Genomic DNA, 63,910 nt, shown 5'->3' on the forward strand with positions numbered 1-63,910 from the left:
GATATGCATCATTAGCTATTGTGGAAAAGTAGATTAAAGCTACTACTGAGATGTCATGACACTCCTATCACAGGACCCAGGGATCCTCCAACTTATAAGTATCTATCCAAGTGAAATAAAAACTTATGTCCACACATAAATCTGTACGCAAATGTTTATAGCAGTTTTATTCATAGTCTCCCAATAAGAAATAACCCCTATGTCCTTCAGCTAGTGAGCAATAAAACTGGCGTATCCATATAATGGAATACCACTCAACAATAAAAAGGAATGAACTAGTAATATACACGACATGGATGAATTTCAAATGCATTAGGCTAAGTGAAAGAAGCCAGACTCAAAAGGCTATATACGGTATGATTCCACTTATGCCAGAAGAGGCAAAATTGTGGGGACAGAAAACAGATCAATGGTTTCCAAAGCCTGGAGAAGGGGGAAGGATTAACTATCAAGGGGCATGAGGGAATATTTTGGGGTGACAGGATTCTTTTGTACATCAATCGTGGTGGTGATAACACAACTTACATGTTTCTCAAAACTTGCAGAACTCTCTACTAACAAGAGTGAGCATTCCTGGATGTACTTTATACCTGAAAAAAAAAAAAAAAGAAAAAAACTGAGGCATCCTCAGAGTATTTGACAATCTCACTTTCTTTGACATGGAAGTTAGTGCTGTTCATTACACACTCGTGTGCCATCTCTCACCCCCAACACACACCAAAAACTTTGGTTGTTGTCATGTTAAATTTCCAGAACCATTTCTCCCAGGCTTCTCTCTCCTTTTGGCAGATGACTTTTCCACCTACTTTACCAAGAAGGACTGCATTAGATGAATACATCTGACCTTTCTCTCCTCCTCCTCAAATGTTCTTTCCTTATTCATATGGGGATACAAACAACCTCTAAACACCTCAGGGCATTTGCATTCTAGTATGGAAAATAATTTTCAAGTTATTAAAAAGTACAGGGGCACCTACGTGGCTCAGTTGGTTAAGCATTCGACTCTTGATCTCAACTCAGGTCTTGATCTCAGGGTGATGAGTTTAAGCCCTGCAATGGGCTCCATGTTGTGCATGGAGTCTACTTAATTAAAAAAAAAAGAAAGAAAGAAAAGTAGAATAAACTCGCCAAAAAGTGGAGTGAGCTCAGCAAAAAGTATAGTGATTTGGTGATATGACCAGACACTGATATCCCTTGATGTTTCCAGACAGTTTGAGGGCCAATTAACCATTTAGGTTAAGTGAAGGAAGCCAATCTGAAAAGCTACATATTGGATGATTCCAACTATATGACATTCCAGAAAAGGCAAAACTATAGAGACAGTAAAAAGATCAGTGGTGGGCAGGGGTTTGGTGGGGAGAGAGGGGGGAAGGTGGAGAAAAAGAAATTTTTAGGACAGTGAGGCTATTACTCTGTATGATACCATAATGGTGGATACATGTCATTATACATTTGTCAAACCATAAAATGCACAACACCAAGAGTGGAACCTTAATGTAAACTACTGGATTTAGTTAATAGTAATGCATCAATATTGGCTCATCAATGAAAACAAATGTACCACAATAATGCAAGATGTTCAAAATAGGGAAAATTGGGAGGGAGGGTGAAGGGGTATAGGAAAACCCTCTGTATGTTCTGCTTAATTTTTCCTTTAAACCTAAAACTGTTAAAAAGTCCACTAATTTTTTAAAAAGTGATACAGAAGAGTGGAACTTTAAATGTGAAAATTTAGGACTACTTAACCAATTTTATGTTCCTTGAAATGATGCATGAGAGTGATAAGCCATAATTCATCGACCCTAAGAGAGTTTAAAAAAAGTCTCTGAGTCAGGTTGCATCTTAAAATTGATGGTATTTTAGATTCAGTGAAATATGGTACGATAAAATATATGTCTAAAGAGGTCTAAAGAAGGTCTAAATAAAATAAAAATAATTTTAAAATAAAAATCTAATGCTCAACATTGTTCATCATCAGGGAAATACAAATCAAAACCACGACGAGACACCACTTCACACCTGTCCGGATGGCTAAAATTCACACAGGAAACAACAGATGTTGGTGAGGATGTGGAGAAAGGGGAACCCGCTCACACTGTTGGTGGGAATGCAAACTGGGGCAGCCAGTCTGGAGAACAGTATGGAGGTGCCTCAAAAAGTTAAAAATAGAGCTACCCTGCAGTCTAGCAATTGCACTACTAGGTATTTACCCAAAGGATACAAAAGTACAAGATTTGAAGAGGTACGAGCACCCCAAAGTTTATAGCAGCATTTATCAACAATAGCCAAATTGTGGAAAGAGCCCAAGTGTCCATTGACTTATGAATGGATAAGGAAGATGGATATATATATCATATATATATATCATATATATATATGATATTATATATATAAATAATGGGATATTACTCAACCATTCAAAAGAATGAAACCTTGCTATTCACAACAATGTGGATGGAGCCAGAGTATATGATGCTAGCGAAATAAGCCAGTCAGAGAAAGATACATACCCTATGATTCCACTCATATATGGAATTTAGGAAACAAAACAGATGAACGTAAGGGAAGGGGAAAAAAGAGAGAGGGAAACAAGCCATTAGAGACTCTTTTTTTTTTTTTTTTTGAGAGAGAGAGAGAGGGAGAGTGAACGAGAGTGCAAATGGTGGGGAGGGGCAGAAGCAGAGGGAGAGAGAGAATTACTAGGCAGACTCCACGCTTGGCTCAGAGTCTGGCGTGGGGCTGGATCCCACGACCCTGAGATCACAACTGAGCCGAAATCAAGAGTCTGGTGCTTAATGGGCTGAACCACCCCAGTGGCCCCATAAAAGACTCTTAGGATAGAGAACAAGAGGGTTGACTGAGGGAGGTGGGTGGGGCATGGGTTATATGGGTGATGGGTATTAAGGAGGGTCCTTGTTATGAGCACTGGGTGTTATATGTAAGTGATGAATAACTAAAAAAAAATAATAAAAATAATAGATTAGGAAAAATAAAAATCTAATATTAGAAAGTATTGTGTCATAGTTTGATTGCCAGTGTTTTTCTTTTTAAGGGGGGCTTAAAATAATAGTGCATCTTACAACGAACGATGTCTCAGATTAGACGAGATACAGATTAAGTGTGCACTATAAAAATCGGCTAGATGATGTATATCTATTGTTGCCTCTGGTGGTGGGAGTTAAGTGAGATTACAATTTGAATCACAGTGCTTTATTTCTTGTATTTGAAAATGACAAAGCAACGGACATAAAGTGTCAAGAAAGATAAATCTGAGAAGTAGGAGCACGGGGTTAGGTCTTTTTTGATTTTGATTTGATTTTTCATATTTAAAAATTTTAAACAGCAAAACAAATACCTGAAAAAAAAATCGAAGAATGCCTCAGAAACCTTCTCAGGGCCGGCCAACCTCCAATTTATTTGTTGGGGAGATTTCTTGGGCAAAATTGGGTGATGGCAGAAACTGAGGGAAGGAATAGTCAGCAGGCAGACACAAAAAGATAAATATCCCGCTTATATGAGGTACCTACCATCGTCAAAGTCATAGAGACAGAAAGCAGAAGAGTGGTTACCCTGGGCTGAGGGGTGGGGGAGTAATATTAAATAATATTACTTAATGGGTCCAGAGTTTCAGTTTCGGATGATGGAAGAGTTCTGGAAATGAATAGTGGTGATGGCTGCACAACGCTGTGAATGTACTTAAAGCCACTGAAACGGACACTTAAAACTGGCAAGTTTGCTGTTTTATCCCCCCTCGCCCCCAAACTGGGCAGGGAAATCAAGAGCTCTGCTTTGGGCATGCTGGGTTTGAGATGCTCAAAGGCAGTTGGGTAAAACCCAGGCTCAGGGGAGTGATCACGGGCTGTAGATGCAGATTGAGCAGACGCCCCGTGGAAGCCATGAAGCCAGACAGAGGGGAAGGGGAGAGGCAGGCAGCGGGGAGACCGGGGCCTTCCACCGCTCGGAGGCGTGGGGCCAAAGAAGCCACAAGCAGAAGGTCTTCCCAGCAGGACGCGGCAGTCAGTGGTCTCCGGCGTGTCTGAGAGACTGACTGCGGTGAGGCCTGGATCTGGCAACGTGGGAGTTGTTGGGGTTCCAACGGAGTGCGAAGAAAGGGAGGCAGCCTGAGGTGGGCTGGGAAGGAGGAAGCGGTGATGGGAACTACCCGCCATAGTTTGAAGAAATTTTGCTGCGAATGTTAGGTGAGGAAGGTGGGGGATAGCTAGAGGCAGATGAGGCCGTCTAGGGTAGCTCACCTGCCCTTTAAAAAAAAATTATTTTAGAGAGAGAAAGAGAGAGAGATCGTGCGGAGAGGCAGAGGGAGGGGGAGAGCATCCCAGGGAGACTCTGCAGAGGGAGGAGCCTGACGTGGGGCTCGATCGCAGGATACTGAAATCATGACCTGAGCCAAAACCGGTGCGGCGCTCAACCGACTGAGCCACCCAGGTGCCCCTCACCCCTCACCCCTCTTTTTTAAAAGATGAGAGGTTCCAGAGAATGTTTGTATGCTTATGGGAATGATCCATTCTTCCCACAAGAGAGGGTGCGAGGAAAGGCACAGGAGAGAAGAGAGAAGCGAAGGAGGAGGGACACGGGCCGTGTGAATCTCCCGCATTTCCGAGGAGCATGGGAGAGAGAGTGGGCGGCTGGGGCTGAAGTTGGGTGGTGGGTAGGCAATGGGGTCTGCTTCCTGAGCTGAGCTGGGCACACGAGGGGCTGTTGGAAGTTTGGGGACAAAGGAAGTGCGATGGGTCCGCTGGGCAAGGCAGCGTGCCCCAAGGAGCCCTGCGGCGCTGACATAAACGGGGACCCGCGACCACGAGGTCCAGTGGCTTTCCCTGGCAGGGAGCACGGGCAGGTGAGCCTCACTCTCCGGCGTTCTCAAGTGCGCTTCAAGGACCAGCAGCCAGGGCATCACCTGGGAACCTGTTAAAATGCAAATGATCGGGCACCACCCCAGCCCTACTGAATCAGAAACACGGGGGTGGGGCCCGCCCGGGTGGGGCCCGCCCACCTGTGTTTTTCACAAGCTCTCCAGGAGATTCTGAGAGTTTCAGAAGCTCTGAACTGGCGCGAAGGAGCCAAGGGGACGGGGGGATGATCTGCGACCTGCAGGTGAGGACGGGCAGACTTTCTAGTGCTGCGAGCTCCCTGACGGGTCTGTAAGCAAACCCCGGAGACTGCCAGGAATGGAATGCCCTTTAAAGGAACTCTGGGCTTTCTAATGAATGATTATTTCGCAAGACAAACAACATCTTTCAAATGCCCTTTTCTGAGTCTAAATTTGAGCATTGAGTTTACTGTCCATGGTTGTTTGAAAGGACCCCTGACTCCTTTCTCTCCCCATGTCACGTCTTCTAGGACCTTCTAGGTCTGCTCCATCTTTCCGCACGGCTGCATTGCAGCAGTTCTGTGGGGGAAACAACGATGAACCGGCCATTCCCCCACGTGTGAGGCCTTTTCCTTCCCCGACGAAATAGAGACAAGAATGAGTCAGCCTCTCCCAACCTCCAGGATCTCCCAGTCGTCCCAGTGACTCAGAGGATGGTCTGTTTCATGGGTTAGTGCCCCTCCCAGGAAGTTGGCAGCCCTAGCCACCCCCTACCTCAGTCCCTCCTCCTCCCCCCAGTGCTTCCATCAAGACACATTGCTAACAAGACTTGGTGGGGGATGGGGCAGGCCAAGAAAGGTCAGCAGTAAGTGGACCAGGAAAGAGGATGGGAGCTGAAAGGCTAAGATGCAGGAAGCTAAATTTCTTCCTCATTTGGGGGTGACCTTGGATGGACCCACAAAGGGCTCAGTGTTTCTATTTGAAAATGGGAAAAATCGTACATCCTACCATATGAGACTCAGTAGTGGTCTAAAGGAGAGATGACCCTCTTGGAATATTTCTGGCTGGAGACACACTTTGGAACTTTTCTGTGCAAAAGAGAGGGAGCCCTGGGGGTGGTTTATCCTTGAGGATTTCTAGGACAAGCAGTAGTCTGAGCAGGGCCTGCAGGAGGGTGGGGAGGCCTCCATGGGAGAAGGGCGGGAGGTCAGATGTGGGGAGACTGGTCCAAGGCAGGGGAGCTTGGCACGTAGGGGCACCTTGGGGGGGGGGGCACAGAGCAGCTGGTAGAAAGAAACACGGCAGCTCCCAAACCGTGGATTCGGTGCTGCCTGTGTTGCCAGGTCTGTGACTCTTCTCCTTCACTCCTGTGTCCCTCGGTTTCTCTCTCTCTGTCTCCTCCCCCTTCTCTCCTACATCACAGAGAACAGTGAAGGCTCCTCTCCCCACGGGTTCTGTGTTTTCTTTCCTGTTTAGATGGTGACTGGCATCTATCTGTTTATGGAGTCAGCAGTCCATCCATCCTGTTTACTTGTCGCTGACACAGTGCGTTGTGGTCAGGGAGGCTGTCCACAGCCCCCCAGGGTGGGGTGGGGACCAGGATGCTGACACACACAGGCACACACACTCAGCCATGACCAGGTCAGTCTGCCTCACCAGTGCCAGGAGGTCCTGGGCTGTTCTGCTCTGATGTCTGGGATGCTGTGGAGCAGTCAGCTGGGCCAAGGTCACCTCCACCGCTGCTGAGGTCCATGGCCCAGCATGCCTGGCACAAACTCAGGGCTCAGGAAAGATCTTCTGACTGAAGCTGAGTGCCCAGTGCACTGTTCCTCAGGGGTTGGCGGGGGGGGGGGGTTCCTCAGAAGCGAGAAGGGCAGTGCCCAGAGGAATAATGTCAGAAGGCAGCTTGCTCAGCGTGCCCATTTCTACACGAGGGAGTTAAGAGCAGAGAAGGCAAAGGAATTGTGGATTGGGTCACCATTTACTCCATCTCTCCTGCTCCCCTCTCCAGATTGGACCTTTCCCTCCTAATTCACGTGACTTGAGACACACACTTTAGTTGGTTTTTCTTGGTTTCCCCAAATCCTGTGCAGTGGCACTGGTCTGGGTTGGACTGGAGATGGACGAGGTTTCCTGGGGTTAGTAGTATGAGTGGGGAAAGGGGCAAGAGTCAGGCCAGACCTGTGGGGAGGCAGGGGGTGGTGGTGACGAGCATTTAAATCGAGGCAGGGAGGACCTAAGGCCAAGAAGATGCTCCTCTTGGTTTTCGAGGTGCTTGCCCAGGACCTCACTTCTAAACTCTGAGCATAGGGCCCAAGCACGCAAAGAGTGTCAAACAAAAAACCAAGGAACAAACAAAATCCGCATAAGCCGAGTCTAGGCGGATGCCCTTTGATGCTTCCAGAGGATTCTCCGAATTCCTGAGGTCATCTGGAGCTCACCAGGGTCTGCCTCATGGCCTGACTGAACACCTACTGTCACGGTGAAGAACCAGACAGACCTGGGCTTGAGGGGGTCTCATCTGTGCCACTCACTCTCTCTGCGTGTGACTGGGGCCCACGCTTCTGTGAACAAATGATTCATTGTTTGTCTGAGGTTCAGATTGAACTGAGTGCCCTGTACTTTTATTTGCTAAATCTAGCAACCCTTCTAAACCCTCCAAAAGTTGGTCCCCCACCCTCAACCCCCACCTAGAGGCTGTCAGTCGCAAACTCTACATTATTCTGAAGTCTGGGTTTCACCTCAAAAATTCACATAAAGTTTAAGCCCACCTCCGTGTTTCTACCCTTGTTTTGCTATAAAACGGCTATTACGTTATCCTAGTTAAAATGCAAACATTTCCCACGTACTCACACTGGGCTGTGGATTAGTTAGGGCCCTGTTCAGCCTGTCCGCCAGCTTTCCCGTGGATGGAAGGAGCACCGGGGGGTGTCTGCTCTGGGCAACAGTGAATGAGAAAAAGAAGGGCAGGAGAGTGAGATTTTCAAATGTCACAGTTGGTCAATTTAAAGGATCCCATTTTTGCCTTCCTTTTTTGGCCTTTTTGCGATGTCTTTCACAACATGGGGATCACTTCAGTTACAAACTTTTGATTCCTTTACCCGGCAGGATAAAGGGTGGGCAAGCAGAGAGCCAGAGCTTCCAGAAAAGTGGAGAAGAGGCAAGACAGTACACGTCCCTTGAAAACAGTGAAGGGTGCTTTTGGAACAGTGGCTCCATGCTGGGATGGCTAGGGTGCCCAGGTGCTCCCTAGGTCCCCTACTTCAGAGCCTTTCGGGGGGGACCCGGGCATCAGTGCTTTCAAAAGCGTCTCAGGTTATTCCAGTGTGCGGCCATTGCTTTGGAGCTTTGCTACTCAAAGTTGGGCCTGAGGACCAGGGGCATCGGTCTCAGCTGAATCTCAGGCCCCACCCCAGACCTGCTGGATCAGAACCTGCATTTTCACAAGGTCTCAGGTGCGTGGCATGCAGTCTGAGAAGACCTGTGGGGAACCTCATCTTGATGGGGGTGGTGGCAGCGGCAGCTGGCTTCCTTCAGTGGGGACCTGAGGGCCACAGGCGCTAGTCTGTCCATCAGAGCCCGCCGCACTGTCTCCCACTCCTGGGTGTAGAGTTGTAGGCTTACCCACAGTGAAGGAACTTGTATTCTGTGCCTGGGTCTGTTAGTGTCTTTTCATTGATACATCCTTGTTCCGTTGGGACAACCACACAGTAGCCAGCGATGTTGGCTGAAGAGCAGGGACTCCTGTTTTGGCAGAGAAACCTAAGGATACCATTCAGGATCCGTGGGGAGGACAGGCTGAAGTATACAGTGTGGCCTTAACTTCGGACGCAAGTATTTACTTACTGTATGGCTATGCAGGTCTGGTTTGGAGCCTGTAGTCTCTTGTTTTCTCATTCTTTCTTTGGTCAGATGGAGTTGATGTAACTTATGAAAAGCCTGGGTAGGCGAGGTTGCTCTTTGTCTTTCTCTACCAGTTGGCTATTGTCGCAACAGTGCTGCCTAAGAACCACGAGACCTCAGTGGCATACAACAATTAGTATTCATTTCTCATGTGTACATGTGTGTTGCCTGGGATGACTGCTGATCTCATGCATTTGCACGTTGGCTGGGCGTTCGCTGATCTAGGCTTGGATCAGATAGGTGCTTCAAGACACGGTCCGGGTGACTTTGGCTCTTGGCTCTGGGTTGAGCACCAGTCTGCTGGTTGCCTGCTCGTTCTGCAGTCCCAGGCTGAAGGGCAGTAGCCATCCAGGGGAACGTTTCCAATGGAGGTGGAGAAAGCACTCAAAGGAAGTGGAAACATGCAGGAACGCTTGGAGCTGAGGCTCCAAACAGACACACGACCACTTCTAGTCTATTTCACTCAAGCCTGACATCCATGGGTGGGAAAATATGCTCCACCTGAGTTGTGGCAAGAATATGGATGCAAAATACTACACGGGGAGGTGAAGAATTGTGGCCAGTAAGTCAACTCACTATATCCTCCAACCTGGAATGATGCTTCCTTGGGGATACACGACCCATCCCTTCTAGAACTTTAAAAAACTCCCTCATAGCAGAGACTGCTGGCTATTCACCAAAAATCCCTTTCCTACCCTTCCTGGATTCCCAACTAGAGCGTAATTCCCAGCCTCCCTTGTAGTTAGGTGCGACCACAAGACTGGTTTTGGCCAATGGTATGTGAATAGAAGTCATGTCAGTTTTCAAGCTGAGCCTTTCTTTTGCTGCTGGCTTTGTGCAGATGACTTCAAGACCCTGATGGTTGCTGGAGGCACACGTTGGAATGAGCCTAGATCCCTGAATCACCATGTGGAGGAAAGCCATTATGAAATGGGAATACCTTTTTCTTGTGTAGGTAAGATATGGGTTTCTATCATATTTGAACCACTATATTCCTGGGTCTCTTCTTTATAGAAGCCAGCATTCCTTATCCCTAATACACTTCCTAAAGCCCTTCTTTGTTACTCTGGCCTCTCCCTGTGGTGGTGGGTGTGGAAGTGCTTTGTAAACTATAAAGTGCTCCACGTGTGAAGTCTGACTGTGATCAATGCTTGACTAATGTCCCAACACGAAGCAGAGTCTCGGTCAGCTGTATGGATGTGGCAGAGGCTGATGCTAATAACTGCTGACATCTGGGGGGGGGGGTCTGATGGCTTGGACATCGATTTATATCCTTGGTTCTTTTTAATTCTCACCACAACCCTGAGTGACAGGCTCCTAACATGACCCCCATTTTAAGGATAACAAATGGGAGTTTGCCAAACTTGCTCAAGGCCTCACAGCTGGTCAGGTGCCTATCTATGCCCGACCTCCTTCCCCTCGTTGTTCTGGGAGGAAACCATGAGGAGACTTCTTGGCTCTAATCCACGTTGCCCAAATCAGGCTCCAAAGACCCCCTTGGTGGGGAGGATAGAAAAACAGGTTGTACCCAAGGCTGCTGGTGGTGGTGTGATTTGTAAGGAGCACAATTCCAGGCCCTAATTGAAACCGTGTACCCCAGAAATCCATTCTTGAAGGTAAGAGAGAGGTATTCCTTGGGGCTTCTGCTGTGGGATAGATTATCTGTAAGATGGCTACCAAGGACTCCTTCCATTCCTGTCTGCTCATTTGCTCCAGGTTGAATTATGTCTCCCCCATAGATATATGGGGTATGTTGGAGTTCTAATCCCCAGTACCTCAGAACATGACCTTATTTGGAGATGGTGTCTTTACAGAGGTAATCAAATAAAAATGAAGCTATTAAGGTGGGTCCTAATTCACTGGTGTCCTTGTAAGGAGGGAAATTTGGATACAGAATAGGGACAGATACAAAGGGGAACTTGTGTGAAGATGAAGGGATGAGGACAGAGATTGGGGTGATGAATCTAGAAGCCAATGACCACCAAAGATTGCCAGCCAAACACCAGAAACCGGGAGACAGCAATAGAACAGATTCTCCTGGTTGAAGGAACCAACCCTGCTGACACCTTGATCTTGAACTTCCAGCCTCCAGAACTGTGAGACAATGAATCTCTGTTGATTAAGCCGTCTACATTGTGGGACCTTGTTGCAGCAGTCCTAACAAACTCATACAACACTTCACTCTTCCTATCAAGAGGTAGAGTCCATTTATCCTCCCCTTGAATCTGGGCTGGCTTTGTGACTTTCTTTAGCCAACAGAATGAGGTAGAAATCGTGAAATGGCCCTCCTGGGCCTAGGTCTTCAGAGACCTGGCTGCTTCCATTTCACCCCAGAGAGAAGCCAGGCTGCCATGTTGTAAGGAAGTCCAGGCCATGCTGCACGAGACGTCCCGTGGAGAGAGAAACCATTTGGATTGTTCCAGACCCAGCCAAGCTTCCAGCCGATGTCCCTGATCAACAGCACATGCAGCAGAAGAACGGTCTAGCTGAGCCCAGTGAACCCCAAGAGTTGAGAACTAAGAACTCGTTGTTTTAAGCCACTGGGTTACGAGGGTGGTTTGTTATTGTGAGGGTGTTTCTTATGCAGCAATAGGCGACTGAAAAGAACTCTGGCAAGTCTTCTAGCACCTCTGCCACAGTTGTCCCCACAGCCAGATGCCTCCAGAGCCATCCTTGCTACCATCCTCCCTAACGGACTCTGGGTGCTGCCTGTTTCCTCACGTTGCTCACTTCCACAGAACAATCTTCCGTGGTGCGTGTGGGCGAAGCCAGCAGCCCCCCTGCAGAGGGGGCTGGGAAGGAGCATGTCTGGCTGTGGGGGAGGGGGTGCAAGATTCGTGACATGGAAAGTTCCCCAAACACAGAAGGACGTTCAAAAGGTACTGAGCACCCCTGAAATATGATGAAGGCTGTCAATAGGGCCAAATATATATGTATTTTTTATTTAATTTGTGTGAGTGTGTGAACTCCCTGTGTGTTTGGCACACAGCTCTGGGCCCATTCACCTTCTAATTGTAAACAGTGCCCTGACATCACCCTTCCTCACTCTGCATCCCTGTGGTTTGGAATGGACCGACTCCAGGGCTGGGCATGTGATTCAGGCCCAAACAATGATATGTGACCCAGGCAGAGCCAACTTGGTGTAACCTTGGCTTTTTGCTGGGACAGCTGAAAGAAACGAGGACTTGAGCCGTGAGGGTGGAACTTGGAGCTGCTGGCAGCCATCTTGCCACAGCAAGGAGCAGAGAAGAGAGACGAGGACGGGGAGACTGAGTCTTGATGATATTTTTAAAGCCTCTTGGAACCCGGATCAGGCAGACCGTTGGCGTCTCCTCTTACGTGAGCGGCTGCATGTCCTATTTGCTTACACCAAGCCAATCTGAGTAGTTTTCCATCATTCGTCAAGTCCTTATTAACATTCTTATTTAATACAATGACTTTTTGCGGGAGGCGTTATTTATTAAACCTATTTTACAGATGAGGAAACTGAAGCACAGGGAGGCCACGTGGAGGCAGATTTCAAACCCAGGAAATCTAATTCTGAGAGCCCACTCTGAAACCTTCTGCTTCCTCGGTGACAGGGAAGGATTCACAGAGGAAGGTGTGACATTTAACCTGACCTTTAACTCCAAGGGGACAGGGGGGTTGGGCAGGAGGGGGCAGAAAGGTTTTCTAGGGGAAGGGACTAGCCTGGGCAATGACAAGGACTTTTCTGCTGAGAAGAAACTTCACCTAACATTCACCCTGTCCCTGACTTGAAGCCTATACTCACACGGGTCCCTCCCGTAGGGAGCATCACACCCCATTTCTGTAGGGACACCTGTGCTCTCCTGGCTTCCATGTGTGCACCTGTGCTCTGCAGTGGGGCCTGGTGAGTCCCCTGTAGGGTCAAGGTTAGGAGAGGCACCCTCCTTTGCCTGAAAGACAGCTCAGGGCAGGGGCCACCCAAGGCTTCCACCCCTTGGACTTGGTCTCTGTCAGCTCCAGGAGGCCCTGGAGATGCTCACAGAGTTAAACCGTGAAATGTCACCTGACCAGATGGCCTGCGGCCTTAAAAGAGCACAAATGAAAAACTGTACAAGGGACCAGAGCGGTGCTTGCAGTATCTCAAATAGAGATAAACAAATAATTTCCAAATAACTACGATTTTAAAAAGAAAATAAAGAGTGATGCTCACACCTATTTGCTTCGGTTTTGATTACATCGAGGATGAGGCAGGGGCTACTAGTGAAGGCTGTTTTCCTAAAGAGGCCACTTCTGCTCTGAGCTGCGAAGGTGCCCTGGGCTGGGGCTGCTTGCCCCCTGGCCCTACCCCCTGCTGTCTAGGGTTGGAGACTGAGGCTCGGAGGTCTCCGAGGCGTGGGGGTGGTGGTGGCGGGTGGCGGGGGGCGGGGGGGGGGGCAGTGGAGGCACCGGTATTGAAGAGAAAATGAGATTAGTGGTGGCCCCTGGGGGCCAGCCCTCAGATCCCAACTGAGAACCAATGTAGGGTCTGCGCGAGTGAAGGCGGCTCCAGGAGGAGAGAGGGGCGCCCCTTCCCTCTAAAAGCAGGGTTCTGAACTCCGCGGGTAAACTGAGGCCCGCGTCCCGGCTGTGCGGTTTCCTTGCACGCAGCCTTGGCCCGCATTACGCCCAGCACAGGGCGGGCAGGGCTGGGCTGGCTGCTTTTCTTTTGCGGCTGAGTGGGGACGTTTGGCGCCCAGCTAGAGGAGGGGGTGTCGGGCCCAGGGGTGGAGCGCTGGACCGGGGGGGCTTTGGAGGCGGCGGTCCGGCGGTCATCGGCTCCGGCGGCCCCAGCTTCCCCGCCCCCGGCGGGCCGGGCGGGGGAGGAGCTCGGCGCGTCCCCGCCTCGAGGCGGAGCTGGGGGCCGGGCCCGGGCGGACCCGGCGGGGTGGGCCGGGGACGCGAGGCGGAGCGGGGCCCCACACAGGCCGCGGCGGCTGGCTCGGGCCCCTACGGTCCCGGCGGCGGCTGGAGGAGGAAGCCAGGCGGCTGGAGGAGGAGGGGAGGCGGAGGAGGCCGAGGCTGGAGCGCCGCTCGCCGCAGACTCACTTCCCCGGCTCAGCAGGGAAAGGTACCGCGCGCCCGCTCCGGGTCCCCGGCCGCCCGGCCCCGAGCCCCCAGCTCTCGCTCGCGCCGGCAGGGGCTGCGGCCGCCACTGGAGGGTGAGGGGCCCCGAGCGGCCCCGAGGGCTCCGGCGGCCCGGGTCTGCGGCGGCCAGCGCGGCACCCGGGCGGGAGGGCTGGAGTGCGCGGCGGTGCCGGAGGTTCGCGGACAGCGGTGGGCGCCGCGCCCCCCTCGCTCGCGTCCGGGGAAGCGGTGGTCCGGCCGGGTGGGGTGATCCCGGGGCGGGGGGCTGCGCTGGCCAGGCGGGCGCACGGGGGTGGAGGGCAGGCCGAACCCCCGGAGCTGCGTGCCGCAGGGGAGTGCCCCGGGCGCCCGGCGGGCGCGCTCGGTGGGCGCAGACAAAGCCGGGCGCCGGCGCCCCGCGACGACTCGGGCGGTCCAGGGGGTGGGCGCTGGGCAGAGGAGAGAAGGCGCCGGGGCGACGGCCGGGCCCGGGGAGAGCCTGCGCCGCCCTCCCTCCGGCTGTCCGGGTGGTCTCGAGGTGGGGCGGCGGGCAGGGTGGGGAGCAGCTCTCTCCGAAGGGCCAAGTAGGGAGTCGGGCTGGGAAAGGGGTAGGGTGTACTGAGCGCTCACTTTGGGGGAGGGGCTGAGAGAGGCCACTGCCTTGGGGTTGGGGTCTGGGGCTCTGGTAGGGCAGGTGAGGGGCGCGTGGCCCCCCTCAGAGCTAGCACGAGGAAGAGGCCCAGCCCCGATGAGGTGAGTGCAGTGGCTGGCACAAACGGTGAGATGAACCCACAGGTTGTTTGCAGAACCTGCTGGGTGGTGCCAGTCCCTGGGGGGCAACTCGGTGTTTGGAGCACGCAGCAAAAAACGGCAGGTGCCTCAGGAGTCGTTGGAGTGGGCATGAATGGAGGGTTGGGTAGGTGTGCATCTGAAAGTGTGTGCAGTGAAAGCGGCACATTTGTAATCTGGCGCTTCTGCCCCCCTTCCTTCTTGGGGGGGGGGGGGGAGGAAGCCTCTCAGCTCCTGCCACAGGCCCAGGCCACCACTACTTGGGCTCCAAGGTGGTCTGCTCCCTGTCCCACACTTTTGGATTACTTCCTCTCTCTCCAGTGTTAGAAGTGGCTTCTTTTTTCCTGGATCATTCACAACAGGATAAGAACACGCCTTGACACCTTCCTTCCCTCATTTATAGCCCCCTTTTCTGCCTTCATCCTTCATGTTCCCTCACCTACAGACCTACTTCTCCACTTCTCTTCACAGCAGAACTTCTCCAAAGAGCTGTCTGCACTGCTACTCCGGAGCACATTCCTTCGCTTGGGTCCTAGCACTTCACTGGAGCTGTCGCAGGCAAGGTCTCCAGTGATTTCCACACCCCCACAAGCAGGTCTTCCTTGACCCCCCCGTGGTCTTATTGATCTTCTCTCCTCTAGAATCAATATCCTCTCTGGACTTCTGGTTTCCCTTCTCCTTCCCTGGCTAGTGCTTCCTTAGTCGTCTTTGGGGACAACTCCTTCGCTCAACTCTAAATGTTGGAGGATCGATCTCAGGGCTTTGTCCTCAGCCCCTCCTCTGTCCTGACTCCCGCTATTTACCTATCCTCCCAGCTCTCATTCTTTCTTATGATTTTTAAAATCAAGGCATGAATTTACAAACACACTGATCTTAAATGTACATCATTTTCCTACTCATCATTTTAAGTAGCAAATTTTGACACCAGCCCCAGCCTCTCTATCTAGCCACCCATGCGATGATTTAGGGTGTCCTGGATGTCTCGTAGGTATGAAAACTTCATATGGATGACACAGAACCCTGACTGTACTCCCCAGATGTGACCCTCTGCCGGCCTTCCCATCTCTCTAAACAGCCCATAACCCACCCACCTTTAAAGACAGCAACAGGCGGCTCCAGCTCCTCCCTTTGCCCCGCCCCCACAGCTAGCCCAACGGCACATCCTTTTGGCTTTTTCTGCAAAATCTATCTCAGGCCTGTTCTTCATGCTCTGACTCCACTGCTATGGCCGCAGGCTTCTGCCCCAGGCCAAGCCGCCTTTGCCCAAATGCTGTAGCAGCTGCTCTCTGCTTTCTCCAAACTCCCGCTTGCCCACCTCCAATCTATTGTAACAGAGCAGCAAGAATGATTTCGAAAAATAGTGGTTAGGTAATCACATTCCTCTAAAACCCTTGATAGCTCCCTATTGCACTTGGAATAAAATTTCAAAGCTTACTGATCAGATCCTCCGTATCTGGCCACCACGGTGACCTCCAGCCTTACCCTGACCACTGTCCCCTTTGCATTCTTCCTGATAGTCAGGTCAGAATCACTTCTGCCCCCTGAGCACCAGAAACTTTTTCCTGCCCCGGGCCTTTACTTGTGCCGTTTTCTCTGCCTGGAAGGTTCTTCTAGGGTTTTCTACTGGGTTGGCTGTGCTCTTTCTTATTTTTCAGATCTCAACTTTAAATGTGCCTTCCCAGTCTTGGTAGAGGCCCCCTTCCCACTCTGCTGTAATTCACCATAGCACCTGGTTTCCTTTCTTCATTATGTCTATCACAGTCCATACCCGTGTGTTGTAGTTGTCTGTTTACTTTGTCCTGCTTCTCAACGGCTGGACCTTGACTGAATGGCCCACTGCTATATCTGAGCATCTAGCCCTGGTCTTGAGCCAGGTGGGAAGGTCAGGGCTGGATGAGGCAGAAAGACGTGGCTATTGCAGTCAGTGCGAGAGCCCTCCTTTAAATCTTAAGTGACCCTGAGGTTTTTAATTTTCTGTCCACAAAAGAAGTTGTGCAAATTGCTGTAAAATCGGATGGGGCCAGTGGGATGTGAAACAGGGAACTGGGGAAGAAGGTGCAGGCAGCTCAAAAGAAGGCCTGTATGCCTAGAGTGGGATGGGGTAGGTCCGGGGATGTGGAGTTGGTGTGGGTTGTGGTGGGTTGGGCATCGATGATTTGCTTTGCTCTCTTTGGTGGAAATCCAGGCTGGGTCAGCAGTGGGCTGTGCGTGTGTGTGTGTGTGTGTGTGTGTGTGTGTGTTATCTAACTCAGGAGATGGGGGTGGTCTGGGCAGCCAGAGATTTATTTCAGGCCTATCCCTTGGGTGCCTGCTGGGTGCCCAGCCCTGGGGGCAGGGAGTTGAAGGGGAGGAAGAAGCTGGGGCGGGGGTCTTTCTATAGACCCTTGTCGCTCTCCTCTTTGTACAAAGGAGCCGGCTGAGAATAAATGGTGTGGCTGGTGCTCTCAGAATGGAGAGCTGAGAGCCAGGGGACTTCGACTCTGGGAAGGCCCTGGATAGAGGGACTGGTGATGGGCCGAGGGGACACTGTGAGGGGAGCGTTGCAACTAGGGGCTGGGGGTTCAGACCTAGGGTCAGGCTGACGTGCCTAGGAAAGGCCTTGACCTGGGATAGGTGCAAGCAAGGGCAGTATTCTGGGTGGGAGAAATCACAGAGCACAAGAGGCTGGGCCCCGGTATACTCACTGGATGCCACGCAATTGTCTAAAGGCTTTGCAAATATTAACCCCTTTCATCGTCTTAACAGCTCTGTAAGGCAGGTCTTATTCCCATTTTACAGACGGGAAGACTGAGGCACAGTCATGTAACTCAGTAGTGACAGAGTGAGGATTTGAACCTAGGGAGCCTGGCTCCAGAATCTGTGCCTTAAACCACTCCACTCTGCCACTTCACCCATGCTGCTCAGACCCGCACCAGCTAAAGCTTCTTAACAAACAGAGGCTTTTTCCTGACTCCCCAGAGGTGCCTGGCCCTGGGGGCTGGGAAGGCAGGAAAGAAGTCATACCTTCTAAGGTAGAAGAGGCCTCACTCAGAGTGGGCAGCTGAGGTTCTCTGCTTCATGCCCCATTTTTTTCCAGGAGGGGTTCCAGGCCCAGGCCAAGTAGCTGGGCGTCATGCAGACTGTGATTTTGGGGTGCTGTAGAGGTCAAATACAAAAACAGCTCCCTGCTTGGGATGCCATGAGAATGTCACCTCTCTGGGTTTAGCATTGCCTGTTGCCCTCTTCATCTGCCTCTGGAGAGCTCAAGAGGTCAGGCAGGGGTTCAGCAGATAACCTGTTTTGGATTACTTCTAGAATGTTGTCAGGTGGAACTTCACACTTGGCCTTGGGGAGTGTGGATGGAGGTTTGAGCAGAGCTGGGGGCACAGGGGAAGGAGCCCTGAATAGGGCTTAATCTACATCACTGCTGGTCCTGTCCTTACCTCTTTGTCTGTCTGTCTGTAAAATGGGATTGGAGAGACTTCTTCCTTGTCCCCCAGAGGTTGTGGAAGTTGGGAACTCCTCAAGGTTACATGCCTGAGTGCCTTCTTGCAGACCCAGCATAAAGGAGTGAGGACTTACCATGAGGTGCCAGCCCTGAGGAACTGGGCCAGGAAGGAGGGAGGCGGGCGGAGGGTGTGGCAGCCCTGTCCTTCGAGGCTTTCCTGTTTGGTCATGAGGACGCCTCTGGGCAGGTGACTTGGCTTCCCCGGAGCCTGGCTGGCTAGCCGAACAAGGGTTGCTGACCATGTAGGGATGGAGTCTCTTTGCTCCAAATTCTGGGCCCCACAGATGAAGGGATCTGCTCGTCTATCTCAGCAGATCCTGCCAGTCTGCCGGGGAAAGAGGGAGGAAGAGTTGGTGGCATTCTTTTCATTTTGGGAAACTGAGGCACAGAGGAAGCACATCGCTGCCAGACGCTCACCAGGCCCATGGTTCTTGGGAACGCCCCTTCTCTGGCAGGGAGACTTGTCCATATGGAGTCCTTGTCTGCTGAGTTGGGGTGAAGATGGTGGCAGAGGCTGAGTATGGCAGGCTGAGGCTGAGGGTGGACTTCCCCCTCGGTCGGACCTTGTTACCTGTGGTCAGCACCTGTGCCCCAGTCTCGTGCTCAGAGCCACTGGGAACACAGGATAAGATCTCCACTCTGCAGGAAATGACTGAGCCATGCCAGGTGTGATACAAGGAGGTAGATTTCAGCCAGCTTCCTGGAGGAGGTGATGCTTTGGAGGGTCCTGAAGTTCTGGGCAGCGTTAGCCAACAGAGGAGGAGATGGCATGCCCCAGGTGGAGGGGGAGCCCAAGCTTGGAGAACTGGGTGGAAGCCAGGTCAGGGAAGGCCTTAACTGCCAAGCTGCCAAGTCTAGACTTGATTCCCTAGGCCCTGGGGAGCCGTGGAAGTTTATAGGCCTCAGGTGCGATGACTTGATGAGACCAGTGGTCTATAAAAGTGCTTCTCAAACTCTAGCCCATGGATCCCCTTGGCATCTTGTTCAAATGTAGGCCCTAATCCAGTGGGTCTAGGCCCGAGCCTCTGCATCTCTCACACGCTCCTGGAGGGTGGGAACCTGCCGGTCCATGACCATGTTTGTGTGGTGAGGGTTGAGACTGGGCACTCAGGGCCCAGGCAGGCAGGCACAGGGACAGGTGCAGGTCAGGTGGGACCTAGAACAGGTAAAGGGGACCATCTTGGCTCCTGTGGACTGTGTGGGTGGGGGTGGGGGGGAGGGAAGCATGCAGAGGGTGTGGGTTGCAGGGGCCGCTCTGCTGGGAGGTGGGGCCCAGTGGAGGGCCTCCGGGAGTCTGGGTGTCAGACCACTAACATAGGCCTGATTTTCCCAGTACCTGACTGTGAAGAACTCTCAAGACCACGAGAGGGTGTCTTAGACGACTGCCCCAAGGCCGGGTGACATACGGCTGGCGTACAGGGCACCTTATCTTTGCCAACAACTGAGCCCGGCCCTGCGGGTAGCCAATCTGGGGTGAGCACTCTTCCTCCAGCCAGGGCGGAGCCAAGAAGATTGGGGAAACAGCTGACTCCAGCCCCAGACATGCCATCCTCTCCTAAAAGTCCCCAAAGTCACCCCAGCCGCTGAGCTGTCACCCCCAGGGTGTGCAGCGTCCCTCACTCTGGCCTGTGAGAGTCCTTGCAGCTGGCACTGATGGTTACTTGAGCCACCGTTGGGGTCCTATCCCACCTGGCGACCTCCCCACGTACCTGCAAGCGGGGAGGCCTGGATGCTGCCCTCTGCCCTGCCCCTGACTGCGCCGCTACAGGCAAGTGTCTGCTCCCCTCTGAGGCCCTAGTTTCTATAAATTGAAGGACTCCAAGTGCCGTCCCTGGGGAGCGGGGTGGGGGTGGGGTGGGGTGGGAGCAAGAGGGTTACAGGGTTTGCTGGGTGGGGCCCGGCATCTTCTCAGATCGGCAGCCTCATATGTTTTAATTTTGGCTTAATATTAAAATTCAAGGCTAACGATGAAGTAGAAATTAGCAATTTGCCCCCAAAGCACTGTCCAGATTGCTTTGGGGATTTCCCAGGCCCCTTGCTATCTGGGCCCTACATGGCCCGGTGGGGTGGGAGGAGGACGGTATCTGACGGCCCCAGTCAGAGGAGGTCCCTCCAGATGCTGGCATGAGGTTAGGCGGTCACTTCACCCAGAAGAAGGTGGAAAGGACAGATGCTGAGGGCAGTGCCAAGAGGGACTCTCAGGCTGAGTTCCTCAAATGTCCCATGTATGTCCTAACAAGATACTCCCCTGTGATCCCTGCCTGTCTGCCCTCTGCTGTGCCAGGCTGTTCTGAAGGGGTGGGAGGGGATAGGATTTCTCAAAGACTGTTCTGAGATACCCCAGGGGTTCCTGGACAGATAAGGGTAGAAACTGGCAAATTCTTTCCACCAGCCTGTGGGAGATTCAGAATGCATTTAAGAGAATTAAAGGTTCTGACAAGGCCTGCAGAAAAAAAGAAACTTTTTGGTGTTTCCTAAACTGATTTGACCACCAAAATCTTTTTTTTTGAGGAAGACTTCCTAATAATATGTCCTACTGACCAGGAAAACAGCCGGTGGGAAGGGCGGTGGTGGAAAGAGACCACAAACATAGGGTGATGGGTGGGCCTGGAAGTACCAGGTAGGGAGAGAAGGATGGACGGGTAGTTTCCTGGAGGAGGTGGGTTTGGTGGGTGGATGCTGTTTGGGCCATCAGTGGAAGAAAAGGGCACTGCAGAGGGAGGATTGGTCTGAAGGGGATCTGGGCCCAGAGCCAACCCTGGCTTCTTGTGGCAACAGCTCTGCTCTGCTGCACTGCGTGGTTGAGGAAGGGACCTAGGAGGACCCTTGTAGTCGCCAGGCCTGGGTCTCTGTGATTCTGGGAGGGCCTCCCTCCACCCTTCCCTTGCCATATCCTTGCTCTCCCAGCCTTTCACCTCAGAGAGTGGGGTTGTGATCTCTGGGCAAGAAGTTACATTGCTCTGTGCCTCAGTTTCTTCATTCAGACTGTGGGGATGATGTGACCTCCCTTGAAGGGCCATTGTGACACTCAAATACTGGTTGGCTGCTCTTTGTGTGATTGACATGTCTATAGGCAGTGTCTCGGCGGGGGCGGGGGGGGGGGTACCCAGGGAAGGGGACAGTCATCAGGGACATGAAGAGGTACAAAGGGCATCAGAGAGCATGGCGAGGCTTCAGGTGGGGTCCTGATTAGACCAGAGGAGTAATCTTCCGTAGAGGGGAAGAAAGAGGGACCTGCTGTTTAGAGGAGTGGCCGGCAGGGTGGGGAGATTTTGATAGAATGAGATGTCACAGGCTTAGTCTGGGTGTGGGAGTCAGAAGGTCCAGTGGGTGCACTCAGGAGATGGGGTGCCGAGGGCAGGGGGAAGGTGGCAGGGGTGGGGTGCCAAGGGCAGGGGGACGGTGGCAGGGGCCTGCTTTGGGGAGCCATCGGAGGTCTTTGAACAGGGTGGTGGTTTGATCAGAATGACGCTTTAGTGCGAAACATGGCCTGGGTGTGCCGAGATGGTGGGGTGGCGGTGCAGGACTCCCGCCCCCTTAAAATACACATTGGGCTTCCTCACAGAATAGCTGTGCCCCTTCCTGGCTCAAAGCACGGGGAGGGGACAGGTTGCTTATATGACCCTTCTGCTCAGAATCTCAGAGCTCTGAGTCATTTTCCCTAAAGGTTAAGAATCTCCCCCTGTCGCCTTCCTGGAAGGGGTGTTGCCAGTGCGGGAGGGGGAGGGGAGGCAGTGGGGGAGTGCCAGGGTCCCTGCTCCCTGCCTGTCCCTTTCTGCTCCCCCGGGGCCTGCGGGAACTGTCAGGGAGGCTACCCCGCTTCCCCCCTTGCCACACCTCATTTCCTCTGGGTGTGAGGGCTCTTTGTTCTAAGTTCAGGTGGAGAAGCTGGGGTGTGGCCGGTCCAACAGTGACCCAGGAGAAGTGGCTGTGATGGCGTGCTGGGGCGGCCGCGGTGACGAAGGCGCTCGGGGAGGCCCCTGGCAGAGGGTGCCCTGGGAGTTCCGCACCCAGCCCAGCGCCAGGCTCCTGTCCTCCTTCGCCCCGGCTCCTTCCTCCTCAAACAGGCGGGCACCAGGGCTTTTCCTGCTCTCTCTACATCAGAGGCTGAGAGGACGGAAGATGAAGAAATGCATTTGGGTTCCAGCCAGAGCAGGGCAGGCCTGGCTCCAGGGGGCGTGGAGGACCCCTGCCCCCTCACTCCAGATGCCTTTATCCTCTAGTTGCTTCTTGGGGGAGAATGTTCAGGAAGGTGTAATTTAAGACCACAGGAAGAAGCACTTGGAAATGATTTGTAATTTATTAGGACACAGAAGAAAGAACCCAGCCACCCTCTGCCAACTTTGGGCCAGGCCCTGGCAGACCCATAGCCCCTGTCCTCTCCACACGGCCCCACCTGACATGAGCTATTACCCCATTTCGCAGATGGAGACACTGGCAGTGCCAGCAAATGGTATGACTGGGTCTCAAAGCCGGGTTCTCGGACATCTGGTCTGATACCCTTTCTTTCCCTCCCAGCCCCCACAGAGCCTGTCCCCAAACCTGCAACCATGCCTCCCTACCCACAGCCAGACCTCCTGCCCAAGCCAGCCCAGCCCAACCCCCCAAACTCCAGACCCCAGGGAGGAGGGGCTGACGGGTCCTTCCTTCCGACTGGCCGAAAACGAGACCTCAAGTCAGCTAGATTTTAAGATGACTCAAGCAGGAGACACTCAGGATCACCAATGCGCAGACATGCTTAGGAAAGATTTTTAAATGAGGCTTTTAAATGTGAAACACAGAGATCCCTTTTACTCTTTTTTCGTATTTCAGAAAATTAAAAAATCATACACAATTAATGTGTACGATTAACTTTTGAGTTAATCTGGAAAGGTAACTCAAGAAAAGAACGAACTTGACTCGTTCCTCGGTTTTACAAAAGAGTAGAGCCTGAGTGTTAAGATCTTACTAAGTGAATTCTGGAGCGCGTTATGCCAGACAGCAGGTTGTGGAAGCTCTCTGAACCTCAGTTTTCCCCTCTGTAGAATGGGGATAATGATGTGAGCATCAACTCTATTCCACGGGAAATCCCCGTACCTCACATGTGCTCAGCAAAAGTAGTCCTAATGATGATGACAGAATTTATAAGAACAGATGTTTCTTGATTTCAAAAGCTGGTGAGTTATTAAGTCTGTCTTTGAACTCAACAAAAGGACTTGAAGAATATGTTTATTGTCCAAACTCAGCGTCTTAACTCTGTAGGTGTTTTATGGATTAAATCATGGGCTCAGGGCCCACATGTGCATTTTGAAATGAACACCATCGGCTTTCCAGACCTGGGTTCCAGCTCTTGCTGGGGCAGGGGTGGGGGGGTTTCTGCTTCAGGGTTGAACTTTATGGAGAGCCCTTTATTGGGTGATCCTGTGTTAGGACTCGTTAGGAGAGCACAGTTAAACCGCTCTGAAGTTACCAGGAGGGGGATTGTCTTGGGCTGGTGAGAAAGGACGTGAATATCTTGAGGGAAGTATGAGTGAGTTGCTCCTAGAGTTTTCTTTTGCGCAGGCAAAAGCGATTAGACCCCTGTTTCTGTCCCTGTTTACGGAGGACAAAACCAAGGGCAAAGGGCTGTGGCCTGGTGCAGCGTAGTGCCTGGCAAGCCTTAAGCCAGCCCTCATGGGGCAGGGAGGCTAGGGTGGTGTGCAGCACGCCCCACCAGCGCCTTGGCTGGGAGGCAGGTGGCCTCCCAGTGGCAGCCCCAGGTTTTGGCAGTGCAGCTGGGCTGAGCCGCCAGGCTCGGGGATACCTCCTGCCAGCCCCGAGTGCTGGCACAATGTGCTCAGTGTCAGTCTGTGGGGAGGGTAAGACAGGAGAAGGGCCAAGCCGAGGGCAGTCCTCAGGCCTGCTGCCTGGGGAGGCTGAGTGGGAGCCTGAGAACCCAGCCAGCATTGGGTAGAAACAGATGAGCTCAGTGTTGTCAAGCCCCCTCTGCCCCCCGCTCTACCCAGGTGGCCTCCTTCCCATCTGTGAACCTTTCTGAGCCTGTTTCCTCATCTGTAAAATGGGTGGCAGGGCGTCGTATTAAAAGAGTCAGTGAAGGGCAAGTCCCCAGCGTGGGGCCTGGCCCACAAAGGGCTTAGGGATACAAGTTTGCTATGGAGTGTATCTGGTGGCTGGGTTTTTTGAGGATGTTTTCTGTTTTTTTTTTCATCTCGGGATCCTGCATGCTACCTTTGCCCTGTGATAAACTCTGGTGAGTGGGGGCCACAGGAGAGGGAGCTTTGCCAGAAAAGAGTTTACAGCGTGGGGAGCGGGGACGGAGTCCTGCTAAGCATTTCAGGCCCCCACAAACACGGCTGGGACCTGGCCAACCGTGGGCAGCCCTGCTCTGCCGTCCAGGCTGTGGTGCCTCTTTGTGGCCAGGGTGTCCTGGGCGAGGCAGAGCGGGGACCCCGTGGCTCAGGAGAGAGGATGGGTTTGCAGGAGACCTCCGTCCTCCCGGGGCTTGGAGCCCAAGCACAGACGGGCTTTGTGCAGTCACGAGGGGCCGGCCGGGGGGAACTGTGCCCGGGCTGAGTTTGTCTCCCAGCCTCGGTTCTTGTCAGTGGTTTTGAAAGAGTCAGTGGAAAGTGCTGACTGGGCTGTCCTCCTTCACCCCAGAACTGAGGCTGCCGCCGCTCCTGGCAGGGAGAGGGGAGAAGCCCCGCAGGGAAGCCAGCTCCCGCCTCCGGGCCCCATCCGAAGAATGGGTGGATCTCCGCGTGCGGGGTGCTCACCCCGGTCAGGGGCTGCTGGGAGCTGGGATAGCCCCGGGGGGTCCCCCTCCTGCCTGAGGATCCTGAACCAAGTTCTTTAGTCTCAGTTTCTCGTCCTTCCTCCCCACAGGCTTGTCGTGAAGGCCAGAGGGGATGGCCAGTTCTCACAGAACTTGCTGGGGTTGAAGGGGTCGTGACTGGTCACCCAAGTCATCCCGATCCTGCCCTCGCCCTCACCCCCACATCCTGTCAGTCAGCAAGTCCCCAGGAGGTCACCACAGCACTCTCATCCTCTGCTCCCCTCCTGCCTGTCACTTCCTCTGCTCCAGTGTCACCTTATCAGCCAGACGGCCGACTTCCCCACACAGAGCAGCCGCCTCTCCCCTCACCCTGCTTTTGTGTGCCGGCACTTGTCACTCCTGACCTGTTAGATCCTCTGCAGGGGTTGGTGGTGGTGGAGGCTTCTGGCTGCATCCCGAGTACTTGCCACAGAGTAGCACGCGCTAAACATTTTTGTTGCTGTAGTTGTCCTTACTGTTTTCTTTTCTTTTCTTTTCTTTTCTTTTCTTTTCTTTTCTTTTCTTTTTTCTTTTCTTTTCTTTTCTTTTTTTAAAGATTTTTATTTATTTATGTGACAGAGAGAGAGACAGCCAGAGAGAGGGAACAGAAGCAGGGGGAATGGGAGAGGAAGAAGCAGGCTCCCAGCGGAGGAGCCCGATGCGGGGCTCGATCCCAGGACCCTGGGATCACGCCCTGGGCTGAAGGCAGGCAGACGCGTAACGTCCGAGCCACCCGGGCGCCCCATTGTCTTTACCGTTTCTATTGTGGTAAAAGATACATAACATTAAATTTACCGTCTTACCCATTTCTAAGTATATAGTTCAGTGGTATTAAGGACATTCACGTTGCTCTGCTCCAAGCTCCCCGTCCAGCTCCAGAACTTTTCTTCATCTTTCAAAACTGGAACTATTCGAATCCATTAGCACTAACTCCCCATATCCCCCTCTCCCGGCCCCTGGCAGCCACCACTCTACTTTCTGTGTCTATGGATTTGACCACTCTTGGTCCCTCACATAAGCGGAATCATACGGTGATTGTCCTATTGCGACTGGCTTATTTCAGTTCGCATAATGTCCTCAAGGAGCATCCATGTTTTAGCAGGTCCCAGAATGTCCTTCCTCTTTAAGGCTGAGTACTACTCCATTGTATGTGTCTACTGCATCTTGTTTATCCATCTGCCAAAGGACACTTAGCCGGCTTTCACCTTTTGGCTATTTTGGGTAGCGTTTCTATGGATGTGGGTGTCCAACTATGTCTTTAAGACCCTGCTTTCAATTCTTTCACATATATACCCATGAGTGGAACTGCTGGGTCAGATGATAACTTTATATTTAAGTTTTACACTCATTCATTTGAAGGTGAGGGGGGTTGGGGCAGAGGGAGAGGGAGAGAACCCCAAGCAGACTCTGTGCACTGGGTGCGGAGCCTGACACCGGGCTCCATCTCAGGACCCAAACCAAGAGTCGGCCGCTTAACCAACGGAGCCATCCAGGCGCCCCTCTATTTAATTTTTATTTAATTTTTAAAGGAACTGCCGCACCGTCTTCCACGGCAGCCATACCATTTCACATTTCTGCCAACAGCGCACAAGGGTGCTGGTTTCTGTTCATCGTCCCCCGCCCTTGTTATTTATTATTGATAGTAGCCCTCCTCATGGGTGTGAGGACAAAACACTTTTGAATGAATGAATGAAAATCTGGCCCCTGCTTCCTCCTGCCCCCATTTTCACCCCTCTCCCCTCAGGTCCCGTTTTCTCTCCTGCCTGGTTGGTACTTCTCTCCAGCGGCTTCCCCACTGGCTACAGCCTGGGCCTGGAACGTGCCGCCATGCTTTAGACGCAGCTAAGACATCCTCCCCCACGCCCCTGCCCCTGCCCCCCCCCCCAGGCCCCGTGCCCACCCACTTCTCACTGCTCTTCACCCTGCTCCACGCCGAGTCTGCAGTGCCTGTGTTGTTGCTGAGGGACTGTGGGACCGTCCTGCTCCTTCTCCTGGGTGCCCCCGTGGGGCAAGCTTAGGTGTGCAGCTGAGGGGTGCCCTGCACCCCCGCAGAGTGGCTCAGGTGGTGGCTGCTGTGGCTGCAGAGGAAGGTCAGGTGAGCGTGGCCACGTGGCGCCAGGGGGCTCCCTGGCCTGGAGCTTGGAGGATGCGTCCTGGAGAGGGGGGATGAGTGGTGTTGAGCATTGATCTTGTAAGCAGCGCCTTTGAGCCTTTGCCCCTCCCCCCCATCAGAGCTCATTTCTCAGGACTCTCCTGGAAATCTTCTCTGACTCCTCTCCCTGCCCCCATTCGGTTCCTGTCCCATCTTCTCCTTCAGTCACCATCACAGCTGTTATCACATCCCTGTCCTACATTCTCTCTTTAATCCATTGCTGTGTTCTCCCCCGGGGCTAATGCAGCCAGCACCAGGCCGGGCTGCATCTCAGGGTGGGGGGCGAAACATAGAAATCTCTCTGAAGACATCTGAGGGGGAGCCTAGGACCCATGAGAGAGCAGAGCAGATGTGGTGGCCATTACCGTTTGATAGGTGGGGAAATAGAGGCTTGCGCAGGGTCACTGAGAGCTAACCCCTGTCCTGCACGCCGGGTCCTCTCTAAGGGAGCAGTTCTCATGCCAGAGGTTGGACTGTCTGGCCCGAGGTGCACTAGAGGCGTGGGGCTGGCATTGCAGGGCCGCAGGGGAGGCGAGGAGGGGGAGACCCTCCGGCCGAGCTGGGGGAGGGAGTGGATCTTGGGCACTGCTTGGCCTTGCTGTTATTCTGCCGCCTGCTTCCGCACAGGTGGACCCTGGATGTTCCGGGCCGGCCTGGAGTCCGCGCAGGGAGCCTGCCCTAGAGCGGTGGTGCTGAGCCTTGGCTACATGTGAATATCATTTAGGGCCCTGACCATGCTCGGTCCCACCCAAAGGGTCTGAGTTAAATGACCCGGCATGGGGGCTGGGTATTGGTCATTTGTAAAAATCTCCAGGCGAGCCTAGTGAGAGTTCCTATCTCCTGGACTTGTTGGTTGTAGGGCCTGGGCCAGCCTCTCTTTCACTCTAACACAGCCCTGAATTTCAGAAAAAAAAGGGAACTGGGATCCTGAGTAGAATGGAAAGGCTGCCTGGGGGGGGGGGGGTTTACCTTGGGGGTCTCTGGGGAGACAGAATTGCTGACTGTGTTAGTTACCTATTGCTGTGTAACAAACGACCCCAAACTATAGCAGCTTAAAACAGCTATTTACTGTCCTCCCAGTTTCTGTGGGTGAGACGTGTGGGAGCAGTCTAGTGGGTGTTCCTGGCTTCAGGTCTCTCAGGAGGTTGAGTCAAGATGTCAGCTGGGGCTGCACTCACTGGAAGGCTGGACTGGGGCTGGAGGATCTGCTTCCAGGTGGTTCACTCGCAGCTTGGCAAGATGGTTTGGCCATTGGTAGACTCAGTCTGTTGCATCACGGGCCTCTCGATAGGATTTCTGGAGTGTCCTCACAAGGTGGTGGGTGACTGGCTTCTCCTGCAAGGTCGAAGCCACAGTGTTTTCTGACCCAGTTTCAGAAGTCATGCTCTGTCACCTCGCTGATGTCCTCTTGGTTACACAGGTCAGCGTGGGAGGGGACAAGTACTTGGAGACAAGGGTCATTGACTGCCATCTTGGAGGCTGGTGCCCACATGGATTGTCCTTTTGTTGCACTTTCAGCCTCACACGCCTTGCCTGGGAGGTCCAAGCATCCCCAGTAAGAGGGGTGGCCCTTCTGTCCTAATGCTCTGTTCTTCCCCTGTCATCAGGCTGTGGCAGTATCACTGCGGGGTGAGGTGGTTCTCTCTGGAGGTCTTGCTCTGAAGTCGTCTTGCAGGAAGGTCTGTGACTTCTCTGCTGGTTCAACTTCCCCTATCCCCACCACATTTGGTCTCCTGGCCCAGGCCACCACCATGACCCTGACTAGCATGCACTTGGGCCTGTAGGAAAACAAATCTAAGAACTATTGCTGCTATGTGCCTGGCTCTGGGCTAAGTATTTTGCATTGCCACAGTCAACCCTGTGAGGTGGGCACTCTTTATCCCCATTCTACTGGTGAAGATACCGAGGCTTAGGTCACGCATCTCTTTAGTGGTAAAGATTCAAACCACTGGTATTAAAAAAAACAAGCTATCTCATCCCAGGGAGGACCTGTATGAAAACCATGGTGTGCTAGTGTGGCCTCAAATGAGCGAACTATTTATCAAGCTAGATCATAAGTGAACCATAAGGAAGTATATTTTGTGTGTGTGTGTGTGTGTGTGTGTGTGTGTGTGTGTGTGTGTGTATGAGAGAGAGAGAGAACAGAGAAGGGAGGGACAGAAGTGTCTCTTTCCGGGGCTCCCCAAGGGCCACCGTGACTTGGGTGCCTCAAACAGGGCTGGAAACTTGGCCTTGAGGCTCATTTTCTCTCAAGTTCACCCTTTTAGGAGCACTTCCTCCCAGAGGAGTGAGTCACCATGAGCACTATCTCCCTTCAGCTCTCCTCTGCCCACAGTCTGGTCTGCTGTCGCCAAGGGCAGTCCCATAACAGTGTGGTCACTAGGACAGTGATCGATTCTGTGGTCTCTTACACTTGTGTGGTTGATGACTTCCTGGAGGGGGATTCAGAGTTTGGGTGTGGGGTCCTGCTCAGAGGGAGGAAATCCAGGCCATGGGATCTTATCCTAAGGGCTGCTGAGGGGAGCCACAGTGAGACCTGTGCCCTTAGGACTTTGCTGGGGGGCCCTGGAGGCTGGCTAATAGGGATTATTGCCGTGTTAGTATTCCCATTTTACAGCTGGGGAAACTAGAGCTCAAGGGCTCATGGCTCTCTCTCCCAAGGCTACCTTGGTTGGGGTGGAGGCTGCCATCTGGGGCAGTTTCCTCTTTTCCAGGAGCACCCAGGAGTGGCAGTCATTGTCTCAGCCCCCTGACCTCTCTTTGGGCTGAGGGGCCATGGGGTTTGCTTGCATCTGGAAGCTCTGGGATCTGAGGGGAAGGACGTGGGCCCTGCTTGCAGAGAGGTGGCTGCCCACCTGGCCAGAGAGGATGTGTGCATGCAGTCAGGCACAAGGATGGGAACCCAGGGCACGCGCTGTGAGGGGCAGGCGTCGGAGACGGAAGCTGAGCTGGCGGGCTGGCCACGATCGGGAAAGGCTCATTGCTGATTGTTTGGAAGCAGTCATGACCAGCCCCTGACCTGATCTATGGTCAGAGTATGAACCACTTACTTACTTTTGCTCAGGGTGGGATATCCAGGGTGGAGTGTGGGGCCAAGCTCTTTGAGTGTGGCTGTGGGGGCAGGAATATGGTCCTGGGCTCTGCCCTCGCCCATCTCCACCTCCATTTCTCTGGCTGCCCAGTCATTGAGGGGGCCAGCTGAGCTTTATGCTCATCAGAAGGACTCTACCTTTTCTCTGGCTTCTTTCCAGGCTTGCTTCCCTTCCTCCACCCCCAGCCAGGCTTCTCACCCGGGCTGGGTCATCCCCACAGTCTGTCTCTGTAGGCCCCTATAAGCTGGGGTCCTGGAACAATCCTCCTGGGTCTATCCTGCCTTGCAGAGCCTCAAGAGAAGTGGAGGCCAGACCACAGTGCTTACCTCTCCAGGAATGCCTCCCCCTCCTGCCTACCATCGCCTGTGTGGGCTGTGCCATTGGCTCTGTCCCCCTGTACACCCTGTCTCGGGCTGCCTCTCTCCAGCGTGGGCTCTCTGCTTCTCTTCTGAAAAGGCTTAAAAAGACATTTTAAAGCTGTGCTTTCAGGGACTTTACACATCTGGTTGTGAGGCAGAGAGATGGGTAACAAAGACATTGTGTTGGGAGAGAAGTTGAAGTGCCAGGAAGGAAGATGGGGCCCCCAGAGCACTGTCCCCACATTGGCCTGTGAAAACCAGAGAACACTGCTGGTGGGTGGGCTCTGTGGAATGAGGTTCCCACGCCTTCCCTTTTATGAGCTTGGGGTTAGCTGGTGACCATTGTCTCTGATGCCCGACCCTCCAGAACTGGGTAGGATGTTGGCTGACTCAGAGTTGGAGGTCAGTGAAACGGGCTGTGGTGTACTCTGAGGTCAGGGTCAAGGTCTCGGCTGATGCTAGGGCTGGGGCTAGGGCTGAGGCCTGGGTCTGAGCTCAGACGCCGACTGGAGTTCTTCTACAAGTGAGATGGAGCCCTGGGCCCCAGGAGAAGCCCCCGGGCCTCCCGTCTCTGTCCCGGTCTCTTCAGGGATCTTTTCCCCTCTCTGCTCTCTCAGAGGCGGCCCTGGCCACGCCTTTTGCCTGTGCTGTCTCATGTGATCCTCCCAGCTGTCCTACCACGTAGCCGTACCCGTGCCCATTTTACAGATGGGAAAGCTGGAAGACTGAAGGAGGCAGTTAAGCATCAGATGGGGCTTAAACCAATGTGTCCAGGAGGTGGGGGTACAGATGCTGTGTCCTTGGGGTGAGTTCAGAGGTATTGGCCAGGTGGGACCCAGAGAAGGGAAGACACTAGTCTAGGATCACCTGGTAAGGGAAAGACTGGGCTCCCAGGCTGCCCCTGCCCTGTCCCCATGCTTACACCATCTCACTGTCCACCTTCATGCCCCTGTGGCTGGCCAGGCCTGGCCGGGCCTCTTTCACTTCCTGGCTGCCTGGCCAGGGTGAGGAGGGGTGGGGAGGGTCTGGCTGGGAGGAGTTTGGGCCCAGCCCCTCCCTGGGGTTGAGGAGTGGGAGGGGCCTTGTGTGCAGACACAGAGCCCCTTTGTCTGGGTGGCTGTGCAAAGCAGCTGGTCTGGGATTTCTGGGCATTTTTTACATTTGAAGAATAATTGCATTGTCTAGGGGGCCCAGGAGAATCCAAATCCCTCCCCAGACCTGCCAGGCAGTCCAAAGAGATTCCCCTGGACCAGCCCCCCAAGCTTCCCCCCGCCCTTCTGTTAGAAATCTGAAGCAGAGAGGGGTCCCTCCAGGGAAACTGAGGTAGGGCTACTGCCCTTGCGCACTAGGAGTATTTGTTTGGAGGTGAGACTTGCAAGTCCCTAGGGTTGGTTAGGGGAGGGTCCAGGTGGCCCCCAGAGCCCTGCAGGAGCAAACATGGGGCTTATAGGAAGGGAGAAGGCAACTGATCCGAAGTGGTAGGCCCTTTTGAAGTGTTTTAGCTGGTGGAGTCTGGACCCTTAAGGGTAAGATGAGGTGAGCCAGGTGGGCTAACTGTCTTGGCCATACTGTTCTCCTCTGGGAAATGGGTCATTCATAATGAGGTGACCTTGAGAAAAGGACAGTGAGGCAGATACATTTGGGAGTAGCCTGTGTTCAGAGGGGAGCCAAGGATGGTAAGGTTTTTTTGTTTCTTGTGAGGGGAGACTTGGGAAGGGCATGGGGCACCTGGAAGCTGGCCCTTTGTGGCAGTCTTTTTGTTGCAGTGGCCACTGTGGGGGGAAGGAAGTGATCTGCCAACCGCTAGGCGAGCTGAAGCGGACTCCAGGAGGAAGGGGCGCCCTGCGCTGAGCTGGACCACTGCTCTCCTTGCGGTTCACTCCCACAGCTTGGGGAGGGGGTCTCCAGTGTAGCCTGGGACCGCACACTACTCAGGGGTTGTGGGGCTGCATTACTGAATCCTAGCATAGGATTTCCTGGGGTGAGATGTCCGTGCTTTGGGAACAGAAGAGCGACAGGGGTGGGAGGGTGGGTGTATGCGGGGGTGATCGCAGAGCCCAACTAGTGTAAGGAACTCCCATTTGCAGAGTGTCTGTTGCTTCAGGAAACATCAGTGGAGCGGGCCTTGCGGGTGGGTCCGTGCAGGCACGTTGCTGCCCAGCCCCAGTGCCCTGCGCGAGGGTGTGCATGTTAAGAGAAGCCGGAGTCAGCTTCTCTGACACGTGTAAGGGAGGGATGTCTCCTCTATAGGCCTTCAGGTGGGCAGTGCGGGGGATCCCCAGACTTCAGTGAAGTTGGGGTATGTGTGTACGTGCAGCGGTGTCTGAGTGAGAACTGAAGCCAGAAAGGTCAGCGGGGTCTGGAGGGTAAAGGGCTGACATGCTGAGGCCTTCCCTGTGCCTGGGACATGATTCGTGCTCAGTGACTTGCTGGGTGATGTTCCTGGTCAGTGAGAGACCTAGGCGACACTTGGGGCAGGCCCCGCAATTCTCTAGGGGTACAGTTCTGATGAAGGAGGCAGGCGAGTGCGTGGGGAAGCGGAGGGTAGAGGCCACCGTGATTCTGGCTGTGGGCTGGACATGGCTTGACCTGACGGATGAGGGCGGGCCTTCCCCTAAGGATGTGTTCAGCTTTGAGCCTTGGGATGGGTAGGGGTCCAGCAGGGTTAACTATGTTGGGGAAGCACACAGAGATATCTGGTGCCCCCAGCTCAGTTCTGGGCGTTTCCAAGAGGGGCTCAGGCAGAGGCCAGGACTACAGCACCTCTCTGGTATTTGGCGAGGGTAAATTTGAGGGGGATGCAGTGACACGGACACGTGCCTGGTGGCTAATGCCCCTCCTGTCGCCTGATCTCCTAGTCTTCATCCTTCTTTCTTTGGTGACCCTGCCACAGGGACAGGGCCTTTCTTCCCTCTGTTCCTTTCCTCTCCCCCTGCTGTCACCTCCTTTCCAGACTGGCTTCCTGGGCAGGCTCAGTCAGGGCACTTTTGGCTCTGGGCAGCAGGGGGAGGTGGCGGCTTGCAGGCCAGAGCAGAGGTGGGGCCTGGGGCGTTTTGAGTGAGGGTGGGATGCTCATGCCACAGGTGGCTGGGCCTGATTTCTCCAAGCTACTAGGCTTGGGCTGCCCGGGGACATGGGAGCTCCAGGCTCCCACCCTCATTTTGCCATGGAAGCAGGAGCAAGAAGACAAGTGTCTGTTGCCCTGCGCCTCCCTCCCCCCCCCCCACCCCTCCTCCTCCTCCTCCTCCTCCTCCCTGCCTGGCTGAGCCAGCAGTTTTTTCTTCTCTCCTTTATCTGCTCGAAAAGTACAGGGTGTTCTGTTTCTCCTGTGCATACAGATCAAGGAGCGGATGTTATTTATTTATTTATTTCCCCAAGGCGAGAGAAGGACAGGCAGGCATGGAGGAGCATTAAGTGAGTCTCCTTCCTCAATAAGCCATTTTCTCATTAAAAAAAGAAAACAACAAAAAACTGAAAGGCAAAGATGCCACAAACCAACAGAAACCAAGCTGCTTCTCACTGCCTCCTCTCCACTCCGGACCTCCACTGGAAGGTCCAGTTCAGGGTTTAGCTGAGGGCCTGGCACACAGTAGGTGTTCCTGCCCATGGTTTTCTCCGTCCCTTTCCATTTGGACCCCAGGGTGTGTTGGCTCCATGGGTTGACATGGGAGGCCGGGGGGTGAACTCCTCATCTCCCTGCCTTCTGTGGGCTGTGTGTAGGGCCTTTCTGGCTCCTTGGGAGTCCTATCTGGGACAAGGCCTGTGGAGGGAACTGGACTGTGGGATTCCTTATGAAGATCAGAGGTGCAGGTGACCCACATGGCCCTTGCTTACCTACTTCCACCCCTGTGCTGTCTGTTTGAATTTAAGGTCTCTGATACATTGGGAACTCGGAGTTCTTTCTCTGTTCCTCTTAAAGGCAAACTGCCCACCTGCCATTTCCCACCATGCATTTCTGAACCCCCACCCAAAGGTACTCTGCTTATAATTTAGTTACAGAACTTTACAGGTGATTTTCACACTTGCGGCTCTTACAGAATATTGTCTATCTTGTGATATCCACATAGGACCTATTCGACTATCTCAGAGGAGTGAGGACAAGCTGGCCCCTTCTGAGGGTAGCCAGGAAGTTCACGTAGCCGGCAGGGAAGGCACTGCGCCCCAAGTATTCTTTCCCTCTTTCAGCTTCCAGCTTAACTCGACCCCGGGTTTTCAGACGTGGTGGCCCACGGAGATTGGGGGATCTGTGGGAGAGTGGGGACTCCCCCCCCCACCATTTCACCCCAGTCACACCTGGGGTCCCACAGGAACTTTTCAAAAAGGGGTCGTCACCAGTCAGGCGTGAGACCCCTGCGGCAATCCCCTCCTTTAGTGTATAAGCGAGACGGTTTTGGAGGGTGGCTCTGGGCGGCATGGGGGGTGCAGATGGAGCCTGGAGACCAGGACGCAGGCAGGCCACCCCCCCACACCCCCAGTCCTGGGGACTGAGGCACGCGGGCGGGGCGGGCGGCAGCTCCACGTCTCATCCCGGGGTGCGGGGCAGGTGGCGTCAGCATCAGCGGCAGCGGCAGCTCTGAGCACTCTGTGCGTGTTTAGCAACCTGACGCCAGCCCGCGTCCCCTCGCCGACCCTTCCTCCCGCGGGTCGCCCTGCCCCCCGGGTGCAGGCGGCCACACCCTCCCCTCTAAATTGAGTCCCCCGGAAGGAGAACCCGGGCCAGGGCAGGGTGGGAGGGGAGGACACGGGCCGCTGGACCCCGTGCTCCCGAATGCGGACAGCACCTCCCTGCAGGGAGCGGCCGGGGACCGAAGAAGCCCCGAAGGAGGAAGGAAAGGCAGAGAGCCAGACCCAGACCCGGCTGTCCTGGAAGGGGACGGGGAGCCCCGGCCTCCATGGGAAACTCGGCCTCCGCGGGGCCGCGGGCGCCACCTTCCGGCCCTCTAGGGAACCGCGGGGGCGCCGAGGCGGCCGGCCTGGGTCTGGGGGGTTCGCAGGGAGTTCGTGGGCAGGAGTCAGGGGACAGGGCCCTCCAACCCCTGGCGCCCAGGTGTGGCCGCGGCAGGCGGAGTGGGTGCTGGAGGCGTGAGGAACAGCTTCGCAGCCTCTGTGTATTTAGAAAAAGACCCCTTTGCTAAACCCATGATAAAGAGAGGTCGGAGGGCACGGTTCAAGGTGGGACGGAAGCTTTAGTGGTCAGACCAGGAGATGCGAGAAGGAAGCCAGTGTGTAGCTTCGCTTCGCTTTGCTTCTCTTCTCTTCTCTCTTCTCTTCTCTTCCTCTCTCCTTCTCAACCCCTCCTTAAACTCCCTCCCCCCGCAACCAGCCCCCTCTTTCTGGCCAGGAACGGATATCTGAATAGTTATTGAGGTACACACACATACATATAACAAATGGCACCAATCCTAAATGTCCAAGTCAGTGGATCTTTGTATGTACACTGTGTGGCCACCATTCAGATCAAGATACATATCCCTTCCACCCGGGAGAGTTCCCTCCTGACGTTGTTCAGTCATTCCCTTCCTCCCAATCTCTCTCCTGTCCTCACAGATTCACCTCACCTCTTCGTGAGCTTCCCCTTAAGTGGAGTCATACGATATACACTCTTCGGTCTCTGGCTTCTTTTGTTCAATGTAATGTTGGAGGGTATCAGTAATTGGGTTCTGTTTATTGCTGAAGAACATTCCCTTGTACAAAAATGTTACACATAGCACACTTCCTTTATCCATTCTCCCGTGGCTGGACCTTTGGGCTGCTTCTGTTCTTTGGCTTTTATAAAGAAAGCTGCTATGAACATTCTTTAGCATGTCTATTTGGTGGAATATACCCTGCTCCTCTTGGGTTTATTCTTCGGGGCGTGACTGCTGCATCACTGGAAGGGTTATGCTGAGCTTTATTAGGTATGGGAGACCGTTTTTTATGTCCCCTGTCCTCTCCACTGCCCAGCAGCCACCTTCTGCCCACCCTTTGTCCTCTGTTGTGAGGTCCTGGATACTATTAGACACTGGAGTTTCAGCCACTGAAACCTCAGCAAAGACAATTGGAATCAAAGTTGCTTGCGTCAGGGAGGGAACAGGGACAGGATTGGAGCTGAGTGGCCCCTTGGGATGGCCCACAGACACCTTCAAACCCTCGCTAGGAATAGAAGGGTAGCTTCTCTCAGCACTGGAGCAATTCAGGGACCCCCCTTGGCCGCCCAGCCATCGGCTCCCTAGCCTGGCGTCTCTGAACAAGCTGGCTTAGTGTAACTGTCAATTTGATGTCTGGCCTCTGGTGCCCTGGGTCCTCACAGTCCACCGTTTCCTGGGCTCCTTGCTGCTTTGCGGTGGCTGAGGGGCTGGGTGGCTGGGGAAAACAACCAGAGACCTACCCGGAATAGCAGAGGCTTGTCCGATACCGGCCTCGTGGCAGTTTCTGGGGGGAGGGCGGGACCGTGTCCTGCCCACCAAATTGCCACTTCGCTCAGGCTGTGAAAGACTAACAGAAAGCTAGAGGAGAAGAGAAGGGGTAAAGGAGAAAGAGTGCCAGGGCAGAACCACGCAAGGGAGGGAAAGTAGAGCCTCCAGCGCTGTGTGTGCAAGAGGCCTGAGGTCTGTGTGAGCAGCCGGGGCTGGTGTGAGCTGGACCACAGCAGCTAGGCTGGGGCAGCCTGGTTCAGGGTCAGCCGTGTTCACAGCTTCTCCTGACTTTGGCCTTTTTGGTCATCCCCTTCCTGGCTGGCTCTTGTCTCAGGCTCGGGGAAGAGGCAGTGCCGAACAGGTTTGGGGTGGGATTGATGGGTTTCAGGGGCTCAGGGTGGGCTCCCAGCAGTCCTGCTTGCTTGTGGAGGCCCACAGTGCCTCTTTGCCACCTCTCTCCTTCCCTCTGTCCCCCTCCCTGCCATGTCCTTTGGAGATGGCTCCTCTTGTCCAGGACTCAGGAGGAGCATGGTGGCTCGAGGTTCCCCCCTTGAGGACAGAGCTCGTGGGTGTCCCTTAGGGCAGGTGGGAAGTGAGGGCAGAACAGGTGAGCTGTGACACCCCTGCCCCCCCTCAGGTTCCTAGGAGGCCAGTGCGGACGGTATGCAAAGTTGTGAATCCAGTGGCGACAGTGCGGATGACCCTCTCAGTCGTGGCCTACGGAGAAGGGGACAGCCTCGTGTGGTGGTGATCGGCGCTGGCTTGGCTGGCCTGGCTGCAGCCAAAGCACTTCTGGAGCAGGGCTTCACGGATGTCACTGTGCTTGAGGCTTCCAGCTGCATCGGAGGCCGCGTGCAGAGCGTGAAACTCGGTGAGTGTCCCCCGGGCTCCTAGGCCAAGGTCATCTTTTGTCCTTCAATGCTCTGGCCCTGCCTGAAATCTCATTATTCTGGTTTTTCCCGGCGGTAAGTGTTCCATCATGCATGCTGCCTGGGCATTTGCCAGAAGCTTCCTTTGCCCTTTGAGCAACCCTCTGAGGTGGGCAGGGTGGGGCTCTGGCCTTCGTTTCTGGAACATGATCTAGAGTTCACAGTGTTGAGGAAGGAGAGGACACCCAGACCAAATTGTCTCGGCAGTGGGTGGACCAGTTTCTACTTCACAAGAAGAGGAATTCTCTGAGTTTTTATTAGTCATTACCTCTTGAGTGTGAATTAATATATCATGGCTGAGAGCTAGTCCTGGGGCAATAGGAGCTCAGGGCAATAGAGGTGGATGGGATTTGTGGCTGATGGGCAGATCTTAGGATGGTCTGGGAAGAGAATCTGTCTAGGTTGCAGAGTAATGAAGACTCTAGAGAAAGGAGCCAGGTAAGAGACTTACCCCAGGGGTGGGCAGATTTTGCCAGGGGTCCTAAGGGATGGGGAACTTGCCTGAAATGCAGCTGGAGGTCAGCGCTTCCCAGCCAGGAGGTCTGTCCAATGACAGGCTGAGTGGGTAGGGACCATGCATGATGGCCCGAAGCACATGCTACGTTGACCCTCCAGAGGATTTTGTATCTGGGTCTGTTCCCACCCCGGGCAGCAAGGCCCTGCAGATATCATCACGTTTGATGGATGTGGAACCTGGCTCAAAAAATGTGGGTGGTCAGGCTTAGAACAAACAGAGGCTGAGGACATACACGGGGCTCATTCCTCTTTCAGAAACCTTGACACATTGATTCTTCTAGAGCATTTCCTGGAAGGCGTAGATGAGGTTGCATCCGTCTTCTGCTGGCACACACAGGGAGTGTGTGTTGGCAGTGAGGATGAAAGTGCCATCCAAGGCACTTGTAAACCTGGGGCCAGCCAGCAGGGAAGCCCTGGGACTCTTTGCTCGACATCTGATTGGCTGGCTGGGAGCCTTTGGAAGGGGCAGCTCCAGATGTGTCTTGATAAGACACTCAGTGTGTGACATCGAAGCAGACGATGAGAGGACACATGGCCCAGTCTCAGTAGTCACTGACCGTGGAGCCACGCTGTGCATGGTACAGGCAGTGAGGCGAAAGCCTGGGGCTGCAGGAAGCTGAGGGGATGCCCCATCCATCCATCCATCCATCCATCCATCCATCCATCCATCCATCCATCCACTGGTGGCGGAAGCCTTCCTGAGCTGGGAGAGCTTGGTGATGGGTGGAGTTGGGTGGGCAGACGGAGGAGAGGGTGACATGCGTGGAGTGGTGTAGGAGAAGAAGATCGAGGCAGACCCTGCCAGGAGTGGGGAGAGCACATCCAGGGAAGGGCAAATTTGTGGATGTCGTGTGTGCAGATGCGCAGGGCTGAACGCCCGGGCTGCAGTTGGACCCGCTTCGGTGTGAGATGGTAGCTGTGAGTCTCAGTGGTGTTGAGCAGGTGTTGAGGGCCAGAGGCTCCGGCGATGCTGTGGGGCAGATGAGGAGATGGTGCTGGTGCCCTTGGATGCAGGGGTGTCAAGGATCACAGCAGCCGAGGAGCAGGTAGGAGAGGGCAGGAGATATCTTTAGACTGGGGCCTGCTTACCCCACCTCCTTGCAGAGCCTGGCAAATAGGGGTGGGATGCTGACCGTGCAGCTGGCCTCAGGCTGTTCACCTCATCCCTGCTTTTGCCATGTGTCGAGCCGGGAAGGGTGCCCCGTGCTTGGATGTCACTACCTGCTGGCTGTGTGGTTTGGCGCTCCCTGGCCTGCCCTCCCCAATGTGCTGGCCCCCTTCTTCTCTTGGGAGCTCAAACCAGGCAAGACCCCTTGAAGAACCCCAAGCCTGGAGATAGGGCACTGGGTTTTTAGCTTTTTGTGCCGTCCAGTCTGCCCACTTTTCCTGGACAAAGGGACGTATGCATTCCTGCCTCCTCCTCCAGAGACACGAGGAAATTATGTCTCACCGGCTGCCAGCATGAGGTTGATTGCTTTTTCTCTTGCTCTGTGTTTGGTACATAGTATATACAGGGCTATTTTTAGTAACTGGTGGTTTAATTAAAAACAACCCAGGAGAGGGAAGACACACACAAAAAAGAATGTCCAGTTTGTGGGGTGAGGGGTGATACAGTTGTCTATTATGACATATCGGATAGCTATTGCTGCATAACAAGTCACCCCCAAATGTAGCAGCTTACAACAGCACCAATTTATTTGCTAAAATTCTGTGGGTCAGGAATTTGGGCCAGACTCAGCTAGGTGGTTCTCTCGCTGGTCTTGCCTGGGATTTCCCACTCAGCTGCAGTCATCTGGTGGCTTGATCGGGGCTGGTTTTGTCTAAGACAGCCTTACCCATTTGTCTGGTGGTTGGTACTGGCTTTTTGCCTGGGCCACACATCTCCAGCAGGATAAACCTCTCCAGGGTGGTCACATGGGCACTGGCTTTTTGGCTGGGCCACACATCTCCAGCAGGGTGGTCACATGGTCACCCACATCTAAGAGGGTGAACATGGAAGCCATGAGATTTCTTGAGGCCTTGGCTCTGAAGCCACAGACATCACTTTCCCTGCATTGTGTTAATCAAAGCAAGTCACAAGGCGAGACCAGATTGAAGGGGTTGGGGAAATAGACCCCACCTCTTGATGGGAGGACTGGCAAGGTCATGTTGCAAAGGGCCATGTGTACAAGGATAGGAGGAATTATTGTGACCATCTTGGCAAAAAACTTAACTGCACATGATATCTTGAATCAGCCCTCCAAAACAAAACAAAACAAAACAAAACAAAACAAAACAAAACAAAACAAAACACAAAAACATGTTCCTCTCTCCTCTTTCATTGTTTCAACTTCCTGGGGAGGTCGGCAAGGAAGGAGACAATGTACCATAGTCCCTGCAGCATCAGAAGAGGAGACTGAGACCCAGACACAGATGCCTGAGTGCATCTGGTACCTTGGCTGTGGATGGGGTGGTAGAACCAGCCCCAACCCTAGCCCTGTCTCCACTTGGGTCCAGGAGTTGCCCCCTTCCCTAGGCAGACTCCCAGGGTTCTTCTACCTTATGTTCTTCTGCCTTGGGATGATAGAGCTTAGTTTTCCCTGGAAGTCTATTTTAGAGTGCCTTGGGAAGGAGTCTTCCACACTGGAATGTTTGCTCTCTCTCCTCTGCTCCAGACTGAGTGGGGGAGGGGAGCCACTATCTCTCTGAGACAGGGGTTTAGACTCTGGAGCCATTGGGGATGTTGAGGAATTGGAGTAAGGTCAGATGAGGACCTTGAGCCAGAGGCCCTCCCCTGGGTCTCCTTACTGGATGTTTCAGGTAACCTCACTCCCCTCGCTGGGACCACTGTACCCTCAGGTGCCCACAGAGTGTCTCCTGAGGGAGAGTCACCAATGAGGAAGGAGGATCCAGTGTCTGGTGTTACATTAGACAAAGGTGGGATGGAAAAGGAGAGCCTTCTAATGAGTCCTGTGAAGTGACCCTGGGGCAAATCACAAAGTCATTCAGGGTGGCAGTTAGCTGAGCTGTAAAGCGGAATCCATTTTGTGCCACATGTAGTTTCCACTGGGAACTTTTCACTAAAGACTTGATTGGTTGCCAGAAAGGGACCTAACTCCCTTCCTGCCCTGTTGTGGGGATGGAAGGAACCTCTTGGAGGAAGAAGGGGGAGACAGTGTTCTGGCCCCTCTCTGAAGAAGTCCCTGCCCCTCTAAGGGCCTGTTGTTGTCACCATCAGGACACGCCACCTTTGAGTTGGGAGCCACCTGGATCCATGGCTCCCATGGGAATCCCATCTATCATCTAGCAGAAGCCAATGGCCTCCTGGAAGAGACAACTGATGGGGAGCGCAGCGTGGGCCGCATCAGCCTCTACTCCAAGAATGGCGTGGCCTGCTACCTCACCAACCGTGGCCGCAGGATCCCCAAGGACGTGGTTGAGGAATTCAGCGATTTATACAACGAGGTGAGGTGTTAGCAGGGCAGCTGGGCACATGGGTGTGGGAGGCAGGGAGCACCCTGGCAATGTGGGGGGAGTTGGGTGACCTGTGGGGGTCTTCTGTGATTCTCGTCAAGTTTTTGCATACTCTCTGGGCCCTGGGTGCCTGGGTGGTGATTGTTGTTATTGCTTTTGGATACTCTTGTAAGTGGTAATTTTTTAAAACTGTATTTTCTAATTTTTTTCCAGCATATAGAACTATAACTGATTATATATAGATTTTATCTACCTTGATAAAGTATTATTTTAATGCTAATATTACATTTATTAACATATTAATTTATGTTCTAATAATATTTTGGAATTTTATGTATATACTATACAAAAAATGGCAATTTTGTTTCTTTCTTTCTAATCCTCAGACCTGCATTGTGCAGTAGAACTTTCTACAATAATGGAGATGTTTTAGACCTGCATCATCCAGTAGGGTAATCATTAGCTCCATGTGGCTCTTGAGCTCTTGAAATGTAGCTAGTAACACTTGGGAACTAAATATTTAATTTAATTAATTTTAAATTGCCACAGGTGTTTAGTGGTTACTGTATGGGGCAGCACAGCCTAAGACAACTTATTTTTTTTCTTGCCGTATTGCACTGGCTAGTGTCTCCAGTACGGTGTTGGATAGAAGTGGCAATGGCACACATCCTTGTGTAATTCAGGTTTTTAAAACAATTTTCATGTTTTTAGTATCTTTCAGTGGTGCTGTGAACTGCACTTAACAAGCAAGGTAGCACACAGGTCTTGCCTTCTGATAGCTTGTCATTTGTAGTGCAATGACCCTTCACTCCAGGTCAGTAAGTTGGCCAACAAGCACCTATTGCACATTTTCTGTCTCTTGGGCATGGGAAAGGAGAAATGACTCTTGCTCTGGGGATAGTCCTTGCTCAGCGGAGGGCAGGCACACTGTGACTTCTGTGCGTGCACCTACAAGGTATGTTGTGTGCAATCCCATGGTATTGTGTGTTCTCATGTACGAAGAGACTGAATTGTTAATGAGCAGATAAGAACTAGTATTCTTCAAAGTAGACCTTTCTGGTCTACTGGGAATTAGTCACATCCCGATTTCCAGGTTATTGTGAGTGCTTTAAGCATGGATGCCTCTTGAGAATAAATTTCAGAGTCTGTGACTTGCTTGTTCTCTTAAATGTGCTTAAAAGTAGATCATCCTCAGCTTCTGCTTGTGGGTTTGAGTTTTGGAAGGTAAGAGCTGCGGAGAGTAGGGCAGATGAGGTGGGTTATCAGTTGGAGTGGTGACACTTTTCAGAAGGAGGGGGTGTTAACCATGAGCAAAGAGAGATTTCTTTATGTGGCTCTTAACCAAAGCTGGAGGCCATTCTGAAGAGGTGTGCTCTAAGCATGGGAAGCCCTGTCTGAGGCTGGCTTCATAACAAATATGCAGCTTTCCTCCAAAGGGGATGACTCGGAAGGGCTGCTCATTTGAATCTATTATATTTGTTAAATAAATGAGTTCGTGCACCAGTATCATATAGAACTTAGTTCTTGGAGCAAGACTCCCTTGATTCAAATACTAGTTCTACCATTATTAGCTCTATGATCTTGACCGAGTTGTCGAGGCTCTCTGACTCTTCCTTTCCTCATCTATAAAATGGACATAGTTAAACCTATTTCAGAGCATCATGAGGATTAAAGGAGATCCCAATGAAAAGTGCTTAGCGAGAATTGGGGTGCGTATTATTAGCTGTCACAGACCTGTGCCATTTCCCTTTGGTCACATTGGGAAGATGTAGTTTAAGCCAGGACAGGAGACTGTACCCATACAACAAACCCATGTTCAGTGAGGGCTGTCCCAGTTGGTGGTTGACACAAAGAATCGTGTAGCCGGACTAAGTTTATCACTCCCAGCCCCACATTTCGGCCTTTAGTCAACATAAGCTAGGGACTGGCTACCATGTTGCTTATCACCAAAGGAAAAAAACCCAGGCAGGAGGAGGCAAGCTGAAAGCCTGACTCCTTGGCAATCGTACTGGGTGAGGAATTTGCTGAGGACTCCAGTTAAGGCCAAATGCCCAGCATCTTGTGACTGGAAGGAGGAAAAGCAAACAATTTAACTCATTTTTCTTCTTTATAGCGTAGACTTCAGAGACATGTTTAATTCATATTTCTAGCTCATGTGGAGGCTTTTCCCTTGAGTGGGATGGTGGGGGATGGGCAGCGTCCCCTTCCTTCCTCTACTGAGCAGCCCCAGGGCCTGTACCAGGGCTGGGTTACAGGGCAGACATCATTCCCATGAATGTGTGCTGACCAAATTCAAACTCACTTTAGGAGGGGAAACACACCACTAATTGACAGCGGCCACAGATGTTTGGCCAAGGAGCCCACACATGCCAGTGTCCTGGGAGGGAGAGTGGGCATGAGCTCATGCTCATAACCCTTCAGTGATGCCAGGGTCCAGTGTCCTAGACGTGACTCTCAGTCCCTCCTGCCGCGCCCCTGCCTGCCTTTTCAAAGTCATCTCCTGTAACTTTCTCTTTCCTCGCTGCCCACTTCGGCAAGACTGAGCCACTGACGTTCTCCCTCCTCTCCCTCATCTTTTCCTCTCTCTCTCACCGCCAACTGTGCAAGGTCATCTCGGTTGATCTCCCAACCCCTGGCTTCGTCCCTGTCGCAGCACATCAGGGAGAAACAGACCAGTTATGACATCTCCCCAGTTCAAGCGAGGGCAGGGGAGTGTCCTTCTTGCTCATTTTTATCATCTGTGTTTGGCACAGCCCAGTAACTGTGGAGTGAAAGTTGGGGCTCAGACCTGGCCCTCTGGGGGTGCCATGTCTGACTCAGGACGAGCTTCCTTTCCTCAGGGAGACTAGCCCAGTGTTTGGTGGGAGTTTAGTGCCAGCCACGCAGGGGAGACAATGGGACCGTGCTCCCAGGGACTGCTTGTTGCTTTCTGTTGATAAGGTGTGGGTTGGAGTTCTTGCCAAAATATGCCTGGGAGATGTATTTTCGTTCCTCGGTGCACTGGGGCCTCCCTCCCCACCACATGTCCTGCCCCAACGTGGCCATCTTGCTTAAATAAGTCTGGGTTCTGCAGTAAAAGGGGCACTTTGTGTGGACCCGAGCAGGGCCAGGGAGGGTCTCCTGGGAGGTCAGATGTCAGGGCTCCTTCTGCTCCCTCTCCCCCACAAACACTGGCCAGGCCGCAGTTCCAGACTGCCCTCCCGGGAGAGGGTGAAGCAGATACGCTCGGGCAGGAGTTGCAGGGAAAGGGTTTGGACATGTGGTTCTGGGAAAAAGGAAATGTGTGCAGACCTGGCTTCTCCAGTGGTTGGTCTGCTTGGCCACATAGCGCCCTTGGCGGGGGTGGTTTCTTTCCCACCAGGCACCAAACATTTTGTTTTGTTTTCAGGAAGGGCCCAACAAGAGAGCCTCCAGGGCTCTCTCCCTCCCTCACAGACCCGGGGGGTCTAAGAGGGCAGTCTGGAAGCAAAGAGGCTGGCTGCCCAGGGCGACTTGCCAGGCTGAACCTTGGCCCTGTTGGTGCAGCCTGAGTGTGGCACCCAGGGCCACACTGATTCACCAAGGGAGAGGAGCTGTGGGCTCAGCATACTCAGGAACACCTGGAGGGTGGCGGCTTCTGAGTTGGGCCTCTTAGGTCTGAGATGGAGGTGGGACGAGGGCGTGTGTTTTCAGTCTCCTGGGGTCTCTCTGGCAGGTCTATAACTTGACCCAGGAGTTCTTCCGGCATGGTAAACCAGTCAACGCTGAGAGTCAGAACAGCGTGGGGGTGTTCACCCGGGAGGAGGTGCGCAACCGCATCAGGGACGACCCTGAGGACCCGGAGGCCACCAAGCGCCTGAAGCTCGCCATGATCCAGCAGTACCTGAAGGTATCCTCGTCTGCCCAGAGCTTTGTTGACTAGGGGTGCCAGTGAGAGGAAGACCGATCCTGGGGAGTCTGGGCCCAATGAGGGTGGCGCTGCTTTGAGGTCCTGTTCCGACCCCAGGCCGGCCCTGGTGGTCACCCGGCTCCTCTCTGGCCCTTCCCACAGGTGGAGAGCTGTGAGAGTAGCTCACACAGCATGGACGAGGTGTCCCTGAGCGCCTTCGGGGAGTGGACCGAGATCCCCGGGGCCCACCACATCATCCCCTCGGGCTTCATGCGGGTTGTGGAGCTGCTGGCCGAGGGCATCCCCGCCCACGTCATCCAGCTGGGGAAACCCGTCCGTTGTGTGCACTGGGACCAGGCCTCGGCCCGCCCCCGGGGCCCTGAGATTGAGCCCCGGGGCGAAGGTGACCACAACCATGACGCCGGGGAGGGTGGCCAGGGGGGAGAGGAGCCCCGGGGGGATGGGCGGGATGAGGACAAGCAGTGGCCGGTGCTGGTGGAGTGTGAGGACTGCGAGGTGATCCCGGCGGACCACGTGATCGTGACCGTGTCGCTGGGCGTGCTCAAGAGGCAGTACACCAGCTTCTTCCGGCCAGGCCTGCCCGCCGAGAAGGTGGCCGCCATCCACCGCCTGGGCATTGGCACCACCGACAAGATCTTTCTGGAATTTGAGGAGCCCTTCTGGGGCCCCGAGTGCAACAGCCTACAGTTTGTGTGGGAGGACGAGGCGGAGAGCCGCACCCTCACCTACCCGCCCGAGCTCTGGTACCGCAAGATCTGCGGCTTCGATGTCCTCTACCCGCCCGAGCGCTACGGCCACGTGCTGAGCGGCTGGATCTGCGGGGAGGAGGCCCTCGTCATGGAGAAGTGCGACGACGAGGCGGTGGCCGAGATCTGCACAGAGATGCTGCGGCAATTCACAGGTGTGTCCCTGCGCCTCTGGCCTCGCAGCCCCGCCCTCTGCTCCGCCCGCCCTCCGTCGCCCCTGCACCTGCGGTAACTCCCCCCCGCCCATCGTGCAGCCTAGGGGCGTGCGTACTGGGACAGCTGCCGCAGGGCGCGGGGCTCCCAGATTGCGGGCTCCTCCCCGCAGCCCCGGAACTCGAAACACTCAGAACCTTGGGCGCTGTATTTCTTCTAAGCGCTGCTGGTAAAAAACTCAGGTATCACCCCCAAACCTCAGATTGCCCATATCCCACTCATAGTGTCCCGCAACAGATGGATTTGCGTTTCACTCATGAGCTCTGATTCTTTTAGTTGAACATTTTTTCACCTACTATCCCAGAAAAGCCTCGCGAGAACCCCTGAAGTGGAAAGGGGAAACATGATGGTCTGGAATGTTTTTTCATACAGGAAAATTAGGGCCCCAGAGAGATGAGCTGTTTTGCCGGGGGTGTCCACAAGGAGGCGCTGCGGGGAGGGGTAAACAGCTGGAGCCCCCAGGTTCCGTGCCCCCTCCTGCATCTTCTGTGCCTGCCGGCAGGGGCCTGGCCTTCTTGCAGCCCTGCCTGCTCAGGGGTGTGTTCTATGTGCAGCCATTTCTTATCTGCCTTCCCTTTGGCTCTTCCAACTCCCCAACAGGGAACCCCAACATTCCAAAACCTCGGCGAATCTTGCGCTCAGCCTGGGGCAGCAACCCCTACTTCCGAGGCTCCTATTCGTACACGCAGGTGGGCTCTAGTGGGGCAGATGTGGAAAAGCTGGCCAAGCCCCTGCCGTACACCGAGAGCTCCAAGATGGCGGTGAGCATGGGTGCGGGGTGAAGGGGCTGGGGGCGGGGGGCCGGGGGCAGGTATTTTGGATGCGGGTCTGGTTGGTGGGGGGAGGGCAGGCGGTGCTCCCTGCGGGGTGCCAAGCGGAGACGGATGGAGTAGCTCCTGTGTTGAGGGAGTAAACAAGGACGTGTGCACTTAACATCTGGAAGAAAAGATGGGATCAAAATTGAGATTTAAACGCTTTATTGAGGTGCTGAAAGCTGCGCCATTTCATGCTCTGCTGCCCGAAATGGTAGCCATTAGGCACATTTCATTGACGTTAATTAATTGAAGTGAAATTAATACACTGAATATTTAGCTCCTTGCTTGCACTGAGCACTTTTCAAGTTCGATAGTCGCCTGTGCCTAGTGGCTGTGGTGTTGGGTTGTGTAACTGGAGCATTACTGTCACCAAGGAAAGTTCTGTGGGGCCGCACTGATTGCATAGAAGTAAGTTTCCTCGATATGTTTTATTTACTTCTTTTCCTAATATGTGTCAGAAAATAAAATCGAGAATACTGACTCTCCCCCAAATTATATCACCTACATAATAAATAATAGAGAAAAAGAATAAATCTGAGAAAAACAATTGCATATATTTCTGGTCTTACAAAGTGGATTTCGAGTTTCCCCCAGCAAGCGTACACATACAATAAATGTTCAAACCCCAACAGAATTATATGTAAAACAGTTCTTTGGCGTAAGTGGTGAAGAAGATTTCTAGCGGCTGTTGTGCATGGCCTGGTTGTGCTCAGCGGGAGAGGGGAAGAGGCCCTTGCTGCTGCCACCGCCACCCTCCTGAAAACCAAACCTTCTCTTGTCACCTGCCCCAGTTAGGACTGGCGCCTCCAGCACAAAGCAAAACAACATGCAAATAACTGGGGCTTAAACCAGACAGAGTTTCCCTCTATCATACAAGGGGCAATCCGGAGGTAGGTACAGGACCCAATGTCACTGGCACCCGGCTCCATGTTCAGGGCCACTTTGTGGTTGTAGAGGGCTGCGAGGCTGCCACTCAGGTCTGTGACAGGCAGAGGAGGCAGAAGGGGGGAACCCTGGGGGCTGAGTCAGTGCCTCTAAGCAACAGTGCACTTGAAGCCCATTGGCCTGTAGCCAGTAGTCACGTGCCAGAGCAGCTGCGAAAGGGGTTGGGATGCATCTTTTTTTTTTTTTTTAATTCTGAATGGCAGTGAACCCAGTTAAAAATCAGGGCTTTGTGACGGAGGAGAAAGAGGAGAATGGGTGTGGGAGTAGGTAGCTTGCCTTCTGCCACCATATGCCTCCCCCCGCCCTCACTCAGCAGGGCAGCTCCTTGTTGGGGGTTAAAGCTTCCCTACTCAAAGTGAGTGGTCTATGCACCGGCAGCACCAGCATCACAGGGGAGCGCCTTAGAAATGCAGGCTCTCACCCCCTAGACCTGCTGAATGGAAAACAACATTCTACCAGGGTCCCCAGTTGGTGCCTTTGCACGTTCAGTTTGAGACCCAGCGGGGATAAAGTCCCAGCTCAAGCTTGGGATGCAAGCGCTCGTTCCTTGCCTGGACTCCACCTAGACAGCTTGCTTTCTGGAAGTTGAGCCCCGGCCGTACCAGAATTCTCACCGTCCCTTGCTCTGGTGCATTTTTGCCCCCATTTTTTCCTTCTTCCTGAAACGTCCTTTGCCTGTTCGTTTCCCTAGCATCTCCTGAGAAGCAGCCCAAAGAGCCTGTCCTCTGGGAAGCTTTGTGCGATCCCCCTTACGGTGGGCTTCTTTTCTGGGCTCTCAGCACCTTGCCCAAACACCCATCATGTCACACGTGACGCCGTTTAGTAATTGGGTTTCGTGTCTGGCTTCCCCACCAGCAAGGAAACTCCTCAAAGCAGCAGCCCGGTCACCTTTTATCTTCCAAGTGCTCAGAACAGTCCCTGGACCCTAATAGGGGCTCCATAAAGGTTTGTTAAATTACCGCCTAACTTTATTGAGTGCTTATGTTCTTCCAGGTTCTAAGTGCTTTAGATACATGATTTCACTTAATCCTTACACCCACCCTCAGAAGCAGGTGGCATACACCCATCTTGCAGATGACAAAATCAAGGCTTAGGGAGGTTAAACCACTTGCCCTGAGTTCACTAGTGGGAGGCACAATGAGCCTCTGAGACTGCAGAACCAGGACTCCTAACAGCGTCTGAGCAGAAAGAACTGAGGCCTGGATGTTGGGGGAAGAAGCAGGGGAAGGTGGCCAGGGGGGACGGGCAACTCCTCATCCCGTGGAAGCAGTACTACCTGCATCTCAGATGCCTGCTGTCCAACTTGGACTTGTAGTGTGGATGGGGGGTTCCTGGGGCAGACAGGTAGCCTCGCAGCCTTTCTCGCTCCCCCACCCTCACTTCCCCGTCCCCTGGCCCAGCCCATGCAGGTGCTGTTCTCGGGTGAGGCCACTCACCGCAAGTACTACTCCACCACCCATGGTGCTCTGCTCTCTGGCCAGCGCGAGGCCGCCCGTCTCATCGAGATGTACCGGGACCTCTTCCAGCAGGGGACCTGAGGGCCCTCGCCGCTGCCCAGCGTGTTCCTTACAGAGCCACTAACTTGTGACCGCCAGCCCTGCCCCTCACTGCTGCGTGCTCCTCATTTTCTAATCCTCTGTAGAATGGGTTTATATCTCTGGTAGAGGTAGACACCCTGACTGGCCTCAGATCTGGTCCTGTAGCTTTTCCTTTCCTCCATGCCGGGTGGGGGCCAGGGTGGGGCCCGGTGATTGACCTCTGTGCTCTGACCTCCCCTCCCCTCCTGCCTTGTTATTGTAAGTGCCTTCAATACTTTGCATTTTGGGATAATAAAAGAGGCTTGCCCTTCCCATGCTCCTCAGCTGCTCTCTTCTTCCGTTGACCGCAGCCTCTATATGTGTATGTGTCTCTAGTTTTTGTTTTTGTTTTTTAGCCCGGTCCTTTTTGAGTGAGGGGATGGTGGGAGGGCTGTGACCTGGCTGTGCCCCCAGAAGGTAAGGTATGTGCCTTTACTAGAAGGAGTATCCCCTCCCCTCAGTCTCTTTGGGGTTGTTTGCCTCCCTGCTGGCGGGACCCCCGAGGGATCAGGGGTCCTCACTACTCAGCTCGGCTCCTTCGGGCCGGGCCTGTGTCTGCCCGCTGGCCTTTGCTGGGCCTCTCAGAGCCCTCCTGGGTGGAGTGGCCACATGGAGTGAAGGTGAGTTCTACGGGAGGGGACATCTGTTGTGGCTCCTGGCCAAGCTCAGGTGCGTCAATAATTAGTGAGTGTCACCCGGCCGTGGGGCCTTAGGTCTGGCCTTTGGGGTGGCTGCTGTTGCCTTCTGGGAAGGTGGGTAGTCTGGCCATTCTGGGGGGCTGTTCTTAAGTGTTGCCCACCTGCTGTATTCCAAGGGCCTATCACTTACTGGGGGGGGGAGGTTAGTCTTTTTTGCAGGAAACTCCGTCTATTAATTTCACCTTGGGGGGCACTGGCCCATGTGCACCCTCCCTGTGTCCTGGATTTTCCCCGCTAACTAAGGTGGGGTGGATAGAAGTGGCCTGAAGCATAAGTATGGGGGAAGGAGGTCATAAGTAGGTGCTCAGGGTCACTGGCAGAGGAATTTTAAAGGACTCCAGGAGGGTGACAGGGCCATAAATGTTTATTCTGTGATTGCGTGTTGGGGAGCTTCAGGTATGAGCAAGCGGGGGGGGGGGGGGGCGGTTATTATTCATGGAGATCCAACCACCTGCCAGGCAAAGCATCAGTCATCAGTGCTGGGCTCATGGGTCTCTTCATTTGATGTGGATGCCAACTCAGGCTGGGGAGGGTGATTTATCCCCACGGGGAGACAGATCCCATTAGAGTTCATTAATGGCCCCCAAGGTCCCTGAGGTCTGACTCGACATCACAGGCTCTTTCTATTTATTGCACTGAAAAGAAGAGGCTGGTGCTGAAAAAAAAAAAAAAAGTCTGAGGCCATTGCTGGAGAGAGTGGAAATGGGTACGCCACCCTGGGAAACTGTGTGGGCATTCTACGAAAGCTGGCATGTGCCCGCCAGCATTTCATTTCCACTCCTGGCTGTGCACGCAAGGGAAAAGAATGCACATGCCCACCAAACACATGTACCAGAATGTTCATGGCAACATAGTTCGCGATGGCTAAAAACTGGACACAGCTCAGGTGTCCGTCAGTAATAGAAGAAACCGTAGTCCGTCCGTACGATGGAATACTAGGTACCAAGAGAACAAACCAAGCTGATATTTGCAAACATCAGTTCATCTCAAAAACATTGGATTGAGTGAAAGAAGCCAGACACAAGGCTATATATTGTATGATTTTTTTAAAAATATGAGGTTCAAGAACTTACAAAACTAACTATAGTGTTAGACATGAGGGGATGGGTAGTGCTTGGGAAGAAGTATGGGGTTACTTTCTGAGTTACAGAAATGTTCTGTATCTTGACCGGGATGGTGGTTGAATGGTCATATACATTTGTGAAAATGCACTGAGTTATACACGGAAGATTTACGCACTTTTCTTGTGTGTATGATCTAACTCAATTTAAGAAGTTTAAAAAAGTCTGAGGACACCCTTCCCCCCATCCTTCCATCCCAAAATACACAGTTGTGTTGACCCAGTGAATTTCCTCCTTGCAGCAGAGATGACACATCCCGAGAGCAGATAAAGGGAGGAAGGACCTACTTATGTCCCCCTGGCTGCCTGGTGATAAGGACTGGCCTTGTGTTTACTAGTATGTCACTCTTTATCAGACCCTTTGCCTGTGTCCCTTCGTCTGGGCATCGGCAGCCGTGTGAGAAAGGCGGGGATTGTCTCACGGCAGAGGAGACCCAGGTTCCCAGAACAGTGTGGGACTGGTCAAGGCCACGCGATTGGAGCCTGTGCCGTGTGAGAGGGAGGGAGCAGCCCTGGGAGGAAGGTGGGGACAGGTGCGGGAGGGGTGGCCCTGGAGAGTCGGCCCCAGGCTTCCAGGGCACTACCTCCACGTCAAACGATCCCGTAACCCCGTAACGTGGGGAGCGTTTATGGTTTGCCCTTCCACAAACGGATGTGAAGCAGATAAAAAGCAAGGGCCATTCAGAAGCAAGACAGACTAGACATACCAGGAACAGAGGATGAGTTCCTTGCTGTGACTAGGTCTCTGAGGCAGCCTTGGCATTGAGGGACACTCAAAGGACTCTGGGGGGGAGGGGCACACGTGGCCTACACCGGCCACCGCCCACATCAACGCCTGCTGTACAATTCCTGTCCCTCACAGAAAGTCCCTTGAGAGGAAATTTCTTCTCTGGCACAGGATTCTAGCAGGATGATTGCGTGGTGTCTGTGCTGTGGGCATCGGTGAACCCACGAGCAAGGTATTCAGTTGTGGTCTTGTGGAAGCCTCAGAACTGTTCCTTCAAGGGGCCCTGGGGTACTTGGCAGGTGCGGTGTCTTCCCGCCTTTGCTGGTAGAGGGCAGGGTAGCAGTTAGCTCCGACTTCGCGGGAGCCACGTGGAAGGTCTGCTCTGCCCACAGACAAATGCAGGAGGCATTTCTGGCTGGAGTCACCCTGCATTTACTTGGGCCTGTTGAGATGAGCCCCAGGGTAACCCGGAGGTGCAGAGCGAGGTGGGCTGCTGGTTCAGTTCTAGAAGACTGCCTGCTTAATGAATGGTCTGCCGAACGTAAGGGTACAGTTACAGGAGGGCCGTGCTTTCCCGTAATGACTGGCTTGTGCTGTTGGTTGAGGCAACTCCTGAGTTGTGTAGGCAATCAAGTCTCAACGGACGGGAGGAACTGTGGCCCTACTAAGGTGGCAGCCAGGACATCGAAGTTCAGGGCAGGCATTTAACAGAAGAAGGTAAGGGGCTGGTCACAAGCCTGGCTTCGTACTGGTTAAGTGGAGATATAGACACGAAAGCTGGTCGGGCCTCTCCTGATTCCGGAAGTGGTTGTTGAACACTCGTTTTGCAGGCACCGATTTTCAAAACCCGGCTCTCTGTTAGGGGATGCAAAATGTCAGGCATATTTTACTTCAGCGAGCTCAGTATTTGAGCAATTGTGAGACAATCCCCCTCCCCTGGTTTCCCCTGTCAGCTCTCCCCCTTCCTCCTCTGAAGCCCCTGTCTCCTCACCGCCAACAGACAATAATGTCTCCTGCTTCATAGTCTCCATAGAAGCTACTGGAGGTGACTTCCTTGCCAAATCTACAAATAGCTAGTCTTCACACCCATCCTGATAGGAGCCGCCCCCATCCCCCAACACAAAGGAAGTATGTGACTCTCCACTTGTGCACCTCCTGCCCCAAACTCAGGGACCTTATCTCCTCATTTTCTCTCCCCCTTCTCTCTACTCCATCCTTCCGGTCCACGTTTCAAGATGCCCTTGTCTTTCCCGTCACCCCATCCTCTTTCTACCACCTTCCCTTGCCTTCCTTTCAGCCAAGCTTCACGCTAGCATTTTTCTGCACTTGCTCTCTCTGCATTCTCACCGTCCTTACCCTAGCGGTTGTTGCTGGGAACCTTTAGGTTGCAGAGAGAGACCCAGCAAAGGCTGGGCTGGCTCGCCTTCTCACCAAGGCTAGGAGAGGTGGGGAGGATCGGGGCTGGCTCCAGGGTGTCTGGAAGCAAGGGCAAGCTCCTGGTCTGAAACAGTCCTCTGGCGCCATCTGCTGGCCCTTTGGGACTACAGCCGTCTTGCTGCCTCGAGAACATAAGTGTGCTGGATTCTCTGTGGGCATTTCTGAATTCAGCACCCCCCCCAACAAATCACAGGAAGTATCTTTAATTTACATTGAATAAGTAAATAAAATAACATTGTAACTTATTCTAGAGTATCATTTATTTTTCATTCTTAACAGTAAAAAGAGACCTTGTTGGCCCCCAAATAAAAATTTCTTTCTTCCCTCTTCTTTCCTTTCCCCCTCCCCCCTTTCATTCCTTCCCCCCTTTCTCCCTCTCCCTCCCTTTTTCCCTTTCTCCCTCCCTTCCCTTTCTCTATCAGACTTTTAGTGCTTTCCTCTTGTATGCCAGCCTCAAAAAAGTTTGAATTATGCTTTAATAAATACATTCACTAAATAAGTAGATAAAAGATTGAACTTGTTTCTCAAACAAAAGTTGGACTGTATGATTTAAATTCTTTTACATTTGTTGAGTTTGTTTTATGGTCCGGGATATGGTCTATCTTCGTACGTGATCTATGGGGCTTGCGAAGGATGCGTATTCTGCTGCTGTTGGGTGGAGTGTTCTAGAGATGTTGTTTAGATCCTGTTGGTGGATGGTATTATTGGTTTCTTTTATATCCTTGCTGATTTTCTGTCTAGTTCTAGCAATTGTTGAGAGAATAGTGTTGAAGTATCTAACTATGATTATGTATTTGTTTATCCTTTCAGCTCTACCAGGGTGTGTGTGTGTGTGTGTGTGTGTGTGTGTGTGTGTGTGTGTGGTGTCAGTAGACTGTTTAAGGACAGTTTTAGACTTCCGGTAAATAGAGTCCCCTGCTCCAACATTTTCCCTATTATAACATCTTACATTAATATTGCAAGTTTGTTACAACTAATGAACCAACGATAGTGCATTATTGTTCACAAAAGTCTGTAGTTGACTCAGATTTCTTTAGTTTTTACCTGATGTCCTTTTTCTGTTCCAGAATTCCACCCAGGATACTAGGTTGCATTTAGTTGTCATGTTTCCTTAGGTTCCTCTGGGTTGTGACCTTTTCTCAGACTCTGCTTGTCTTTGACAACGTTACTGCCCTCGAGGAGTGACGTCAGGTATACTGTGGGATGCCCCTCGACGGGAATCTGTCTCATGTTTTCCTCATGATTAGACTGGGGTTATAGGTTTGGGGGAGGAAAACCACAGAAGTCAAGTGCCATTCCATCTCATCATATCAAGGGGACCCACAACCAACAGGATTTAGGGTATTGATATTGACCTTGCTCACTCGACAGAGGTGGTGTTGGTCAGGTTTCTGCGCTGTGAAGTTATTCTTTCCCCCCTTTCCATGCTCCACTCTATGGATATTTTAGTAAGTAACTGTCTGTATCTATGTTAAATGTGAATTCTTAGGGACGTCTTCATCACCACATGGCTCCTTCTGGCCTCCTCCCATCCCCTTCGTTCCCAAAGGGTATTGTCACTGGATGTAGAATTCTGATGGGCAGCTTTTTTCTCTTTCTTTCTTTCTTTCTTTCTTTCTTTCTTTCTTTCTTTCTTTCTTTTTTTTTTTAAAGGTTTTATTTATTTATTTGACAGAGAGAGACAGCCAGTGAGAGAGGGAACACAAGCAGGGGGAGTGGGAGAGGAAGAAGAAGCAGGCTTCCAGCCTAGGAGCCTGATGTGGGGCTCGATCCCAGAACGCCGGGATCACGCCCTGAGCCGAAGGCAGACGCTGAACGACTGCGCCACCCAGGCGCCCCAGCTTTTTTCTTTCAACACTGAAATGCTACGCTTTTCCTCTGGCTTCCGTGATACTGATGAGTAATCTGCTGTCTTTAGAATTGTGTTTCCCTAGAAGTAGGTGTCATTTCTCTCTTGCTTCTCTCAAGATTTTCTCTCAAATTGCCTAAGCTTTCAGACTCAGCATCCGGACAGTCCCCTTTAATGAAGCTTTCTGGTGATGTTACCGTCTTATCTGTAACTCCCTGCCCCTTCTAGTCAATTTCTGTCTTCTGAATTCCCAAAGCACTGCTGTTTGCTTCTTTACTGTACTTTTTCACTGTGCTTGTCTTGCTTGCTAATAATGTGACCATGTGTCTTATGTAGTTCACAGAGATGACGGCTTTGTATCCCCATAGCATCCAAGTATTTAATAAGGGTGCAAAAAAATGTTTATTGAGTGGATGAAGGTGATAATAGAATTGGTGTAAAATCCTCAGGTTTTTAAAAATTTATTTTTAGTGACATAAATAGTTGTGAAGATATTCTCCTAAAAATAAAGGAACTTGACAGATAAAGCTGGTTTCCTGTGATCATTTCTTTAATTCTTATCCCCCCCCTTAAGGATTTGGTGTTTGTCCTACCAAAATGTAAGCATCTATTTCTGCATCCATAATATGTGAATGTAAATTATATTGTATTTTGTATGTATGTGTATTTTTAGACAAATCGAATTGCCCTGTACAGATGCTCTTTCAATTGCCTTTTATTCACACAACAAAAGGAGAACTCTCTGCTTAAATTATTATCTCTTGTATTCCTTTTAGCTGATAGATAGTGTTTCATTGTGTACCCATACTTCATTTAAGTATCCACTTTGCCAAGGATGGACATTTTGTTGTTTCTAGTTGTTCCTTATTATAAACAATGCTTCCATAACCATAGACAATGCCCCTGTGTCGCACGTGTGTAAAGGTCCCCGGATCACGGGGCATAGTGTTTTCAGTTTTGGAAGACACTGCCAAATTATCCTGTCAAGAGGTCTACCAAATTTATACTCCCACAAATGGGGTATGAGAACATTTGTATTTATGCAATTTTGCCATCACTCAGTGTAATGAAAAATGCATGGGTTTTTGTTATTGTTGTTTTGGGGTTGTTTGTTTTTTTGTCACCAGGTAGGTAAAACCAGGTGTCTCGTTTTTGTTTTAATTGCATTTCCCAACTAGTGATATTTTTTCTTCTGATTATTAGACATTTGTGTGTTTTTTCCCCCCCTGTGGGTTCTCTGTCCCTTAGCCCACATTTCTGGTATTGTCTTTTTCTTGGTGATTTGTAGGAGCTTAAAAATATATATATATTAAGGAGAATAGTCTTTTTGTCCGTGATATGAATTGCAAATATTTTCTTCCAGTCAGCTGCATTGTTTATGGGGTCTTTTCACATATAGAAGCTTTACATTCAGAGATGAACAAACTTATCGATCTTGTCTTGTTTTGTTTTTAGAGAGACAGAGAGAGTGTGAGTGGAAGGGCAAGGGCAGAGGGAGAGGAGAGAGAGAATCTCAGACAGGCTCCACACTCAGCACAGAGCCCGATGCGGGGCTCGATCCCATGACCACGAGATCATGACCTGAGCTGAAACCAAGAGTCTTAACCAACTGAGCCACTCAGGAGCCCCATCGATTTTGTGCTTTTTATAACCTATTTAAATATGCATTTTTATCCCAAGTCAAAAAGCTAGTATTCTGTGTTTTTTAAATAATTCAGTGGACTTGTGGTATGAGGCAGGGATCTGGGTTTACGCTTATTGCCCATTGTCGGCTGGTTACCCCAATATTACCTGTTGCATGATCCACTCTTTCCCCACTGATTTGAAATGTCGTCAAATGATTATTGCTGGGGAACAGGAGGGCTATTTGTTTTTGAATATTTGTTTATACTTGGCTAAATTGCTAATTCTTTTATTAGTTTCAATTATTTATCAGTTACTTTTCTTGGTTTTTCTGGGTAGAAGATCACATTACTTGCAAAGTTAGATAGTCCTGTTTCTTCACCATCAATGTACCTGTTGTTTTCTTTTTCTCTTATCGCATTAGTATAGGTACTGGTACGATGTTGAGAAAGGAGTGATAGGAGGATCATAGCCTTGCTTCTGACTTTAATGGGAATGCTTCTGAAGTTTCTAATAAGTATGCTATTTGCTTTTGGTTTCTGGTGGGTACCTTTGATCTGGTTAAAGAAATTCCCTTCTATATCTAGTTCGGAACTGTTTTATTATGAACGAATATTGAATTTCATCAAATGCCTTTTCTGTATCTATTGGAGATTATCATAGGGTTTTTCTCCTTTTATCTGTTAATATGTTAATGACATTAATAGTTCTAATATTTTCCTTGTATCTTGGGGACCGTCTTTACCTTGTTGTATTTGTCAGCTTAAGCTCAATTCTGCTCTGGTAACAAACAATCCCTAAATCTTAGTGAATTACAACAGAAGTTTATTTATTGCTCATGTCACGTGAGCACTAAGGATTGATTTCATGTCTTCTTAATTCTAGGACCCACGTTGATGGAGCATCTCATGGTAGATGGAAAAGAGAGATACGGGAACATCTTAACATTTCTACTCAGGAGTGGCATACGTTACTTCTATTCACATTTCATTGGTCAAAGACCGTCAGTGGCTAAGCTTGATATCAGTGAATAGGCAAATAATCCTGCAGAAAAGTGCCCAGCAAGTTGGGGCAGCTAATGGTTTCATAATTATGATAGAACCTATCACACTGGTCATGATACAGTATTATTTTAATATGTTGCTGGATTTCATGTGCAAATATGTATTTAGGCTTTTGTATCTATGTTCACAAGTGACCTAAGATTTCTTTGTCTTGGGCTTTCCAGGGCTTTTTTTCCTTCCCCTCTTGGGCTTTTAAAAATAGTTTGGGTAGCCTTGCATCTTTTTTATTATATACACTGGAAAAGTATGTATAGAATGTTAATTATCCGTTTCCTGGAGTTTTAAAGAACTTACTTGCAAAACTGGTTGGACTTGGTTTTTCTGGAAGTAGAACTTTGACTGATGTTTTAATTTTTTTTATGGTTAACTTTCCGTGAACATTTTCTACTTTTTTTGGAGGAGAAGCGATGTTGGCGATTTATATTTGCTTAGAAAATTGGCCTTTTTGTGATGGTTTAAACATTTACTGCTTAAAAATTGTTCACAGTGTTTTCTGTGACTTTAGTCAACCCCCCCCCCTTTTGTTTCAGATTTGTTCTTTTTCATTGTGTTTACATTGTCTGGGCTTTTTCAAAGGGTACTGTTTTAAAAGAAGCGTTCATTCATGCTTGGAAATATCTGTCTTTTGCCTTTATGCCTGAATGATACCCTATCTAGCTTAGAAACCACGGTCTCTCTTTATCACTCTCTCTATTCTTCAAAGCACATGTACAACAGGGTATCATTTGCTTCTCACAAAAAATGTGAGCTGGGCCCCAGTGACAAACCAGGAGACCTAGGATGCTGGGGTCCTTGTTCTAGGCCAGAGAAGTGGGTGTTCCAGTCTGTACTAGTGTTTGTTCGAGCTCAGGCCAAGAACCAGGTTGGTGTTGCCACTTGGTAAATGATGGCACAAGTGACCTTGGTTCTTCCGTTCTCCCTGCGACCCCAGGCTTTGCCGTGTGACCTTGCATCTCCTGCCACAGAAGAGGTTACTATGGATTGAATTGGGTCCCCCACAAATTCATATGTGAATGTCCTAACCCAGCTACTTGGGATGGATTGGAAGATTAGTCAGCAAATACTCAGTCACTCTCCTTTCCGTCTGGGAGCAGTTGAGCTCCCTGCCCCAGTCATGTTAGGCTTGGCCCTCTGACTTGTTGTGCCCAATGAAATGTGAACAGACATGATGTTTTAAATATGCTTGTACGGTTGGGTTTCATTTCTCATGTCTTGCCATTTGTTATGAGAAGAGCACGGCCCTGATAGCTGATGTTTCCAGGAGGATATGGAGGAAAGGGGAATAGATTCGAACCCATGGAAGCCTGGAACCTAGGTCCAAACCTAGGACCTGCAGACGGACACATAAGCAAGAAAAACAAACGCTTGCTCTTGTAACCTGTGAATTTCGGGCTGGCTTGCTTTGCAACATTATCGTGGCAATAGCTGACTGATTCGTCTCTCTCTGGGGAGTCGCTCAGCCCAAGAGGAATATTTCTAGGCACTGGTGATGGAACGAGCAATGGGCCCATAGATGGGGAAGCCACCCAGGGTACAAGGGTGGCTCAGTCCTGCCAAGGGACCTGGCAGGGGTGGGCCAAGGGATTCAGTTCCCTGGAGGATGCATTACATGGCTTGACTCTGGTTCGATTTAGTTCCCTGGAGGGTGCATTACATGGCTTGACTCTGGTTCGAGGAACTGGAGGAGCTAGAAGCCAGTGGGCATTCTTTTAGTTCTGTTTTACCAGACTGAGGAAGGATCTACCCCCAACTTCCCAGTTCTCAGCTAATGAGGAAGAACTTTGTTCTAAAAATTCAGAGCTGCTGGCTACTCTTCTTCGGTCAAATGGGACATCTGAGAAACTTTACCATCCTCTTCTGTTCTCAGGTCCCTTCTGATCCCAGACCCATAAGCCTGCACAGTCCAGTGAGCACAAAGTCTTTGCTGAAGGTAGAAAGTCCCTGCAGAGAATCAGGAGGACGGGGCATCATGACTGTGTCCTCAGCTACTCAGAAAGCCGTCCTTGGCAGGGGAGCAGTGACAGCAGAGTAGTTAATTGGGCGGGCTCTTCTTGGGGTACCGGGTGGGGAGAGATGCAGTGAAGAGGGTAGAGCTTTTTCTTACCAACTCCCAGCCAGGGGGTGCTTGTAGAGGGCAACGTTCTGGCAAGGGCCCCTGAGTCTCTCTGCCTCAGCTGAACTTCCTCAGCTCTGGAGTCCCCACTGTTTCCAGATGGTTGGCCGATACCCTTGCTTTTCAGACCCGTTTTGAATTTCTATCCTCTTTTTAGGTCTTTGTTGGTGTTTTAAGGGGAGGGGTCTTATAAAGGGCTTGACAGGATGCCATCTTAAGTTGGAAGTCTCCGGCCTTGATTTAAAAAGTCTTTCCCACACCAACCGTGTGTATGAGCTTCAGTAGTGAAGTCAGGAGAAAATTTGCATGTGGACAACCACAGAGTTTGTGTGTGGAGATGGTGCTGGGGTTGGAAATGTGGCTTTGGGACACGGGCCTTCCTGTGGACGGTGACATGGAAAGAAAGGAAACCTGAGAAGAGAATAGAACTTTGGGACATGCCTATATATAGGGGGAGACAGAAGAGGAGCAGGAAAAAGAAACGTTTTTGTGAGTTGTTAGTGGCTCCTGACAAGACAGGCCGGTCTAGATGGTAGCTTGGGAGCGCCAAGCGTGGCGACGGCAGGTGGAAATGCCATCTGCAAGTTCTCTAGACTCCACCTCTTCTCATCGTTCCTCTGCATCCCCGTGGCCAGTGGCTCAAACACCACCCTCTCTGGCCGGGACTGTTGCAGTCATCTCTCTCTCACTGGCCTCCTGCTTCTGCTCTAGTCTCTCTTTCTCTTTATTTGCCCAACACGGCAGCCGGAGTGACCCTGTTCGCCCCAAGGCTTATCTTGTCTCTTCTTTGCTCAAGCCTGACGAAGGCCCCACCTGACCCACCCTGCCCCACCTGGAGAGCCAGGGTCCGGCTGTGATTTACACAGCCCTATGTGCGTGGGCCCTCCTCACCTCCTGCAGCTGGCATCCTCAGCTCCCACTCCCCTCCTTTGCCTGATAGGCTCCGCCTACTCAGTCCTCCCCGCTAATCTTCAAACACAGCAGGTCTCCTCCTAAGTTGGGACCTTTTCACCTGTTCCTTCCTCTGCCTGGAATGCTCTTTCCCAGAGGTCTGCACGGCTCACTCCTTTACCATCTTCAGGCCTTTGTCCTGCATCACCTTCTCCCTGAGGACCTCCCTGGGTACTTGATCTCAAAGTGCAGTCTCCCCTCCCCAACACTTCTGTTCCCTTTCCCTGTTAGTTTCTTTTGCTTGCCACCGTCTGCTGTATATTTATGTTGTTCATGACCCATCCTGTCTCTTCTGAAATGAGGACTCTGTGGAGGCAGAGATTTTTTTCTTTTGTCCACTGATGCCTCCCCATCTGCTGGACACATAAGCAGACGCTCAGTAAATATGATCCAACGCCTGTACTGTTGAATGACCATCGTCTGGCCGTTTGTTATTGGCTGGTGGGGACCAGCTGTTTGAAAGGCACCAGAGGGCACCTGGGCCCCACCTGTGCAGTTCACATCTGGGCTTGGAGGAACACCAGCTGCCTAATCTGTAAGAGGTCCAGGCGCTGGACGCTTGTAGGCTTGGCTTAGGATGACCGTAACATGTTCCCTGAGAGCTGAGACATAACAGCTCTCAAGACTGGTTTCTGAGGGTGCCAGTCTGAAACGGGTCCAGGAGGGATGAGACCGGAGACAGGCACAGTGAACTCAAAGGCACAGAGAAGGACGGAAGGCTGGGACTGAAGCCTGAGTCACTTGGATGGGTGGACGTATCACGGGAACACAGGTAGCGTGCGCAAGGAGGTGAAGATGTGGACTCGGGATGGAGCCCTGTGCCTGGTGCGTGCAACCACCAACTCTTCCTGGTGACGTCTCTGCTCAGCGTCTGAGCTCACCAAGGAACTTTCAGACCGCAGTTTGGCTTCCCGTCAAGTTTGTTGTCATCATGAAGATACTGGCTTGTGTATATAGTTGGGCTCTATTTCCCATTAGAAATGAGCGCATCGGTCTTGGGCTTCTGCACTTCATGTCCTAGTGAGTTAGGCTGTCGGTGTCAGCTTATAGGAGACTGGTAACTCTGGAACCCTGACCAGACCCATTTTCTAGACTTGTGATATCAAGGACCGCACATTGGCTGGGGGCGAGTTCATGGAGCAAATAATACCTCCTCGAGCCTTTGGAGACACAGCCAGTGCTGATATTTCCTGGTATCCCCCTTTCCTTTTCACAGGTCTCTTTCAAAATCTTACATATTGGGTCAGTCTGGGAAGATGTCCTCAGGGTTGAGGGCTTCCAGAAAAAGCCCTTTGTGTCAAGTTCCTAGTTAGAAGGGGGACATTTTGATTTGTGCTGTTGCAGATTAGATCCCTAGATGCAGGCTGGGCATGTGGCTCCTGGCGTAGGGAGTAGGCACTGAGAGCTCCCTGCTCTGTAGCCTTTCCTCCCTTCTTCCTACTGCCAGAATCCCGATTTTGTTCAGGACAGCTGTGTGCCCAGGGAGAGGCAGTCTAAAGCAGGGGTTGACAAATTTTCCTGTAAAGGGCAAGATAGTAAAATTTAGGCTTTGTGAGCCAAGAGGAAACCTCCATGTAATTTTTCCCCTCGTGACATATTCTTTTGACTTCCTCCCCCCCCCACCCTGCCCCAACCCTTTAAAAATGTAAAACTCATTCTCAGTTTGTGGGTTGTACAAAATTGGGTGGTGGGCTGAACGCAGACCTCTGCCCCCAAGCACCCAACCTTTGAGGTTAGCAGTCTCCCTGGCAGGACATAGGACCCAGGTCTGGCCCGCAAGACCCTGAGTGGAGGTGTGCTGAGGGAGGGGTTCTGGGAAAGCTTTTATTATCTTGATAAAAGCAGACCTTTCTCCTTTCCTTCCTCTGTTTTGAATAAGAATGTGGATTATGGAAACATTGATCGTGATTAAACAACAAAGAGGATACAAGTCAACACACCAGAGATTAGAATGCAAAGACCTGCAACTGACAGTTCTAGCCACCACCCACCTTGTGACTTGTCAAGTGACAAAAATAATTCCCCGTGTTTAAGCAGCTGTCCATCAGCGTCCTTACTACTTGCGGTTGCGTTCCTCACCTTTCCACTGTGCTGGAGATGTCCATGGCTGTCTGCCCCTGCCTGATCTGGGAGCATCACTCCAGCCATGGACACTGGTACCCGGACAGCTGTGTTTTGTACCACGTGATCTTACCCAGTTCCATCTGCCTGCCCAGCCGATCAGCGTTGGCCGCCAAATTAGCCAGTCCATAGGCTGACCAGTGACCTATGTGGCTTGGCTCAAGAGAGGAGTGGGACCCATCTGGGTCACTCCCACGGGTGGGAATGGGGACCCCTTCTTCGGTTTTTGGCAGGACAGAAAGAGGTAGACACCCACGGT

General features: G+C 52.1%; 1 protein-coding gene across 4 annotated transcripts; it reads left to right on the forward strand.

Moving 5' to 3' along the window:
* Positions 1-13,650: 13,650 nt before the first annotated feature.
* On the forward strand, positions 13,651-56,290 carry SMOX (spermine oxidase). Of its 4 annotated transcripts, XM_045808542.2 has the most exons (8): positions 13,651-13,805; positions 37,503-37,736; positions 41,528-41,754; positions 45,458-45,631; positions 45,794-46,553; positions 47,212-47,372; positions 49,227-49,316; positions 49,772-50,221. In XM_045808542.2, exons 2-8 carry the CDS (start codon positions 37,529-37,531, stop codon positions 49,907-49,909), a joined length of 1,758 nt encoding a protein of 585 aa, XP_045664498.1. In that variant the 5' UTR covers positions 13,651-13,805; positions 37,503-37,528; the 3' UTR covers positions 49,910-50,221. The 4 variants fall into 4 exon arrangements, with proteins under 4 accessions (XP_045664498.1, XP_087709859.1, XP_087709858.1 ...); XM_087853733.1 differs by lacking the exons at positions 49,227-49,316; positions 49,772-50,221 and adding an exon at positions 55,606-56,290; XM_087853732.1 differs by lacking the exon at positions 49,227-49,316.
* Positions 56,291-63,910: the final 7,620 nt, after the last annotated feature.

Source organism: Ursus americanus, chromosome 22 (genome assembly GCF_024610735.1).
Source record: "Ursus americanus isolate L20-20 chromosome 22, mUrsAme1.1.p, whole genome shotgun sequence".
Taxonomy (NCBI): domain Eukaryota; kingdom Metazoa; phylum Chordata; class Mammalia; order Carnivora; family Ursidae; genus Ursus; species Ursus americanus.

Coding starts and splice junctions, on each gene's coding strand:
- SMOX (XM_045808542.2), top strand. CDS start 37,529: ATGCAAAGTTGTGAATCCAGTGGCGACAGTGCGGATGACCCTCTCAGT. Junction 41,755..45,457: donor TCAGCGATTTATACAACGAG/GTGAGGTGTTAG, acceptor TCTCTCTGGCAG/GTCTATAACTTGACCCAGGA. Junction 45,632..45,793: donor TGATCCAGCAGTACCTGAAG/GTATCCTCGTCT, acceptor CCCTTCCCACAG/GTGGAGAGCTGTGAGAGTAG.